Source organism: Amborella trichopoda, chromosome 7, assembly GCF_054954075.1.
Source record: "Amborella trichopoda isolate Santa Cruz 75 chromosome 7, AtrichopodaSantaCruz75HAP2 v2.0, whole genome shotgun sequence".
Taxonomy (NCBI): Eukaryota; Viridiplantae; Streptophyta; class Magnoliopsida; order Amborellales; family Amborellaceae; genus Amborella; species Amborella trichopoda.
In genome coordinates this window covers 16,745,558-16,817,646 of record NC_142342.1, presented here as the reverse complement: position 1 = coordinate 16,817,646, position 72,089 = coordinate 16,745,558, and the positions used below count along the sequence as shown (strand labels likewise).

The following is a 72,089-nucleotide window of genomic DNA, read 5'->3' as shown; positions in this document are numbered from 1 at the left end:
TATGTAAACATACGCCATGGATTCTATTGGGTCGGTTTGAGAACATGGTTTGTTTTAAGGTTTTTTTTCAAAAAAATGGTGCTCTTTTAAAAACGCCTAAATCTGCGTTTTTTTTTCAAGGGCAAGCTTTCTATGCTTCCCTTACAGCATAAAACTTATATACTTCCCCTTATCCAACTATCCATTCTGAATGAAGGGCTAAGATTGTCCCAATCACAATGCCACGTCTCTACTTTGGCACCAAATTTTGGACGTCCAATCTTCTTTTAAACTTGCACTAGAGAAACATATTAAAAAAATATTTTCAATAAAATAAAATGACCAAAATACCTTTAAAATTTTCAAGGGGTATTTTGGTCGCTTTATTTTATCGAAATTATTTTTTTAATATTTTTTATAGGTGCGCCCCAATGAGAAGATGGCATATACCAAATTTCATATTCATATAACTTGTATAAAAAAAACTAAAAATATAATACTTTAAGACGTCGAATCTAATATCAAACGGTGAGTGGCTCTCTTAATCAAAATTGGACAGCTGGTGGAAGGGGAAGCATAGATCTTCTATACTGTAAGGGAAGTATAGAAACCTTTCATTTTTAAAAAAAGATCGGCCAAAATGAATTGTTTTCTTTTTAGAAAGAAGTTTTAAACACATTATGTTGATCATTTTTTAAAAAACTGGTTCAACCAAAAAATGATTTTTTTTGTTTTTAGAAAGAAGTTTAAAACGTGTTATATTGGATCATTTTAAAAAAGAAATGGTTCAAATTTTTTCCCTTTTATACCTCTAAATTTTGATTTTTTGGAAAGTTACATAACTTTTCTGATTTTCTAAAATTTATATTTTCATCCCTTCTAAAAAGACACAATGTTATTTTCCAAAAAAAAATATTCCCCTACAACAGAATTTGTATCCTCAAATATTGGGTCTATCTCTTGCTAAGGTTTATTATCTCATATCTACTGCGGTTTATTATCTCGTGTTCAGGGTTTATCCCCAAGTTGCAGAGGTATAGGGTTTTATTGTATTTTATCTTTACCTTAAATGAAGGTATGGTTGATTTTAGTGTTATTGTAGAAAATAACTGCGTAAAAGTTCAGGTTTTTTAACTCCTATTGTATCTTTTATTTAGATCGTTAAATTAGGGTTGATTTGTGATTTTTGAAAATAAATTTTAAAAAAAATTATATAAATATCTGTTTTAATATCTATTATTATCAAAATACCGAATACTTTCCGCTTGTATGTTCGTTTTTTAGACTTCATAACAACTTTTTTTTAAAAAAAGACGAAACTATCGATCGTCGGACCAATTTCGGATTATGAAGAACCAAAAAATTTAAAATTTCGTTTTTTCAAGAGCCGAAGTGTAAAATTTCTGTTTTTGAATTTCTTTATTTTCTGGTAAGCCAATTGTTTCTCCGGCTGTTAATGGTAGCTTGTTATCCTTGCCTATCGATTCTTTCCTTTTGAGGCAAGTTCCCAAAACCCATCATAAGCAAAGGAGAAATGAAAACTTCCCAAAACCCATCATAAGCAAAGGAGAAGTGAAGTCCATTTAAGAAAGGGCAAAATTTCTCCAAAGGATTGGCGTCAAAAAGGAAGAGAGAGAAAATTTTAGGGTTTTGGAGGAGGGGAAGCTTGGGCCAAAGCCAGAGAGACTGAGCTTAGACTGGATCCTCCTGGTGATCGCCAAGCCGTAAATTATCGATCTCTGGTCTTCAAATATTGTAGTTTTTAGTGGACCAAAGTGTAGTCTTCATGGTGATCCTCTTAGTCTTCCATTTTCAACTGAGAGAAACCATGGTGAGAGAAACCAAAATCATTCAGGCCAAGAAACACGTTTACTTTCTCAACAACCAGCTCTCTCTCTCTCTCGCTACCCAAAAATCTCGCCACTAAAAAGTCAAACTTTTCTTTCGTCAAAACATGCCTCAAGCACAAAAATGGAAACAAAAGAAGAGAGATGAGAGAGAAACTGCTCCATGCTCGTCCACTTCCACTGCTTCTTCCAATATCAAGAAACCCAAGTACGGGGAGCTAGCAATGGATGCAAAAGTTTTTGGTTTTTGAAAAATAAATATTTTAAAATTTTCGATTTTTCAAAATCGGTTTTTGAAATACTGAAAATGGGTAATTTAAAATGAGTATTTATATAATTTTTTCTAAATTTTATTTTATTTGTGATTTATTTAGTAGTTATTAGGAAAATCATTGTTTATAGATAAACTTATGCTCGATGGGTTTTTTCTTCTCTTAGAAGAAACATTTGGCAACATAATGACAAATTCAACTAATAAATTATGATAAATATGCATAAAATCCTGAACTGCTCAAACAACATATAAATTAGGGCTTATCCCTGATTCTCATACCAAAATCTCTAGTATTTATAAAAGTTTCACCCAAAAACTTGCATACTAGGGATTATCCCTAGTTTACATACCATAATCCCAAATTTTTATAAAAATTTCACTAAAAAAACTTGCAGATTAGGGCTATTCCTAATTGACACCGAAATCCCTAACTGACATTCTCAATTAAACAAAAGCTCAATAAGTTATAGATTGGGGCATATCCCAAAATCTAACTGAGGATAGAAAATAACAAAAGCTTTCCACTGCCAAAGATACCCATCATTTGCTGGCATGACCAAGAAAGCAGTGGGCTCTGACCCTCCAATCAAGACAACCACTCTGTTTTCTGCACAAACCATGATAGCATATCTCATGGCGTGGAGAGATAGAGAACCCATATGATATAGGCGTTTTGTAGTCTTTTTTTGGCACTTAATATTAAAAAAATCATTCGCATGACATGAATGGGCCAAAATACCTCCATAACTTGTCAAGATATATGGGTTAATTTATTTTATGAGAATTATTTTTTGATATTTTTATTAGATTTCAATATTTTTGAAGAATAAACATTCTAAATATCAAATGATTTAAATTTGTAGAAAAAAATGTGATTGTGATGATTGGATCGGCCCAAATTCAATCTGGACCATTGGGCTTACACTATTCCACTAGCTTATAGGCTAAAAGCCAATGGTTGAACTATCCTGAAGTTGTTAATAGATTAATAAATGTATACACTCTTAAATCTGCTCGATTTGGGGGTGGCTTTTGTAGTATGAGACAACTCTGTATTGATTGAGAAGTGTATACACTCTTAAATCAGCTCAATTTGGGAATTGGCTCAATTTGGAGATGGCTTTTGCTGTATGAGACAACTTTGTATTGATGTGAATGGGCCAATTTGGGAATGACTTTTGTTGTATGAGGCAACTTTGTATTGATATGAATAGGCTCAATTTGGGGATGGCTTTTGTTGTATGAGACAAATTGAAGCTTTTGGTTACTCACAATTTGGGGATGGCTTTTGCTGTATGAGACAATTGTGAATGTAGTGCCATCAATGTTAATATTTATGGCTCAATTTGGAGATGGCTTTTGTTGTATGACACGCATTGATGTGAATGTAGTACCATGTGGCTCAATTTCATGTTAATATTTATGACTCAATTTGGGGATGGCTTTTGTTGTATGAGGACAGCTTTGTGTTGAAGTTAATGTAGCGCCTATCGATGTTAACATTTATACCTAGTATGAATAACTCCGGCTAACCTCCCTTATTTTTCACTATCATTGTACTAAAAATTGCATAGCCAACACCTGGGAAATTTTAATAGTAATCATATTTCCTTATTTTTATGTATTTAAAACCTATCCTCTTTTTCGAAATACATGCAATTAAGATAAAAGTTCTCCAAAAAGTTACAAAAGCATTTTAGTTCCAGGGTGCAGTTTTCATATGGATGTCTATTAAAACCCTTATCTCTAAATATATTTCCTCAATGTATTGGACGTAATAATTTTTAGGTGGATGGCTAGTTTTAATTACTATTTCACAATTATAATGTGGTAAATCAGTTATTGATAGTTGTTTTCGCAAATGGTTGTCTCAAAGATGGAGCAAGGCCCTCATTTTAGGTGTAGATGAGGGCATGGATAGAGAAAATAGGGATATGACTGAAATTTCTCCAATTTCTAGGATATGGATACATATGCAAGTATCCCATCTAACACATCTATAGATAAACAGTTTACAATGTATAATACATAAATATATGCATCCAAAACCCTGATATATATTCAGGTTATATATATATAGTTCTGTTATTTTATAATATAAATATCCAGGCACTATCTAATATGAGTATCAGTGTCATCACAATTCACAGTAAGGTGCTAGCATGTGTAGAATATACAAGTATCTTTGTAACATAGGGAAATTCATTTCACTTGGTTTGAAAAAATTCATGAATTCAGCTGGCTTTTTAGGGATGTACTTATATAGACGCTTTTGAAGGGAATTCACGATGTGGCATGAGGATTTCGTGTGAGCACCTAATACACAACAGGTGTTGTTTTATTTTTTACCATGATTGTTGATGGTATGGCTATGAATTTTCACTGGTTGTTCCCTTAATTCATCACATCAAGGATTCATGTAAACTCTTTATAATTTGCTCATGTTATCGGTTTTAATGGGAAAAAATTGATGTATTGGGTGAATTAATTAATCAATGCGGTAATCAACGAATGAGGGATGTTAGTGTTTATTCAACTGAAAATTCCTTTTTGATAAGTTATTTACATGATTTTATTAGAGTTAATATCCTTATTTCTGCTACTCCTTTGGTTACCATACAAGACTGCATTGGTTAGTGCGGTGTTTATTTACTTGTATGTTCGCAAGTTACTCATCAATTATGTATTTATACAAGTGTTTATTGTGTGATGTTTTGTTTTATAAGGTAAATTGGGAACCATACAAGAAGGCCGAAGGAGAGGAATATAGCCTATTAGACCTTCATAGTAAGGAAACTACATTGTATCAGACATACCTAATAAGTTTCAATATAGCAAAGTATTATATGCCCGACCGCGTACTTCAACAATTTGGGAAGGTGCAAAGAATTCCGGCATAGCCTCCAAAGTGGGATAAGAGGGAGAAAGTCAGTAGACACCCTACAAGTTGGATAGATGAGTTGAAATTGGAGATAAGCAATTGGCGCGGATGACAACACCATATTGTTGAAGCTGTCAGGTGTTCGTTCCTGCACCACCCTCACAATCCACCTGTGAGGAACCGCGATGGAATTTTCGACATCTTTAGGAGGGAAGACCTGCTGAGGAAGCTAATGAGAACGGGAAGGTTCCACTTAGCTAGCAAAAAAAATTAATGAGGCGGAGAAAGTGACTGATATCGTGTATAGATTTGGGTCTCTTACATATTTGTTTCTTTGATGTCTATATATTTTAATTCAAGCAGGTTCGATTTGGACACGCTAAATGAAAAATAGTATATGCTATAAGTTGCATCAGATATACTTCTCATTTATTTTGCCTTCATTACAATACTAGTTATTTTTCATCATTTGTTTTCTTGGGCAACATTAATTAACTGAAAGAGTGGAAATTGAATGTGTTGTAACTATCCATATTACTCAAATGAAACATACTTAAAATTTGTTTGTACTTGCTCTTGTTATTGAATAATATGCACTTGGGTTTCAAGAGGGTTTAAAAGCACTACATAACAAGCATGTTAAAAATTTTGGGTACTTGACTAATTAGGAGAAATATATTCAAAACCTTGTCCATTAACAAGAACTCAACGTCATCAATTGGTATAGATAGCCATAAATCATCAAAAAATTTAAAGTAGGATACTAAAACATCATAAAAAACTATTTTATTCTCAAAAGATCCTCCACACCATCCATACCAAATATAGATTCTCAGGTAAAAATTTCGTTCACAATATAAGAGAGAAATAGACCCTCTTCATAATTTAGCCACACATGCCATACCAAATACAATATCAAGTAATACCTACCACATATAATACAATCTCAAAATATTTATTTACCACACTTGCCACACCAAATACAATATCAAGCCACATCTGCCACCTCTACTACAATGTTTACTACAACTGCCACATCAAATACATATTCTTAAGCAGCACTCTCAACCACTATTACATTCTCCAAAGATCTTCCTCAATAGCCGCAACAAATACACATTCATCTATCTTTGCAACAACAACACCAAATACATCATACATAATCCATGTACGAGAGAGAGAGAGAGAGAGAGAGAAAAAAAACTTTTAGAATGGTAAATGGTAGCAACTAAGAGGAGGCTTGGTCTCAGGTGCTTCAATATGAAGGACCTTGAGAAAGCGCACATGTACACATGATGTTACAAACATTGGTTACATATGCAAATCTAAAGTAAGTTCCACATCAAATGCATGGAATTATCAAAAATTTAAGTGACGAGAGGAGGGAAAAGAACCTTACATGTTGAAACAACGAGCAAAATTGAAGACTCCAAAAGTGTGTGTGTGGGAGAGAGAGAGAGAGAGAGAGAGAGAGAGAGAGAGAGTTAGATAGAGCAACATTTGAGCTCGTAAGGCATCAAGTAGACAAAACATACAGTTTCAAGTTAGGTTTCCTATTTGTTCATACAAAATACCCATGTATTTGAAGGGCATTATATTTATATTTTTACAATAATTACATATAAAAAAAAAACTATACAACTAGATATAAAAAAATTATATAATTACATATCAAAAAAATGTGTAATAAGGCATCAAAAAACTTAAGGTTGTAGATATCAAACGCATGTGTAATTGATTGTCAATTCAAAGGCTAATCACTGCTGCTCCCTTGCCACATCATTTTGGGTGTTACTCGCCCTCCCTTGGGGGTTAATTGTGCTTTCAATAGTGGCGCCCCTGTACTAAAATAGAAAATAAGGAACAACTCAATGATAGTGGATTACCATGAAAAAGATTTCATTATTAAAACCCATTTGAATTTTGCTCACCATACAACTATTTAACTGTAAGCATTAAGAAAAGGGAGGTCTGCTCAAAGCTAAATAGCAAGTTAGTTAGCAAATAGACATGAAAACATTTACAACAATTAAACTCGAGTTTTTGAAATAGAAACAATGCATTAGCTTATAGACAACAAGATTTAGAAATTTAAGTTCGCAAGTATAAAAAATGACATATCATACTGTGTGTTGCAGAAAGAGGGACATTTACATCTATCATGACCTATAACTCCACATCCCTTGTACTTTCTTTTAGTTGTTCTCTCTTTACGTGCAGGTTTCAAACTTAAAAGGGCTAGGCCACCCCTTTTGCTTTGCATAAATTGGAGCCATTATAGTCACATGTGGATTTGAAACCACAGAGAGGATGGGAGTCACACAAGGGGATCTTGTGTATGCAAGGCTGGTATGGGTAGAATATGCTTGTATTGCAGAAGCCTTTTCCATGTCAATTATAGCAGCAACCTTATCACATGCCTCATCTATATAACCATCTTTGCATACTCATACAAACCCAGACTCATCACACGCTTTACTAATAGAATGTTGCAACGTCGAAATAGGTCATTATAGCGTGTTGAATAGGTATTCTCACAGTTGGGTTGTACTTGAACTCCACGACTATTACGAGAAATTCCCTTTGTAACATTTTTTGTCCATCTTTTCATTATACAATGTTGGCGTAATTCAATAATATTTTTTAAAAAAAACACACTGAGCATATGACTACAAGGGATACCTATTTGCTCATATAGATGACAACTACATGTTGCTTTCTCCTCGGTGTTTCTGAATGTGACTATGTGAGCTCTTCGATATACCACCTCATCTGCCTCTTGGACTTCACAACTAAGATTAATGGCTTCTATCAACTTTGGTTGAAATAAGTTTGAAAAGATAATTGGGTATAAATTTCAACCATTTGCATTTCCATGCTAGAGGAGGTCTTCATAACTAGTGTCTCGTTATGAGATTTAAAGTCTGCAGTGTTTTTATCATCAAATTTTTTATCAATTAATTCTTGTAGTTTACCTACAAATGTAGTCAAGTTGGTATGTGAAGTCACATATGCTTTGATGTCTTTGTTCATAGCTTCATTTCTTCCACTTGTCTTATTGCTAGCAAAGAAGCAATCTTGTAAATATACATCTACCCACCGATGTCGAATTTCATACAAAGACCTCAACCATTCATATTCTTTAAATCATATTTTTCTATAGTTCTTGGCCATGTGTCTTCAAATTCATTTATGGTGGTGCACCGGTCAATACATTTATAGATGCATGGAAGGATGGATGTTTGCGCTCAACTTGTGTCATTTTTTGCTCAAACTTTTTTGTATATGCCATCTACACAAACGATGTCGGGACTCTGGGAATACCTTTTTTTATTGCAAGGGTCATTGCCTTGTCTTGGTCTGTGACAATTGACTTGGGTTGACACTCATTCATCACCTCAAGCCACTTTATAAATAGCCATGTAAAAGACTCCTCATCTTCTTTATGGAGCAAGGCACAACCTAAGATTATAGTCTTTGTGTGGTGGTTCACTCCTAAAATTGGGGCACATGACATCTGATAGACATTAGTTTTGTATGTGGTATCGAATGATGACATCCCCACATAACTCATAAGCAATCCTTGATTTCGCGTCAATTCATAGTGCATTGCTTAGGTGCCCTTCTTCATCAACTTGCATTCTATATGCAAATAACGGGTTTTTGGCAATCTTAGTAGCAAAGAACTCCATCAACCCCTATGCATCCCCTCTTATCAACTTTGAATTTTTTTTTTCTTTCTGACTTCTATAGATTTCATTCTTGCAGTCTATTTCAATAAAAGGGAGACTCCTTGGACCACCAACCTGAGTACTTAGCACTTTTGTTATCTTTGGTGTTGTTAATCCACATGAGTTATACATATGGATCATTCGTCTTGTGTGCTCTGGAATTTGGTGATGTGATCAAAGAAGATGAACTTTGGATGGTTAAGTTAAGGCAAGAGAATGTTCTTTATTCTGAGTCATAATGATCCATACACCATCTTCATTATTTTTTATTTTTAGTAAGGCTTTGCACCTTGTTCTTGTTTAGGGCCGTAATTGATTCCCCTTGTACTTCTTATGTCGATAACCTTCTTTTGAACATACATACTCACGAGCAATGAGTAACACATCTTTCCTTGATCGACGAGTCGAATAATACCTAACACTAAAACCCATTTTTTTTTGCATATTTGTTATAATAGTCAAATGCAGCATTATGGGATTCAAATCGCATACCCTCTTTTAGGACATTATCACGAAATTCAAAACCTTGAAGCTTATCCATGTTAGTCTCATATGCATCTTCTGAATCTTGACATACATCAAACTTGTTGCTACCACCACTGTCGAAATCATTAATATCCTCTATTTCATTGCAACAACCTAAATCATCATAGTCCACCTCCTTGGGGTAATCCTCAATATGAGCTTCTGCCTTCGTACTTGTCTTTGTCCCATTACCAACCGAATTACTTCCTAACTCCAAGTCAATTGTACACCTCGTGTCGATGTTCATGTCCCTTCTATTTTATAAATCTATAACACGAAAGAAAAAAGTAATTAGAAGATTCATCTACCAACTTTAAATCATATAATTATTTAAAAAATGTCAAAGCTAGCATTAAATACTTTTCTCTTATTACAAAAATCGCTATCAACGCTCATATTACTTTAGCAATCTGTTGTTCCTTTGTAGCACTATTAATATTATTTAGTGGTATCTTTTTCAAAGTAAACAATAGCATCGAATTTATTAATATTAAACATAAAATATTAGAAGGGTGTTAAAAAGATTTCATAGCTGGTACTACTTATGACAACATAGAATATCTGTAGAAATATTTATGCCGTTGTTAAGATAGAATGCTAAAATCATTTAAAGACAACAAATACATATTCAATCCCCATTTTGGAAAATACTTATCAATTGTCAATTGTTTGTTGTTTATATGGTCTAGTAAAATATCATCACTAGCTCTCATCACAAGCACATTACATCTCTTAAATATCTAAAGACAATAAGAAACCCTGTCAAATACATGGGCAAAAAAAATAAGTTGGTAAAAAGAGAGACAACAATGAATCGTTTTCACTTTGTATGTAGATTCACCTACATTAGATCCAACCAAATTAGAATATATAATAACTAACTAAATTCAAAAACTGCATACATAACCAAAAATAGATAAAAAAAAAACCTAGAAAATTTATTTCGGGAGGGAGACTAATACAATCAAAATTAAAGAGGGAGAAAAAATTGTCATACCGGCAAAACAAGATAGAGAGAGCCAAGAGCTTCCTAAAGGAATCTTCGCTAACACATGCTGAGTACAACATTTCTCTCTTCCATTTTCTTCTTTTGCCTCCCTTTTTCTTTAGTCTATGAGTATATTCTTTTGTGGAAGAGAACAGAGAGATGCACAACGGTGGAAATAGCTACTGATACCACAACTTGAGATAAGGGGCGAGAGAGAGACAATCTCCCAAATTAGAGATCAAGGTGATACTAAATTAAATGTCAAATACTTCAATGGTAAAAATAACAAACAAGTAATTTTAAATCCATTGTTTCAAAGATTAACGATTTTAAAGATATTTCAATGGCCATCCATTTGAAAAGAACTTTGGGTGGATCTACAACACCTGAAACTACACAAGCAGAGTGCTTCCCAAAACCCACTTTCAAACAACCAAACAACCCACCCAAATGACTGCCACTGCCACAACTTAGGATGAGGGGATAGAGAGAGAGAGCCACCATAACTTGGGATGAGGGAGTTGAGAGAGAAAGAGGGTTGGACGACGGTGAAAATAGCAGGCACCTTGGGATGAGAGAGTAGAGAAAGAGAGCATGAGGGAGAGAGAACTGCACACGTGAAATCTTTAGAGGGAAATGGTTTGTAGAGAGAAATAGGGGAGAGTTCAGGTGAGTAGAGAAAGAAGAGGAAGAGAAGTTTAGATTGAAGGCTTTGGGGTTATAGGGCGTACCTTCATCAAAGTTTCCCAGACATCATCTTCAGGTAAGGATGCATCCAATTGATTTTAGCATGATGCTCCTTTGTAGATCCACCATGATGCCCATTTCAAACAAAGAGCATGCACAACTTGGAATGAGAGGGTAGAGAGAGAGCATGAGAGAGAGAAAGGGCTGGACGATGGTGAAAATAGCAGGCATGGCTTGGGATGAGAGCGTAGAGAGAGAGAGAGCGTGAGAGAGAGAGAGAGAGCAAGGGCTGGATGATGGTGAAAATAACAGGCACAGCTTGGGATGAGAGGGTAGAGAGAGAGAGAGAGAGAGCTTGAGAGAGAGAACTACACTCGAGAAATTTTTAGAGAGAAATGGTTTGTAGAGAGAGAAATGGAGGGAAATGAAGGAAAAATAAAATAAAAAGAAAACTGGAGGTTGTCGGTTGATTAAATACTTTCTTGAAGTTTGGGTCAACATCTCAACTGTCTAATTTATTGGACGATTGATAAGGGTGCATCCTTAGGTGTTATGATAACGATGCAAATGTATTCAAACTTTTCTCATGTGTTTTTCCCTTTTGATAGGAAATTTGGAATTAATGTATTAAAACCAAATTGTTTACAGAAGTCCTATATATATATATATATATATATATATATATATATATATATAAAATGTTGGGATTAGCCCACTAGTTCATATGAACGTATGAGTCCAACGGCCTAGATGGAAACTGGGCTGATCTGACGATCACGACCTTATTTCTTATTTTAATTTTAATTTTTTTACAATTAAAAATAATTTAAAATTTTAGGCTTCCATTCTTCTCATTAAATCGCATCGATAAAAATATTTAAAAAATAATTCATAAAAAATAATATGATTGGTCAATTTATTTATTAAAAATTATTTATTGATATTCCTATTAGATTTTCATATTTTTGAAGAACACACGCCTAAAATTTCAAATTATTTGGATTTATAAAAAAAACTTAAAATTCAAATACAAAATAAAGCCGTGACAGTCAGATTGGCCCATATTCAATCTAGACCGTTAGGCACATATGAACACATATTCATATAGGAAAACAATACAAAATTCCTATAGGTGAAGTTTTATAGTATTTCGTTTGTGGTTGTATCATCGTTCAACGTTTATCACACGGTCACAAATGTCTGATAGTGTTTGAATGTTAATATTGCTATTATAAATCATAATGAGTAAAATGCACATGAATAAATTAACACTATCAGACACATGTGACCATGTGATAAAATTTGAATGGTGATAAAACCATAGGCTTTATCACTATAAAACACCTATAGGTGAAGTTCTACAGTATTTCACCTAAGATTTTATCACCGTTCAAAGTTTATCATATGTCACAGATGTTTGATAGTATTTGAATTTTAATATTTGTTTTACAAATCATAATAAGCTAAAATTTTGTAGTTGTGTGCGTCTTAATGAGATGCACATGAATAAAATATAAAATAAATAATTTGAATGGTAAAAATTATGCAAAATACCCCTATAAATTTTCAGGGGTAATTTTATCATTTTATTTTATGACTATTATCTTTTAATATTTTATTTTGGTGCGACTTGATCATTTGTACACACGCCCTAAATTTTAGATAAATCTGATTAGTATAATAATTATAAAAATTCAAACACTATTAAACATCTGTGACCATATGATAAACTTTGAATAGTGATAAAGCCTTAGGTGACATACAGAGACCATCTGATTATTAGAGAAGTGTAAGGGGTAAAAAAAAAATCCCTACGTTTTGATGTAGTTTGTTTGAATAGTCATGTATCCATCGTGCTTCATAGTAATGCATTCATTATGGTAATCCTGTCTATTTTTAATTGAAAAGACCTTAGTTTATTAGAGAAATTCGATGATGATCTTGTCAAAAGAACTCCTAAATATTTTTTTAATTGAAATGACCTTGTTTTATGAGAGAAATTTGATGATGACCTTGTCAAAAGGACTCCTAAATTTTTTTGTTTGGGCTTAGCAAATACAAGCTATAGAGATGCACGCTTTCTCCAAAACAATGTCCTTAGCAACGTGTAGCTCGGTCGATATAAGGTGGGCGGTTGGTCCATTGTGTATAATTAAATTTATTACAATTCTTGACATATTCTAAGAAATTTTATTGGAATATCAAATGCCAATTCCCTTACATAGAGAATGTATATACATGTCATGTGGTTTCCACTAAATTTGTAATTTTTTTTTTTTTTGTATTTTGTTGTTTCTATTATCAAATTTTCTTATTGATATTTTTAAATTTTACAAAAAAGCAGGAAAGAAGAAACAATAGTTAGGTCAAAAAATTATTTTTTGAATTATTGTGTTGAAAGAGGAAATATATTATACTACAAATTTTAGTTTCATTTGTCAAGAGAAAAGGAAATTTGTTTACATACATTGTTGAACAAAAAAGATAAAGATTTCGTGGATAAAGAAATTGTATGTGCATTTATCATGAATATTATTGCATTTAATGTCTCAATGCACAATCATTTGTTAATATGATAAATGCATATATCGGTTTTGGTATTGATTACACATTGTCAAGTTACACATCGCTTCACACAAATTGGTACAAGAACTTATGAACAAAGACTATGCATATATAGCTTCAATAAATGAGTCAAAAGTCCAATCAAGATGCACTTTGATGTCAAATCTTTAGTTGGATATGAAAAATTATTATTTTTAAAATGTTGTTGCTTCTTGTCAAAGCGATCAGTTTTCATAAGTACCTTTGAGGTATCTAAGCTCAAAAACTGGATTAGTTCTTGAAAATATGATTCTTAAAGCTATTAAGCAGTTAATACCACAAAATATTGTTTAACTAATGATTGACAATGGATCAAATTATGTAGTTGTTGATGATCTAATAAAATAAAAATTCCCTCATTGCTTTTAAAAGAAAGTGATAAGGAAATCACTTGGATAAAAGATGTCATAAAGGACGCTAAGTTGATAGTATATTTTTTATATCAACATATCATTGTTTTACATTTAATGAGAAATCACACAAATGGAATGGAATTGAAAAGGTTATAGTAAAACTACAATTACCACTAATTTTTTATGGTTTAGTCTATATTGCAAGTAGAAGAGGGTTTAATATTGATGGTTGCATCCTCTGAGTAGAGAGCTATACGTTATAACAAGAGTAAAACTTAGATAAAAATCACAAAAATAATTCAAAATTCCAAATTTTGGAATGATGCGATAGATATTATTACCACAGTAGAGCCTCTTATCAATGTGCTTTATTTGGTAGATAGTGAGGGGTCAATCATTTGATATTTATAAAAAGTGGTACAAAGGGCCAAAGAAGCGTTAAAGATGAATTGTAATGGAAATGAATCTAAATATCTTGATTTGTTGAAAAACAATTAAATAAGACAAAAAAAAAATATAATTCACCAAATTCATGCTACTGCTACATTTCTCAATCTATCTTTAATACGTGGTGGGTTTGTTAAACTTGATGATCACGAAGTGAAAGCTGGCATTGCCTTGATTTCAGATATAATGATCCTCAAAGAGAACAAAAATGTATTCTTTTTAGAGTTGTTGAAGTACTGTACGTGGGATCCAAATGTATTTGATGATGTTGCAATGGTTTATTGTCAACAACTCATCCTCGTATCTTTTTGTATTATTATTTTTTTTGTATTTTCTTGTATTAGTTTTTTCATTGCTTTAAGAAAATAAGTTTTGTTTCACTTTTAACTATATCTTGAATATATGGCTAAAAAATTTTACATTATGTAGGAATTTAGTGGGAAGGAATCGTTGTTATTCGGATTTTGAGCCAACCATGCAGCTCATCAGCGTGAGAAAGAAATTGGAGTGCTTTTGATGCGATATAAACAAAAAAAAATTGACGCCAATTATGTTAACCGACTTGGTTTACATAATAATGAACTCGAAGATGATGGTTGTGTCTCGTAAAAATGAAAAACGTGATTGTTATGCAATTAATCTCAAACAACTTCGTTCATTTTTATAAGAGGTTTTCAAATAGACAGATAATGAGGACACTTTTATAGATGATGATGATGCATAGCTATATGACTTGGGGCTTACACCTTCCTAAACTCCTAATTTTTTATTAATTATGATGAATCTACCATGCTTTATATTTATTTTTGGATCATTCTAGTGACTATATTATACTTTAATCATTTTTTATTTTTACGTTATTTAGTATTTAATTTTGAACGATGGGGTGAGAATCATGACATCTAAATACATTGACTTAATTCTATAAGTTTAGTAAAGTTTTCATGGATGGATTACTTATTGATGGTTTTGGGAAATTTTTTAATTTTTTGAATTTAAAATTTTAAAAATTTTAAACATGTCCATTTTTTTCGCTAAGATTTTTTGAGCCTGATCCAATATATTCACGATATTTTTATATACAATATTTTTGCCGGTCCATATTTTTACCCCAAGATTTTGTATCTGATTTTTTTGGACTAAAACCGATTTAATTCCGATTTTATGGTGAGCTGATATATTGATATTCCCTGACTTGCTAACTATGGTGTATAATAAGTTGAGTGCCTTAGGTCAATATTTTTTAGCCGAAGACATGTATTGTCATCTAATGATTTTTTTAGTGCGCCTAAACTACTACTTTTTTATAAAGGGGATTGAAAAATGAGTTTTTTTTGTTAATTCTTTCAAGATTTTTAAAAATTTATTTTGTAAAGAAAACAAGAGAAATAAATAAATGGAGAAAATATCAAAAAGGATATGGCGTGTGTGCCTTACCAACATGAGGCCCAAATAACGAAAGAGTGTTTGAGCCAAGGTTGCTACAAATATTGATAGATAAGGCAAATGCATAATTTGATAATGGGCTGGGGCATTGGCGGTGGTACCAGTAAGCCCTATGATGAAGCCTATGGCTCCATTCTCATCAAAGGGTACGTGGTGGTGGTACCAACGACCCTATGAGGAAGTCTATGACTCTATTCTCACCAAAGTATAAGGGCCCAAATCACCATTGACTTACCTATTTTTAGGAAAAGAGCCCAGCTTAATTGGTTAACGCTTGACGATTTGCAATGCTACATCCTAAGCTCAATTCCTGCAAACGGTATGGATCCTCTCCCCACTGACTCACCCCAAAAAAAAATAGCAAATGCATAAAAAAAATGTAACAGCATCAGCTGTTGGACAAGTCAAAACAACACCTTGTATAAAAAATCTTACAAATGGTGTCTTTTTTTTTTGGGTTTGACCAATACAGATCCTAGGGTACCATATACATCCACGAGGCAAACCAATAAGATAATTGGTTTATCCATAGTGGGTTTTTGCTTTAAGATAAAGCTTCGATAACCGTCTGATGTATAGTGTGCCCTTGTTGGGTTTATATGACCTCTAAAGGCCTTATGAGAGATTGTATAAAACATTTTGAATGAATGAAACATAAACGAGGAGTGTGGTCCTTTTGTGGACCATATTAAGCAAATTGAATTAGCCAATACTCGGACTAAGCTTAACATACAAGGTCAGTCGAGTTGGAAAAACCTAATGTACCTAGGCATAGAGTTAAAACCGAAAAGGGCTTACTGGGTTAGCCCTAGATGAGGTCAGAGTATGTTCGGATGCGACCCGAGGGATTGAGTGACCCTTGTGTCTGATGAATGATCTTTAGATACATGGCTAAAACATCATCATTGTATCATCACATGACATATACATAGATAGCTGTATCAAGATAGTGATCCACCATTTAAAGTGAAGCGTGTACATGTGCGAGAGATTATCCCTATATACCATAGAGTCGTGGTCGCATCATGATTTGGTGGACCATGATTTTGTTTCTAGAGGAGAACCTGAAATCCACAGACTGGGATTACATACCCTAGCCTATTGGTTGACTTCGGTAGTCCAATTATAAGCCGTTGCAGTGGACTACGAGTTATGAGAATTATTGGGTCAGTTTGAGAAAGTTAGTGTGGATCATCGTCCACAGTTGAAGGTGGAGTACTCCAATGCATTGATAATTCTTAAACCTAGATGGATCTTATTCCCATCAAAATTAATTAGTTTTAATTAATTTTATGTTATATATTTTTTAGAATATTTATTTGAATTTTTTTTAATATTTTAATATTTTAATTTTATCATTTGAATTTAAAATTAAGAGAACGCTATTTTTCAATGTTTTAAATAAACTAAAAGTTTTAATATTTAAAAATCAAAATTCATATTTTCTAAATTATAGGGGACCATCCATAAAATATGAGGGCCCAATATACACACGTGGTTAATAGGTGAGGCCCATAAGAGGCTACCAAAGGGTGGCATGCCCCACCCATAGGAGATTGCTCTCTCTTGCTAAATATGGTGAGGGGCATCCCATGCTAGTTGGCTTTCCTATTTTGGCGAGAAGCCTACTTGCTTAAGTAATGAAAATAATAAGTTTTGGAGTGTATTATGGATCAAGAAGACTTGATTGAATGAATAATGAATAAATATTCCCTAAATGATAAAGTATGAGAAATATTTTCCTTATCTAAATGTTTGATGGGAATAGGTTTAGGAAATGGAAGATAAGGTTCTAACACCTTCCTTTGAATTTTGATGGTAGATCTAAAAAATAAACGGCTCACATTCTCACCCCACAAGTCTCTTTAGATCAATGATCAAGATTTGATCTTATTAAAAATGACAACCCCTATGACATAAAAAATCTATAAATAGAGGCTCTCTCCCCTCATAATCTCTACACACCTCTTCTCTCTCTAAGAGTTCTTTCTCTCTCTCTAAGGTCCCTAAGGGGGCCATGCCACAACTTAGCCTCTCTATCTCTCTCTAGTTGGGTTTCAGTGTGGCATGCCTAAGCTAGGCTCTTTACATCTCTCTCTTGTGGGTTCTAAAAGGGGGGCAAGGCCCAAGTTATCTAGCTTCTTTCTCTCTCATATGGGTTCTTAAGGGGCACGCCCAAGCTAGGTTAATCATATTTTGGTGGGTAGCATAGGGGAGCACACACCTAGCTAGTAGATCTATCCCTCTCTCTTTGATTTCGATCTCTCATATTTAGAATCTCTTATCTTCCTAAAGATGAAGCCAAGGGAGACCTTTTACAATTTCCAACCAAGGCAATATTTTAGTTCCACCCTTCCCACTGCCATTGGGAAAGGTAGGGCGATTGTCAGATGTACCCTTTGTCATTTTATTCCAAAGTTGACATATATGATTAGGGGTGGCAATGACTTGACCTAGGACCTACCAGGTATACCCCATATAGGTCCGGGTATGGGTCCAACATTGGTTCCGGTGGATTAAGTCTATGCCCAAAACCTGAACCTGACTTATACCCGTAAATTGCTGGAGATAAAATGCTTCAAGCCCTATTCTTTTGGGTGTATTAAGGATCGTAAACAATAAGAACTCGTAGTCATCTATAGCTACTAAAGGACAAATCAGACAGCTTGAAATCTAATGGCAGGTGATTGTGACTTTGTTTTTAATAATATGGGTATATGATGGTACAAAAAGGGGCAAAAAAGAAAAAAAGAAGCTCATAGTGAGGGTGGAAATGGACCCGAACAGACCCTTTTGGACCCGATGGGTAGGGGCTGGGTCGCAAACCTGGACCCGAACATTATTGTTGTTTGGGTCTGGGTCCAACAAGACCCGACCCATACCCAACCCGTTGCCACCCACATGTATGATGTCCTCATTATTCATTTGAGGAACAGAGATATCTTTCTAGAGTAATCTATGTGAATACCGGCCTTGGAATTCACTTTGGGTGCTATTATATGTATAAATCTTAGAAGGAAATATGAGTGACTAGTTGATTTACACCTTGGTGCTTTTTCTTGGGTATTATTATTCATTTGGATTCACTTTGGGTACAATTATTCATTTGGGGGCCGTATCAAAACTAGTTGATTTATACCTTTAGTGCTCTCACTTGCTTTTCTGGAGAATGGCGTGAAGGTTTTGGATCTAGGAAATCTTGTTCCTAGGTTTTCATTTTGTATATTTTATAGAGAAATTTTGAAAGAATCGAAGCGTAGGCTCTTTTGCCTTAAGGTTTTTCTAGGGATTGTCCTAGACCTAGGGTTTCTAGAGCCTAAAATAATTTTTTAGGGTTTTCTAAGAATGTTTTCTAATTCCTAAGGGTTTTTTGTAATTTTCTAGTTGAATTGGGATTTTTTTTTTTGTAATTTTTGGAGGAATTTCCAAGAATTTTCCCTAATTTCTAAGGATTTTTTTTAATTTTCTAGTAGAATTGGGATATTTTATATTTTTGTTATTTTTGGAGGAATTTCTTAATTTTTCTAATTTTCTAGGTTTTTCAATTTCTCGTTATTTTGAGAGAGGTATTTATAGGTTTTGCCTAGGGGTAAGGTTGATATTTAGGAAACTAAAGTTTGGATTCCTATCCAAGTTGGATAGAGGCAAACTCATCAAATTTTGGGTTTATCTCACCCAAGAACCGCATCAAAAGGTCTTTTTCATGGCTTTCTAGAAGACTGGCACCACCTTGGGCCCCGTTAGGCCTGCTCGAGGCATGGAGGTTCACACGGCCCATGGGCTGCACAAGTGGCCGCGACTCACCCTACCATGTGAGACCCATGAGGCTTGCGCAGGGCCTGTCCTGCCATTTTAATTGAACAAATGTCCCTTAGGTGTATCTCCCCAATTATAAGTTAGATTTTGATGATTCTTGGATTGTTGAAAAGATATTGAGGTCTAATATCATTTGGGATGATGTTTATCTAGTTTTTGGACAAATATAAGAGGTCTAGATTCACTATATCTCACTAGGGTTAGTGCTGTTCTTAAGACTGAAATTTAAGGTTTTTAAAAATTCCCTTAGCCATAATTTCCAGGGGGTGTCTATTTCAACCAGGGGGACTTGGACTATAGTTGGTGAGCTTGTTGTTGAGCCATGTGTGGGGTCCTTATTGAAATTACACCTGATGGACCTAATAGAAATTTACTCTCAATATTTAGATAATTTAGTATAAAGTAGGTCTTTTAGGAGCACACTAAATAAAGTTTAAAGTGCCAAAAATCCAGCTAAATAAATACCCCCTGAATATTGCATATGAATGAAATAGAGCATGAACATTTGGTAAAATTTTGTGGCACGGTGTTCACAGTGCAAATCTAACGAGATATTGGATGAAATCTTCCCAAATTTATTCTTTAAACGAATAAAATTATATGTTTGGTAAAGATCATGGGGATCAGTCAAATACATTTCAAAGATGGATTCTGATCTCGTATAATCAACTCTCTTTGAGAATTGTCGGCATGGTTGGCTATAAATCATGAAAAATCTATAAATAAACCAAAAAAATAATGAATGAAACCTCAAATTTAACTCAATTAAAGAAAGAAAATAAACTTATCTGACTGGGCCAGTTGGCACGGAACATTAAAAGACCTGGAGTTGAGGCCCGTTTTTAGATTGTGGGTTGACATACTCCTTTGCTCTCTTTTCATGAAGAATTTACCTAAGGTTTGTTCGTCCTAGGGGTTTGGTTGCTTAAGGCATTGTCTTCTAATGATTCTTAAATTAGGGTTTTAGAAATATTAGAGAATTAGAATTCTAGAGAACTGCTCACAGTCAGATCTCCTAGGTTTTTCTAATTCTAGGGTTTATAACGTAAGGGATCATTCTCTCAAATTTGTAAAGCTTTTCCAAGATTATCAGATGATGAATTATAAGAGGCTAGGGGGGTTTATATAGGCATTCAATTGAGGTAGTTGTCTATTGGGATCAGGACTCTTAAGTTTGTCTTTGAAATTCTAAGTCAGTCAAGATTAGGTTTGATAGTTTGAAATCAGGTGAAAACCAACTTAAAATTGTTTCAGAATGTTCCAAAAACTCAAAAATAATATCAACAAAAGGCAAAAAAAAATTTGGAATGATCTAGGCCACAAAAGCACCGATATGCATTATCAGATTCCCTGAGACTGATGATGCAGATTTGCGTTATTAGATTCTCTGAGACTGATGATGCAGTTCATGTTGTTATATGAATATCTAGTTTGAGGTTTGACAATACGAATCGTGTTGTCGGAGCTTGACGACACGCCTCGTGTTGCTAGGCCAAGCGAGCCCTGTTTCTTTACATGTTGTAGCTAGAAAGTCTTCTAAGCCCTTGGGTGACAGACTGATGTGATTTTGACTTATATTTTGCTCGTCTAATTCATGTTTTTCTAGGTTTATATATCTTTGTCTGCTGGTTTGGATTAGGTTGGATTGGCTGTCGATTACAAACTATGGTGGACTAGCCAGTATGGTTCCTAAGATTTAGGCTTACAGGTTTCTCGGAATTTCTTTGGCCAAAATTGAAATGGGTTTTCTACCACATAAATGTCATTAGGCTGTATTGTTGAGGATACCCCGTATCACGGCATATGCGGATGTATAATGCACTATGCAGCCCGAAACGCATTGAATAGGGGCACATATGCGCTTCGGTGGGATGCATCGGCATATGCGCCATACCCCATTGCGTATGCTGCACATCGCAAATTGCATATGTGCTGCATGGCTCGTGGCTAAAAATAATGCCCAAGCGCATGGGTATTTTTGTAATCTAAACAACCAGCCCCCCCCCCCGGCGGTTTTTGGATCAAGCGAAGAGAGGAAAAACAAAAAAATAATTGGTGAAATCTTTCTTTTACAGAAATTGTCGGTTAGATCTAGTTGTTGGTTGGGTTGTTGATTACTATTAGTTTGAGAATTGTTTTGAAGAAGTTTGAGCATGGATTCATCACTATATCGCGGGTTTCAAGGGTGGAGAAGATATCAAAATTTTTTGTTTTCTATGATTTGTTTTGACTCTTGATTTCTTCATAGATTTTTAGTTGTTTTATGTATCTTTGCTTTGGAGTTTGTAACTTTAACTTCTTCTTTTTTATTTTGTTTTTTTTTTTTTTTTGTTTTTTTTTTTTTGAGTTGTTAACTTTGGGAATGGAGGGCGGGACCTTATGTTGAGGCATCTGCCCCCCCTAACCACATGTGCCCCACCCCCATTCATTTTGTAACTTTGAAATTTGCAATTGCAAATTGTTGATTATGTTTTTTGTATGTTTATGAATTATGATAACATAATGTCTTCTAAATTCTAATGTCTTCTATAAAGTTAATTTCAAGTTTTCAGTTTCTATTTTTTATTTCTAATATTTTCTATCAAGAGATTCAGAGTCTTTAATAGGTGATAATATTGGAATTAATGAATAAATTAAATACCTACTATCACATAAATCACCTTCATGTTTTTTTTCATGCATTGACCTATTTTTTAATATTTTTTGAAACTTGTTTCTGTTTTTTGACCACATCGGGGTGATGCACCTGCATGTAGACTACATCGAGCCGCATTGCTGCATCGGCCCCCCACTGTATCGGGACTACGTCCTGCACTTTAAAACTGATCCAAACAGTGTAGATGCAAGAGAAGATTTTTACTCTCCTCAAGAAGTTCTCAATCCTTCTTGGTTTCTATTTTTTATTTCTAATATTTTCTATCAAGAGATTCAGAGTCTTTAATAGGTGATAATATTGGAATTAATGAATAAATTAAATACCTACTATCACATAAATCACTTTCATGTTTTTTTCCATGCATTGACATATTTTTTAATATTTTTTGAAACTTGTTTCTGTTTTTTTTACCGCATCGGAGTGATGCACCTGCATGTAGACTACATCGAGCTGCATCGCTGCATCGGCCCCCCCACTGTATTGGGACAACATCCAGCACTTTAAAACACCGATCCAAACAGTATAGATGCAAGAGAAGATTTTTACTCTCCTCAAGAAGCTCTCAATCCTTCTTGGGTTTCGGATTAAGGGCTGAATCGTCAGACCAAATCGGGGAACTCGATGTTAAACTTAAGGCCATCAATATGGTTAAATAAATATGACATAGTTGCATATATCTCAGTTCGACAAATGAATCAAGTTTCATCTTCCTCACTAAAGAGAGGGAAATTTGAGTGTTAGTGGGAAATCTATTGTAATCACCTTGAAAACGGGCGAGAGTGACAATGATGCAGCCTTTTCAATTTTGAAATGGCTGAGCACAAATACTCCCCTTTGCTGGAGTTAAGCTATATAAGGGAATGCTCTTGTGGGGCAAAGAGTCACCATAAAAGTTTAAGCACATGTAATAATGTTTTAAGATTGAAACTTCCCATATTGCCAACACCATAGTGTTAGAGGGGTCATTTCTAGCTCTTTTGAGTCTATCAAAAGGTGATGATTGTGAGGAAAGTAAAAAAAAAAAGTAAGTTAGTAGAGATTTGAGCCCCTATATTTTGATGAGATTGGAGTAAAAAATTTCATCATAGAACTCATTGGTACTATCGTCAAGGCTCCAGCCCATTCTCAATTTTGAGGAAAGTAACGATGAAGGGGTTATGAAAGACCTTGTCAATTGGGAGTCTCTCAGCTATTTCATATCAAAGAATCTGCTAGATTTTATAAAATGTGAGGAGATGCTTACCATTTATCAAATTTATCTCTAACATGTTCATCCCCTCTTGATTGGGCCCAAACAATGATTGGGCCCAAACAAGGCCTAATGAGTGTTAAAACTGGGAGGATGGATTGATTGAGCCCAAACAAGGCCGAATGAGTGTTGAAGGGATGTGAGTTGATGGAGGCCTTTCACCATCTCCTCCCTTAATCAAACAATACAAAACAAGGATTAATATGAACTTTTACAATCATATAATAAAAGAATCAACTTCCAGATAAAAGGAAAGAATGGGAAGGTTGGAAAACGGCGAGGTGGAGATTCGTTACTTGGAACAAAGGTAGAAACCTAGCAGTTTACTAGATGCGAAAAGAAAATATACTTCTATGAGCACACGGACTATGCTAGTGCGGGAGCACGCTATGCATCTGCTTCCTCGATCAAAACGCCTAGCTAATTTTATTTTGTAGTTTAAAATTTTGGGAACTATATAGAAATTACTAGAATTATTTTTAAAAGAAAAGATTTGAAACTTGAATTTTATGAAACTCAGATCTAGCCCTGCAAAAATGGGGCAGTCTCTATTCAATCTTGAGGCATAAGTTCTTTCTAACGCCTTGAAAGCTTAATACGAAATTTGTTTTTGCTAATATTATTCTGTGGGTTATAGATATTACATCCTCAAAATTTGAGAGCCAAAAAGTGTCCCTAGCATGGGTTTTGCCCCAGGGAGTAAATGAATGCAAAAATCTTTTGGCTACTTTAATTAGAAAAATTGCTCAAATAAACCCTAGGTTGAATAAAGTAAATAAAATTAAAAAAAAAATCATAAAATGATATTTTTTAGAAATCGTCCTGTTTGCATCATCTTTATGTCGGATTTCTAGAGTGATAACATGGAAGGATGAAGTAAACTTTATATGTTTCAAAACATAGATGAGCTACGTCTGATATTCGAAATTATGCATATTTTATGTCACCACCAATTGAAGTAGAAGTAGCTATGAAATCACTCACATGAGAAAGGAAAATCCAGTTTCTTTCTGCACATCCTCAGACTTGTACAAATGACCATTTTTCAAACATGTAAATCAAGCAATAAACCCATTTGAGATTGCATTAGTTAATACATGCAAATATCCTGACAAACACATACGTAAACATAGCCATTATAAAAAATGAAAAAGATCTTCGAAAGGCATGTCATAAAAGGTAATAATCAGTTAGAAATTGTTGAATCACAATTTTCAATTTTATCCAATGTTAACAGTTTCAAAAAAAGAAAAGAAACCAGCCTTCTATCAAAACCAAATAGCTTCTAAAAAAATTATATCAGCGAAGTGTATATGTGATCCCTTAAGCAAAAGCTCAGCTAAGAGCATTCTACGACCTCAAATTTTAGGGTGTGACCTTAACAATTTAACAACCACAAAAAAACTTCAATACAACAATGGAATTACATGAAAAAAACAAAAAATTAAAAAAAAAAAAATATTCACATATGACTTCCCAAAAGCCACCAAAATTTTTGACGCTCAATTAGTAATCTGAATCTTTTGACCAAGTTTTGGTGGCGCCTTGCTACCCAACAAGATCAGCTTTGGGCCAAGGTAATTTTCGAAAAGTATGGTCATGATCTTGATGGCTTTACCACCAGACGTTGTTCCAATCCTTCACGTCTATCACCAATATGGCAGGGCATTAACCATCTTTGCAATCTGTTCCTTCCATACACTAGGCTGTTAGTGGGAGATGGGGTACTTATTAGATTTAGTATGATAAATGGTTAGGGATCTATCCAGATATATACTCTAGATCTGTTCAAAAACAAGCCGTGGCCAATTTCATATCTCTTGATAGAGATTAACTCATTTAGAATGTGGTGCGGCCAATTTCATATCCCTTGATAGAGATTAACCCATTTGGAATGTGGTGCTGAATATGCGTAGAGTTAACCTCCATGTGGAGGATAATTATAGCTTCTTTTGGCCTCCCTTTACACCTTTTGTTTCTTGCCTAGAAAGCCTTATAGAATCACTTGGTCCTATGAGCCGTCTGGGAATTTCTCTGTATCTTCTTTGTATAATGTGCTTTTCAGATATCGTTACATTCGAAGTTAAGGTCATCAAGCCAAGTTTTGGAGATGTAAAACCCCTAGCAGGAATAAATTCTTCTTATGGTTGATGGGTTATAGACGTTTACTAACATGTGACAGGCTGAGGAGATTGAGCTTTTGCTTGCTGAATGTATGTTTATTTTGCAAAAATAACGAAGAGACCATAGACCGCCTTTTTCTGAGATGCGTATATGCTGAAAGCCTTTGGGACTGGTTGAGCAATATCTCAGGTTGGCATAACTCCCTACCCACATAGTATTTTAGAACTGCTGCGATACATCTGGACGCCACCATTCTCAGTCATAGGTATTGCTCTGTGGCGACTGGTGGTTGCGGCTGCTCTTTAGAGCATTTGGAAAGAATGAAATTTATGCACCTTTGAGGGACAATCTAAGAATCTAGATTTACTTCTTGTTACTATTAATCGATCTTCTATCTTGTGGGCTTTTGCAATGTTCCCGATGCTTTTCCTCCCCAAAGACCTCCTCTTCCCTAATTTCCATCATATTATCTTATTGAAGAGGCATCGTAGTAGGTTAAACTGCTCTTGGCTTAGGCCTCCCATAGGTTGGTTCAAGCTTAATTTTGATGGAAGTATTTGCGGCAACGTTAGTGGTTTTGGCGAGCTTCTTAAGGATAGCTCAGGTGCACCTATTTGGTCTTATCAGGGCAGAATGCATTCTTGTGATATCAATAAAGCTGAGTTTTGAGTTGTTAAGATGGGAATGGAACGCCTAGCCAACACCCACTCCAAAGTTATTATTGAAGGTGAATCAACGAATGTTATCAAATGGTGTACCTTGCCGGACCTGATGCTGTGAAATCTCATGTGCATTATGGATGCCATTATTTTAGCATTGAGGTTGCGAGAGTGCTTTTTTTGTTCATGTTAAGAGGGTTTACAATGCATATGCTGATTGCCTTGATGAAGCAGCTACTTCTTAGGTAGTGGTTGTTTTAGCCTGGGGCTCTCCTTTTCTTTTTTTGTCTTCTTTTTTTCTTTCTTATGGTTTTTGGAATCTTTTCATTACCTTAATGAAATAGCTACAGTGTACTTTTCTCCAAAAAATAATAATAATAGTAATCAAAATCTTTTTTTTTTCTTTTGTTTTTAATTTTTTAATGTACTCATGTATCCAAAAAAATATACAAATCAAGAATCTTTTAAAGTAAATCATATGCCTAAGGAAATAGATGTAAGTTATAATCCTGCGGGAGTGTAACGTACACGGGATGGCACAATACTTTTTGGAAATATACATGGTTTTTCCTTGAGGATGCGGTATGCATGCGGCCAAGCCCACACATGTACAAATGTGGGCTTGACAATAAATATATTTTTTAAATATAATTTGATGCCAATGTTTAATGGATATATGAATATGATCATAAATATGAAAAAGAGTAATGATCCTATGAGACCCTCCCACATCCATGTGTGTAGAACTTAAAAGGATCACTATTAAATTTAGCACAGATCTCTAGAAAAGTCAAGTCTCATACCCATGAGATAACGTTTTTAGATATCTGTGCTAAATTTAATGATGATCCTTTGAAATTTTACACACATGGGTGTGGGAGAGTCTCATAAGATCATTACTCTATAAAAAAATAAATAACTTTTTAAAATAAAATATATTATTATATTAAAAAACATTTAGATCATTGGTTACACTTGTTTTTAGATGGACCCTCTATTTGCTATATACGGCCAAACCACATCGTACAAATGTGGTCCAGCCTGCCTAAAACAAATGTTGTTTCCTTAAAACCACTTTGGCTTTAGAGAGGTATAATTAAAATTTATTCCTCCGTCACTCTTTGAGCGGGTAAGAGACTGATTAAACCTTAAGGGCACCTTTGGTATGTCCGAAAATACTTTCGGAAAAATATTATGCACATTTGGTACGCATAAATACTTATAAAAATATTTCCCATGGTGAAAGATTTTACCACAAATTGGCCCATTCAAGGGAAAATAGAACTGCATCTCTTAAGTTGGGGAAAGATTTCTACAGGTTTATTTTCATAGACCGGAGCATCTTACTTTATCAAATATAATTAATTCCAACAAAACACCCCTAGAACAAGCGAAAATAGAACTGCATCTCTTAAGGTGGGGAAATATTTCTACAGGTTTATTTTCATAGACCGGAGCATCGAACTTTATCAAATATAATTAATTCCAACAAAACACCCCTAGAAATTAGTGTGAGAAACTTTCAAATTTTAAGTTTTAAGGAGAGAAAGTATCTAAAAATTTTAGAAAAAGAAACCTATCTAATTTTAGGAAGAGAAACTACCTAAAATTTTTTAAAGAGAAACTGTATCAAAATTTTAGAGAGAGCAAAAGTCTCAAATTTTAAACTTTAGAGAGAGAGAGAGTATATTTAAATTTTAATGAGAAAAACTATATCAAATTTTAAAGAGAGAAACTATATCAAAATTTTAAAGAAACTATTTCAAATTTTAACTCAAAAAATATCATAAAATTTTAGAGAGAGAAAATACATCAAATTTTAGTGAGAGAAACTACTTGAAAATTTATAGAGAAACTATCTTATAAATTTTAGAGAGAAACAATTTCAAATTTAAATAGAGAAATATATTTAAATTTTAGAGAGAGAAGTTGTTTTAGAGAGAAAAGTTATCTCAAATTTCATATTTTTAGAGAGAAACGCTTTCTATTCTTTTAGAGAGACAAACTATCTAAAAAATTGTGTTTTGGCAAGAGAAACTGTCTCAAAAGTTTTAGAGAGAAAGCTATAACAAATTTTTAACTTTTAGTGAGAAACTATCTCAAAATTTCAAAGTTTATTGTATTCTCTCTCTTTCCAACCGTGTTTACCAAACATGGTAAAGCCATGTTTGAGTAACTTTTCCGATAAATTATTTGCATAAGTAAATACCTTGCATGTAAATTTTTTTCCATCAAACTTTCACGCGTACCAAACGATCCCTACATATTAAACCTGGGATGAACTTCCCTTCTCAATAAAGACCCGGTTTTTATGCGGCCAAGCCCTCATATGTAAAAATGTGGGCCTCTTAATAAATCTATTTTTGAGAAGGATTTTAGGACTTAATTTTTAAATACATGTAATCTCTAACATGAAGATCATGAATATGAATAAATAAATAATTTTAAAAAAATAAAAATAATAATTCTAGTAAGAAAATATTTGGATCATTAGTTTCCATTGTTTTTCGATGTAACACCTACTTGCATCCATCGCTTTACACTTTACACTTTTTAGATCGCCTGTGTAAAAATGAGGTCGAGCCCGCATGAAACAATTTTCCATTTCATAATAACAATAGTTTAAAGTAACATAAAGAGAGATAATGCTAAGAGACATGAACAATGACTTCCATGCAACCCTTTTATGGTAATATGATATAACAACCTTAAAAAATCATCTTGTGGCTATTTGTTTGATCCAAATTTTGAAATAAACACTCTTTTTATTCTAATGAATAATTACAAAAAAAAATATTGAAAACATAACCTAAAAATATTTTTTTAACCCAATTAACATAGGCCGTTCATTTTGGTGAGATGCTTAGATCTAGACCTTAGAAGGATTTTTTTCATTTCCAAATTTTTTGGATATCTTTATTATCATTAGATGAATAATATTAAAAAAGAAGAAAATGATTTTGAGTTTATAAAGGCTAAGATCTTGAAATTCACAAAATGAATGGTCTAGATTCATTTTTTAAGGGGACACATTTTGACCATATCTAGGTTTCAATTTGAATTTTTTTTTTTAGATTGATTATTGAGATGAAGAGAGTGTGTATGCAAAATTTGGGGTGATACAAATACCAGAAACGTGCTTTTTTAGAAGTGTCGTTGCGGTATACTATGATACAACTATTGTTAGATCATTGCATGCAATATCATTGTTCAAGAGACATAATTCCCCCCAATGAGTAAATTGCACATTTGCTCCATCAGGACAAACCCCAGGTAAGAGTATTTCTAAGACCCCAAATTTTGTAAATGAACGTTCATCATTACCCTTATCAGGACAAACCCTAGGTAGGAGTATTCCTAAGGCCCCAAATTTTGTAAATGCAACCGAACAAATATCATCGTTACCCTCATCAAAGCCTTTTTGTCAACTAGTTGGGGGTCAGCTATATGAATCTTGGTTTGTCATTCTGCTTTCTTAAGGGTCATACGCTCAAGGAGAATATAAGTCATCATATATTTTTTCATTACTTCCAACTATATCCCTTTGGGCCTACCCCTTGCCTTTTTTGAGCTTTCTACTTGAACGAACTCGTACCTCCTAACAAGGCACATAGGCAGTCCACCTAACTCTACATTTTTTCATCTTATCATCCATTAGAGCCACACCTAAATTCTTCCAAAATGCATTCATTTCAAATTCCATCTCTTCTTGTCTTGCCACCCATCTATCTCAATATCAGCATCTCAACTACATCACATCTATCCAATGGGTATGTTGTTCCTTAACCGCTCAATATTTTACCCCATAAAGCAAATCTCATCTCATAGATGTCTTATAGAACTTTCTTTTGAGCTTCATTGATATACGACGATTATATAAAACTCTAGTTGCACATATCTACTTCACTGACCCAACTTTAATTCTATGTGCGAAATCTTCCTCAATCTCTCCATTTTCCTGAATTGTCGACCTAAGATATTGAAAATGTGCTCCTTTTTGTTTTTCTTGGTCATCAATCTTAACTACATCAATATCTACTTTTATTATTATTAAATTTGCATTCTATATACTCTATCTTAGTCCATCTAATTTAAAAACCTTTAAATTCTAAAGCATCATCCAAAGTTCTAACTTTATGTTGACGCTGCCTCAAGTCTCATCAATCAAAACTATGTCGTCAGCGAAGACATAGTTAAACGGTCTATAATTAAGACAAAGATGTACGGACTCAATGCTGACCTGTAATGTAAATTTATTGTCAATGAAAACTAACTTGTCTCTCCACTAGTTGTTCTCACACCAGTTAACAGACCGTCGTGCATCTCTCACAAAGTATTTATCAGATGCAACCTAACAAACAGTTTTAAAAATCCCTCAATGCAATAATGCTGAAAAGTATCACATCTTAATGAACAAAAACCATCTACTCTCTCTTTCTCTCGATCTCTCTCCCTCTACCATCTACTATTGACATCCTCTCTCTCTCTCTTCCAACCTGACAAAGGAGTGTCACAAGTGTTAGTGTTCACTGTTGACATCCTCAGTTATTATTTGAAATAGTATATATCATAATATATTGTCAGGCATCGCTATTCAGTCAACGAGGTGGATGGTGATGAATAGTGAGACTTGCTTGAATTAATGGCACAATTGGTGGGACCAACTTGCTGTTGTTAACCTTGCTGATGGGATGATTGTGACCCTTAAAACATGGTTCTACCATAACCATACAGTATGAATTTTTGAATAATTTCCTTTGGATAGGCGCTTTCTAGGCATATTATATCTTGATTTGTTCTGATTATAAGAGATGACGTTGAAAAGTGGATACTTCATAATTTTGCTTCCATTAGAGTAGAATGTACGTTACTCCTCGTGATAAACGACCTGTTCCTCGTGATAAACAACCTGTTCAGGAGGATTTTTCTTGATATGAAAAATTTGGAATCCAATTTTGAATCACTAAATGACGATTAGTATCAAACAAGATGGAGAGAGAAGATGGTAGAGAGAGAGAGTAGATGGTAGAGGAAGAGAGAGAGAGAGAGAAGATGGTTTTTGTTCATTAAGATGTGTCAGCATTATTGCATTGAGGGATTTTTTAAACTGTTTGTTAAGTTGTATCTGACAAATACTTGGTGAGAGATGCACGAGGGTCCGTTAACTGGTGTGAGAACAACTAGTGGAGAGACAAGTGAGTTTTCATTGACAATAAATTTACATTATAGGTCAGCATTGAGTCCGTACATCTTTGTCTTAATTATAGACCGTTTAACTATGTCTTCGCTGACGACATAGTTTTGATTGATGAGACTTGAGGCAGCGTCAACATAAAGTTAGAACTTTGGATGATGCTTTAGAATTTAAAGGTTTTTAAATTAGATGGACTAAGATAGAGTATATAGAATGTAAATTTAATAATAATAAAAGTAGATATTGATGTAGTTAAGATTGATGACCAAGAAAAACAAAAAGGAGCACATTTTCAATATCTTGGGTCGACAATTCAGGAAAATGGAAAGATTGAGGAAGATGTCGCACATAGAATTAAAGTTGGGTCGGTGAAGTAGATATATGCAACTAGAGTTTTATGTGATCGTCGTATATCAATGAAGCTGAAGAGAAAGTTCTATAAGACATCTATCAGATGAGATTTGCTTTATGAGGTAAAATATTGAGCGGTTAAAAAACAACATACCCATTGGATAGATGTGATGTAGTTGAGATGATGATATTGAGATAGATGAGTGGCAAGACAAGAAGAGATGGAATTTGAAATGAATGCATTTTGGAAGAATTTAGGTGTGGCTCTAATAGATAACAAGATGAGAAAATATAGACTTAGGTGGACTGCCTATGTGCCTTGTTAGGAGGTACGAGTTGGTTCAAGTAGAAAGCTCAAAAAAGGTACGAGGTAGGCCCAAAAGGACATGGTTGGAAGTAATGAAAAAATATATGGTGACTTATATCTCCCTGAGCATATGACCCTTAATAAAGCAGAATGACAAACCAAGATTCGGATAGCTGACCCCCCAACTAGTTGGGAAAAAGGCTTTGATGAGGGTAATGATGATATTTGTTCGGTTGCATTTACAAAATTTGGGGCCTTAGGAATACTCCTACCTGGGGTTTGTCCTGATGAGGGTAACGATGAACGTTCATTTACAAAATTTGGGGTCTTAGAAATACTCTTACCTGGGGTTTGTCCTGATGGAGCAAATGTACAATTTACTCATTGGGGGGCATTATGTCTCTTGAGCAATGATATTGCATGCAATGATCTAACAATCGTTGTATCATAGTATACTGCAACGACACTTCTAAAAAACTACGTTTTTGGTATTTGTATCACCCCAAATTTGCATACACACTCTCATCATCTCAATAATCAATCCAAAAAAAAAAAAAAGTTCAAATTGAACCCTAGATATGGTCAAAATGAGTCCCCTCCAAAAACGAATCTAGACCATTCATTTTGTGAATTTCAAGATCTTAGCCTTTATAAACTTAAAATCATTTTTTTTTTTTTAACATTATTCATCTAATGATAATAAAGATATCCAAAACATTTGGAAATGAAAAAATCCTTTTAAGGTCTAGATCTAAGCATCTCACCAAAATGAACGGCCTATGTTAATTGGGTTAAAAAAATATTTTCTAGGTTATGTTTTCAATTTTTTTTTTGTAATTGTTCATTAGAATAAACTCAGCTTCATTGATATCACAAGAATGCATTCTGCTATAATAAGACCAAGTAGTTGCACCTGAGCTATCCTTAAGAAGCTCGCCAAAACCACTAACGTTGCCGAAAATACTTCCAACGAAATGAAGCTTGAACCATCCTATGGGAGGCCTAAGGCAAGAGCAGTTTAACCTACTACGAGGCCTCTTCAAGAAGATAATATGATGGAAATTAGGGAAGAGGAGGTCTTTGGGGAGGAAAAGCATCGGGAACATCGCAAAAGCCAACAAGATAGAAGATCGATTAATAGTAACAAGAAGTGAATGTAGATTTTTAGATTGTCCCTCAAAGGTGCGTAAATTTCATTCTTTCCAAAGGCTCTAAAGAGCAATCGCAACCACCAGTCGCCAAGGAGCAATACCTATGGCCGAGAATGGTGGCGTCCAGATCTATTGTAGCAATTCTAAAATACTATGTGGGTGGGGAGTTATGCCAACCCTAGATATTGCTCAGCCAGTCCCAAAGGCTTTCAGCATATAAGCATCTCAAAAACAGGTGGTCTATGGTCTCTTCGTTATTTTTGCAAAATAAACATACATTTAGAAAGCAAAAGCTCAATCTCCTCAGCCTGTCACATGTTAGTAAACGTCTATAACCCATCAACCATACGAAGAATTTATTCCTGCTAGGGGTTTTACATCTCCAAAACTTGGCTTGATGACCTTAACTTCGAATGTAACGATATCTAAAAGGAACATTATACAAAGAAGATACAGAGAAATTCCCAGAAGGCTCATAGGACCAAGTGATTCTAAAAGGCTTTCTAGGCAAGAAACAAAAGGTGTAAAGGGAGGCCAAAAGAAGCTATAATTATCCTCCACATGGAGGTTAACTCTACGCATATTCAGCACCACATTCCAAATGGGTTAATCTCTATCAAGGGATATGAAATTGGCCGCACCACATTCTAAATGGGTTAATCTCTATCAAGAGATATGAAATTGGCCACCACGGCCTGTTTTTGAACAGATCTAGAGTATATATCTGGATAGATCCCTAACCATTTATCATGCTAAATCTAATAAGTACCCCATCTCCCACTAACAGCCTAGTGTATGGAAGGAACAGATTGCAAAGATGGTTAATGCCCTGCCATATTGGTGATAGACGTGAAGGATTGGAACAACGTCTGGTGGTAAAGCCATCAAGATCATGACTATACTTTTCGAAAATTACCTTGGCCCAAAGCTGATCTTGTTGGGTAACAAGGCGCCACCAAAACTTGGTCCAAAGATTCAGATTACTAATTGAGCGTCAAAAATTTTGGTGGCTTTTGGGAAGTCATATGTGACTATTTTTTTTAAAAAAAATTTTTGTTTTTTTCATGCAATTCCATTGTTGTATTGAAGTTTTTTTGTGGTTATTAAATTGTTAAGGTCACACCCTAAAATTTGAGGTCGTAGAATGCTCTTAGCTGAGCTTTTGCTTAAGGGATCACATATACACTTCGCTGATATAATTTTTTTAGAAGCTATTTGGTTTTGATAGAAGGCTGGTTTCTTTTCTTTTTTTGAAACTGTTAACATTGGATAAAATTGAAAATTGTGATTCAACAATTTCTAACTGATTATTACCTTTTATGACATGCCTTTCGAAGATCTTTTTCATTTTTTATAATGGCTATATTTACGTATGTGTTTGTCAGGATATTTGCATGTATTAACTAATGCAATCTCAAATGGGTTTATTGCTTGATTTACATGTTTGAAAAATGGTCATTTGTACATGTCTGAGGATGTGCAGAAAGAAACTGGATTTTCCTTTCGCATGTGAGTGATTTCATATCTACTTCTACTTCAATTGGTGGTGACATAAAATATGCATAATTCCGAATATCAGACGTAGCTCATCTATGTTTTGAAACATATAAAGTTAACTTCATCCTTCCATGTTATCACTCTAGAAATCCGACATAAAGATGATGCAAACAGGACGATTTCTAAAAAATATCATTTTATGATTTTTTTTTTTAATTTTATTTACTTTATTCAACCTAGGGTTTATTTGAGTAATTTTTCTAATTAAAGTAGCCAAAAGATTTTTGCATTCATTTACTCCCTGGGGCAAAACCCATGCTAGGGACACTTTTTGGCTCTCAAATTTTGAGGATGTAATCTCTCTAACCCACAGAATAATATTAGCAAAAACAAATTTCGTATTAAGCTTTCAAGGCGTTAGAAAGAACTTATGCCTCAAGATTGAATAGAGACTGCCCCATTTTTGCAGGGCTAGATCTGAGTTTCATAAACTTCAAGTTTCAAATCTTTTCTTTTAAAAATAATTCTAGTAATTTCTATATAGTTCCCAAAATTTTAAACTACAAAATAAAATTAGCTAGGCGTTTTGATCGAGGAAGTAGATGCATAGCGTGCTCCCGCACGAGCATAGTCCGTGTGCTCATAGAAGTATATTTTCTTTTGGCATCTAGTAAACTGCTAGGTTTCTACCTTTTTTCTAAGTAACGAATCTCCACCTCGCCTTTTTCCAACCTTCCCATTCTTTCCTTTTATCTGGAAGTTGATTCTTTTATTATATGATTGTAAAAGTTCATATTAATCCTTGTTTTGTATTGTTTGATTAAGGGAGGAGATGGTGAAAGGCCTCCATCAACTCACATCCCTTCAACACTCATTCGGCCTTGTTTGGGCTCAATCAATTCATCCTCCCAGTTTTAACACTCATTAGGCCTTGTTTGGGCCCAATCAAGAGGGGATGAACATGTTAGAGATAAATTTGATAAATGGCAAGCATCTCCTCACATTTTATAAAATCTAGCAGATTCTTTGATATGAAATAGCCGAGAGACTCCCAATTGACAAGGTCTTTCATAACCCCTTCATCGTTACTTTCCTCAAAATTGAGAATGGGCTGAAGCCTTGACGATAGTACCAATGAGTTCTCTGATGAAATTTTTTACTCCAATCTCACCAAAATATAGGGGCTCAAATCTCCACTAACTTACTTTTTTTTTACTTTCCTCACAATCACCTTTTGATAGACTCAAAAGAGCTAGAAATGACCCCTCTAACACTACGGTGTTGGCAATATGGGAAGTTTCAATCTTAAAACATTATTACATGTGCTTAAACTTTTATGGTGACTCTTTGCCCCACAAGAGCATTCCCTTATATTGCTTAACTCCAGCAACGGGGAGTATTTGTGCTCAGCCATTTCAAAATTGAAAAGGCTGCATCATTGTCACTCTCGCCCATTTTCAAGGTGATTACAATAGATTTCCCACTAAACACTCAAATTTCCCTCTCTTTAGTGAGGAAGATGAAACTTGATTCATTTGTCGTACTGAGATATATGCAACTATGTCATATTTATTTAACCATAATGATAGCCCTAAGTTTAACATCGAGTTCCCCGATTTGGTCTGACGATTCAGCCCATAGTCCGAAACCAAGAAGGATTGAGAACTTCTTGAGGAGAGTAAAAATCTTCTCTTGCATCTACACTGTTTGGATCAGTTTTAAAGTGCAGGACGTAGTCCCGATACAGTGGGGGGCCGATGCAGCAATGCGGCTCGATGTAGTCTACATGCAGGTGCATCACCCCGATGCGGTCAAAAAACAGAAACAAGTTTCAAAAAATATTAAAAAATAGGTCAATGCATGAAAAAAAACATGAAGGTGATTTATGTGATAGTAGGTATTTAATTTATTCATTAATTCCAATATCATCACCTGTTAAAGACTCTAAATCTCTTGATAGAAGATATTCGAAATCAAAAATAGAAACTAAAAACTTAAAATTAACTTTCTAAAAGAAAATAGAATTTAGAAGAAATCATGTTATCAAAATTCCTAAACATACAAAAAAACATAATCAACAATTTGCAATTGCAAATTTTAAAGTTACAAAAGGAATCGGGGTGGGGCACATGTGGTTAGGGGGGCAGATGCCTCAACATAAGGTCCCGCCCTCCATTCCCAAAGTTAACAACTCCAAAAAAAAAAAAAAAAAAATTATTTAAAGTTACAAACTCTAAAGCAAAGATACATAAAACAACTAAAAATCTATGAGGAATTCAAGAGTGAAAACAAATCATAGAAAAAAAAAAATTTCGATACCTTCTCCACCCTTGAAACCCTCGATATAGTCATGAATCCATGATCAAACTTCTTCAAAACAATTCTCAAACTAATAGCAATCAACAACCCAACCAACAACTAGATCAAACCGACAATTTCTTTAAAAGAAAAATTTCACCAATTCTTTTTTTGTTATTCACCTCTTCGTTTGATCCAAAAACCGCCGGGGGGTGGGGAGGGGCTGGTTGTTAAGATTACAAAAATACCCATGCTCATGGGAATTATTTTTAGCCACGAGCCATGCAGCACATGTGAAATTTGCGATATACAGCATACGCAATGGGGTATGGCGCATATGCCGACGCATCCCACCAAAGCGCATATGTGCCACTATACAATGTGTTTCGGGCTGCATAGTGCATTATACATCCGCATATGCCGTGATACGGGGTATCCTCAACAATACAGCCTAATGACATCCATGTGGTAGAAAACCCATTCAATTTTGGCTAAGGAAATTCTGAAAAACCTGTAAGCCTAAATCTTAGGAACCATACTGGCTAGTCCACCATAGCTTGTAATCGACAGCCAATTCAACCTAATCCAAACCAGCAGACAAAGATATATAAACCTAGAAAAACATGAATTAGACAAGCAAAATATAGGTCAAAACCAAATCAGTCTGTCACCCAAGGGCATAAAAGACTTTCCAGCTACAACATGTAAAGAAACAGGGCTCGCCTGGCCTAGCAACACGAGGAGTGTCATCAAGCACAAGGGGTCCGACAACACGAATCGTAAAGTCAAACCTCAAACTAGATATTCATATAACAACATGAACTGCATCATCAGTCTCAGAGAATCTAATAACGCAAATCTGCATCATCAGTCACAGAGAATCTGATAATGCATATCGGTGCTTTTGTGGCCTAGATCATTCCAAAATTTTTTTTCCTTTTGTTGATCATATTTTTGAAGTTTTGGAGCATTCTGAAACAATTTTAAGTTGGTTTTAACCGGATTTCAAACTGTTAAACCTAATCTTGACTGACTTAGAATTTCAAAGACAAACTTAAGAGTCCTGATCCCCAAGAGACAACTACCTCAATTGAAAGCCTATATAAACCCCCCTAACCTCTTATAAATATATATATATATATATATATATATATATATATATATTATGAATAAAGTTCTTGAGTAGCATCCAAAAGCAACAAGCATGCCCTTTCTATAGTTTGTGTGTGCCAAGAGTACTTGTCCCACTCCAATCTCGTGTGAGCTTGTAGAACTTAGTCCAGGTTCAACTCTAGCATGGTGCCACACTATTTGGATACCACCCTTATGTAACAAAGCAACATCCCGAGTTTAAGAAACACTAAGCGACTATCAATCCTAAATTAAACCCGAATACCCTCCAAGAACCATCTCATAGCATGTAGAAAACCTTCTTCTATATGATTAGTATTTGTTTAAGCTACTAATGTTTATTCATAATCATAATGAAGAAGTTTAACTACACCACAGGTGGTCACAGTTATCCCTAATCGACCAGTGTGCCAGTTAATTAATAATTATTCTTATTTCACATTGCAAATTATCCAGCATAAATGACAGCAGTTACTGCACGTCCATCTTTTTATAACATACACATCAATTAAGCTTTAACACTAGAAGACAGATGGGTGGGGTGTTATCCAAGCAATCTCTAGTTTCATTTAGTTATGAGAGAACCCCAATACTTGTGTCATAAACCTCGGCAATGTTTCATCATGCTTCCTACAAATGAAGATGTTATCAACACCCATGACATAAAAAATTTTAAATAAATTCTCAGAAGAATTTGCAAGGTCCTAGAATTTTATGTTTACTGAATGCATGAAGCATAATTAATTTCGCTGTACAATGTTTTACATGAGGAAGGTCACTCTCCTTGGTACATACTTGATTTAAAAAAAACTTTAAATAAAGGCTAGTGGCCATTGTTTATCTCCTGCGAAGCATCACTACATCATGTACCTGACTCAGACTTGACAAGATGAATATCGAGAAAACTAGGAATGGGGCGCAGGAAAGAAGAAATTAAAAAAAATCTAAAATGATAAACTACAAGTTTTATTCAAGGCTTTATTATCTTTGAGAAGGGAATGAAATTTCAGATCACAAGATTATCGAAAAAATCATCTGAAATTAACATCCTAGCCTTATGACTCAGCAAGAAATCCAAGGACCGCTCATTTTGTACATAAGCACTTAAATTCAAAACTTATAAACAAATCAGTAAACATCCCAGCAAAAGTGCACCATTACCGAAAGATAGGAGTTCATCTTAATCTAAAACACAAGCTTACAAACTAATGAGTAAAAATTGGCGACGTCCAGATGCATCCATATTCAAATGGCAAGTAGGGGGACTGAATAAACATCACAGTGGGACTAATCATTACAAAATCCCAAGCAACAAGAAGATATCCTTCATATCGTTTTAAATATCTAAAATCTTACCCAAACTATATTCCATACAAACTGGAACTCCACCAAATATAATGTCACTCAAAGGTTGATTGTTTAGATTAAAAAAATACCCATGCTCTTGGGCATTATTTTTAGCCACGAACCATGCAGCACATATGAAATTTGCGATGTGCAGCATACGCAATGGGGTATGGCGCATATGCCGACGCATCCCACCAAAGCGCATATGTGCCCCTATGCAATGCGTTTCGGGCTGCATAGTGCATTATACATCCGCATATGCCGTGATACGGGGTATCCTCAACAATACAGCCTAATGACATCCATGTGGTAGAAAACCCATTTATATTTTGGCTAAGGAAATTCCGAGAAACCTGTAAGCCTAAACCTTAGGAACCATACTGGCTAGTCCACCATAGCTTGTAATCGACAGCCAATCCAACCTAATCCAAACCAGCAGACAAAGATATATAAACCTAGAAAAACCTGAATTAGATGAGCAAAATATAGGTCAAAATCAAATCAGTCTGTCACCCAAGGGCTTAGAAGATTTTCCAGCTACAACACGCCTGGCCTAGCAATACGAGGCGGGTTATCAAGCTCAAGGGGTCCGACAACACGAATCGTATTGTCAAACCTCAAACTAGATATTCATATAACAACATGAACTGCATCATCAGTCTCAGAGAATCAAATAACGCAAATCTGCATCATCAGTCTCAGAAAATCGGATAATGCATATTGGTCCTTTTGTAGCCTAAATCATTTCAAATTTTTTTTGCCTTTTGTTGATCATATTTTTCAGTTTTTGGAGCATTCTGAAACAATTTTAAGTTGGTTTTAACCAGATTTCAAACTATCAAAGCTAATCTTGACTGACTTAGAATTTCAAAGACAAACTTAAGAGTCCTGATCCCCAAAAGACAACTACCTCAATTGAAAGCTTATAAATACCCCCCTAGCCTCTTAAATATATATATATATAGATACATATTATGAATAAAGTTCTTGAGTAGCATCCAAAAGCGACAAGGATGCCCTTTCTATAGTTTGTGTGTGCCAAGAGTACTTGTCCCACTCCAATCTCTTGTGTGTGCTTGTAGAACTTAGTCCAGGTTCAACTCTAGCATGGTGCCACACTATTTGGATACCACCCTTATGTAACAAAGCAACATCCCAAGTTTAACAAGCACTATGCCACTATCAACCCTAAATTAAACCCGAAAACCAACAAAGAACCATCTCATAGAATGTAGGAAAACTTCTTCTATATGATTAGTAATTTTTTAAGCTACTAATGTTTATTCAATATCATAATGAACAAGTATAACTACACCACAGGTGGTCACAGTTATCCCTAATCGACCAGTGTACCAGTTAATTAATAATTATTCTTATTCTACATAACAAATTATCCAGCATAAATGACAGCAGTTACTGCATGTCAATCTTTATATAACATACACATTAATTAAGCTTTAACACGACAAGTCAGATGGGTGGGGTGTTTCTGGTCATCCAAGCAATCTCTAGTTTCATTTAGTTATGAGAGAACACCAACACTTGTGTGTCATAAACCTCGGCAACGTTTCATCATGCTTCGTACAAATGAAGATGTTATCAACACCCATGACATAAAAGATCTTAAATAAATTCTCAGAAGAATTTCCAAGGTCCTTGAATTTTATGTTTACTGAATGCTTGAAGCATAATTAATTTCGCTGTACAATGTTTTACATGAGGAAGGTCACTCTCCTTGGTACATACTTGATTTAAAAAACACTTAAAATAAAGGCTAGTGGCCATTGTTTATCTCCTGGGAGGCATCACTACATCATGTACCTGACTCAGACTTGACAAGATGAATATCGAGCAAACTAGGGATGGGGCGCAGTAAAGAAAGAGTTCAAAAAAATCTAAAATGAAAGACTACAAGTTTTATTCAAGCCTTTATTATCTTTGAGAAGGGTATGAAATTTCAGATCAAAGATGATCATAAGATTATCAAAAAACTCATCTGAAATTAACATCCTTGCAATCTACCTTATGACTCAGCAAGAAATCCAAGGACAGCTCATTTTGTACATAAGCAATTAATTTTAAAACTTAAAAACAAATCAGTAAATAACCCAGCTAAAGTGCACCATTACCGACAGATAGGAGTTCATCTAAATCTAAAACACATGCTCTCAAACTAATGAGTAAAAATTGGCGAGGTCCAGATGCATCCATAATCAAATGGCAAGTAGGGGGACTGAATAAACATCACAGTGGGACAAATCATTTCAAAATCCCAAGCATCACAAAGATATCCTTCATATCGTTTTAAATATCTAAAATCTTACCCAAACTATATTCCATACAAACTGGAACTCCACCAAATATAATGTCACTCAAAGGTTGATTGTTTAGATTACAAAAATACCCATGCTCTAGGGCATTATTTTTAGCCACGAGCCATGCAGCACATATGCAATTTGTGATGTGCAGCATACGCAATGGGGGATGGCGCATATGCCGACGCATCCCACCAAAGCGCATATGTGCCCTATGCAATGCGTTTCGGGCTGCATAGTGCATTATACATCCGCATATGCCGTGATACGGGGTATCCTCAACAATACAGCCCAATGACATCCATGTGATAGAAAACCCAATTCAATTTTTGCTAAGGAAATTCCGAGAAACCTGTAAGCCTAAATCTTAGGAACCATACTGGCTAGTCCACCATAGCTTGTAATCGACAGCCAATCCAATTTAATCCAAACCAGCAGACAAAGATATACAAACCTAAAAAAACCTGAATTAGACGAGCAAAATATAGGTCAAAATCAAATCAGTCTGTCACCCAAGGGCTTAGAAGATTGTCCAGCTACAACACGTAAAGAAAAAGGGCTCGCCTGGCCTAGAAACACGAGGCGTGTCGTCAAGCTTAAGAAGTCCGACAACACGATTCGTATTGTCAAACCTCAAACTAGATATTCATATAACAACAGGAACTGCATCATCAGTCTCAGAGAATCTAATAACGAAAATCTGCATCATCAGTCTCAGAGAATCTGATAATGCATATCGGTGCTTGTGGCCTAGATCATTCCTAATTTTTTTTGCCTTTTGTTGATCATATTTTTGAGTTTTTGGAGCATTCTGAAACAATTTTAAGTTGGTTTTAACCGGATTTCAAACTATCCAACCTAATCTTGACAGACTTAGAATTTCAAAAAAAAACTTAAGAGTCCAGATCCCCAAGAGACAACTTCCTCAATTGAAAGCCTATATAAACCCCCCTAGCCTCTTATATATATATATATATATATATATATATATATTATGAATAAAGTTCTTGAGTAGCATCCAAAAGCGACAAGGATGCCCTTTCTATAGTTTGTGTGTGCTAAGAGTACTTGTCCGACTCCAATCGCTTGTGTGTGCTTGTAGAACTTACTCCAGGTTCAACTCTAGCATGGTGCCACACTATTTGGATACCACCCTTATGTAACAAAGCAACATCCCAAGTTTAAGAAGCACTATGCCACTATCAATCCTAAATTAAACCCGAATACCTTCCGAGAACCATCTCATAGCATGTAGGAAACCTTCTTCTATATGATTAGTATTTGTTTAAGCTACTAATGTTTATTCATAATCAGAATGAACAAGTTTAACTACACCACAGGTGGTCACAGTTATCCCTAATCGACCAGTGTACCATTTAATTAATAACTATTCTTATACTACATTGCAAATTATCCAGCATAAATGACAGCAGTGACTGCATGTCAATCTTTTTATAACACACAATAATTAAGCTTTAACACTAGAAGTCAGATGGGTGGGGTGTTTCTGGTGATCCAAGCAATCTGTAGTTTCATTCAGTTATGCGAGAACACCAATACTTGTGTGTCATAAACCTCGGCAATGTTTCTTCATGCTTGCTACAAATGAAGATGTTATCAAAACCCATGACATAAAAGATCTTCAATAATTTCTCAGAAGAATTTGCAAGGTCCTTGAATTTTATGTTTACGGAATGCTTGAAGCATAATTATCTTCGCTGTACAATGTTTTACATGAGAAAGGTCAATGTCCTTGGTACATACTTGATTTAAAAAACACTAAAAATAAAGGCAAGTCGCCAATGTTTATCTCCTGGGAGGCATCACTACATCATGTACCTGACTTAGACTTGACATGATGAATATCGAGAAAATTAGGATTGGGGGGCAGTAAAGAAGGAATTCAAACAAATCTAAAATGATAAACTACAAGTTTTATTCAAGGCTTTATTACCTTTGAGAAGGGTATGATCATAAGATTAACGAAAAAATCATCTGAATTAACATCCTTGCAATCTACCTTATGACTCAGCCAGAAATCCAATGACAGCTCATTTTGTACATAAGCATTTAAATTCAAAACTTATAAACAAATCAGTAAATAACCCAACTAAAGTGCACCATTACCAACAGAAAGGAGTTCATCTTAAACTAAAACACAAGCTCTCAAACTAATGAGTAAAATTGGCGAGGTCCAGATGCATCCATGTTCAAATGGCAAGTAGGGGGACTGAATAAAGATCACAGTGGGACTAATCATTACCAAATCCCAAGCATCACAAAGATATCCTTCATATCGTTTTAAATATCTAAAATCTTACCCAAACTATATTCCATACAAACTGGAACTCCACCAAATATAATGTCACTCAAAGGTTGATTGTTTAGATTACAAAAATACCCATGCTCTTGGGCATTCATTTTAGCCACGAGCCATGCAGCACATATGCAACTTGCGATGTGCAGCATACGCAATGGGGTATGGCGCATACGCCGACGCATCCCACCAAAGCACATATGTGCCCCTATGCTATGCGTTTCGGGCTGCATAGTGCATTACACATCCGCATATGCCGTGATACGGGGTATCCTCAACAACACAGCCTAATGACATCCATGTGGTAGAAAACCCATTTCAATTTTGGCTAAAGAAATTCTGAGAAACCTGTAAGCCTAAATCTTAGGAACGATACTGGCTAGTCCACCATAACTTGTAATCGACAGCAAATCCAACCTAATCCAAACCAGCAGACAAAAATATATAAACCTAGAGAAACCTGAATTAGACGGGCAAAATATAGGTCAAAATCAAATCAGTCTGTAACCCAAGGGCATAGAAGACTGTCCAGCTACGACATGTAAAGAAACAGGGCTCGCCTGGCCTAGCAAGACGAGGCGTGTCGTCAAGCTCAAGGGGTCCGACAAAACGATTCGTATTGTCAAACATCAAACTAGATATTCATATAACAACATGAACTGCATCATCAGTTTCGGAGAATCTAATAACGCAAATCTGCATCATCAGTCTAAGAGAATCTGATAGTGCATTTCGGTGCTTTTGTGGCCGAGATCATTCCAAATTTTTTTTGCCTTTTGTTGATCATATTTTTGAGTTTTTGGACCATTCTGAAAAAATTTTAAGTTGGTTTTAACCAGATTTCAAACTATCAAACCTAATCTTGACTGACTAAGAATTTCAAAGACAAACTTCAGAGTCCTGATCCCCAAGAGACAACTTCCTCAATTAAAAGCCTATATAAACCGCCCTAGCCTCTTATATATATATTATGAATAAAGTTCTTGAGTAGCATCCAAAAGCGACAAGGATGCCCTTTCTATAGTTTGTATGTGCCAAGAGTACTAGTCCCACTCCAATCTCTTGTGTGTGCTTGTAGAACTTAGTCCAGGTTCAACTCTAGCATGGTGCCACACTATTTGGATACCACCCTTATGTAACAAAGCAACATCCCAAGTTTAAGAAGCACTATGCCACAATCAATCCTAAATTAAACCCGAATACCCTCCAAGAACCATCTCATAGAATGTAGGAAACCTTCTTCTATATGATTAGTATTTGTTTAACCTACTAATGTTTATTCATAATCATAATGAACAAGTTTAACAAAACCACAGGTGGTCACAGTTATCCCTAATCGACCAGTGAACCAGTTAATTAATAATTATTCTTATTCTACATTGCAAATTATCCAGCATAAATGACAGCAGTTACTGCATGTCAATCTTTTGATAACATACAAAGCTTTAACACTAGAAGTCAGATGGGTGGGGTGTTTCTGGTCATCCAAGCAAACTCTAGTTTAAATTAGTTATGAGAGAACACCAATACTTGTGTGTCATAAACCTCCGCAATGTTTCATAATGCTTCCTACAAATGAAGATGTTATCAACACCCATGACATAAAAGATCTTAAATAAATTCACAGAAGAATTTGCAAGGTCCTTGAATTTTATGTTTACTGAATGCTTGAAGCATAATTAATTTTGCCGTAAAATGTTTTACATGAGGAAGGTCACTGTCCTTCGTACATACTAGATTTAAAAAACACTTAACATAAAGGCTAGTGGCCTATGTTTATCTCCTGGGAGGCATCACTACATCATGTACCTGACTTAGATTTGAAATGATGAATATCGAGAAAATTAGGAATGGGGTGCAGTAAAGGACTTCAAAGAAATCTAAAATGAGAAACTACAAGTTTTATTCAAGGCTTTATTATCTTTGAAAAGGGTATGAAATTTGAGATCAAAGATGATCATAAAATTATCGAAAAAATCATCGGAAATTAACATCCTTGCAATCTACCTTATGACTCAGCAAGAAATCCAAGGACAGTTCATTTTGTACATACGCATTTAAATTCAAAACTTATAAACAAATCAGTAAATAACCCAGCTAAAGTGCACCATTACCAACAGATAGGAGTTCATCTTAATCTAAAACACAAGCTCTCAAACTAATGAGTAAAAATTGGCGTGGTCCAGATGCATCCATATTCAAATGGCAAGTAGGGGGACTGAATAAACATCACAGTGGGACTAACCATTAGAAAATCCCAAGCATCAATAAAACATCCTTCATATCGTTTTAAATATCTAAAATCTTACCCAAACTATATTCCATACAAACTGGAACTCCACCAAATATAATGTCACTCAAAGGTTGATTGTTTAGATTAAAAAAATACCCATTCTCTTGGGCATTATTTTTAGCCACGAGCCATGCTGCATATGCAATTTGCAATGTGCAGCATACGCAATGGGGTATGGCGCATATGCCGACGCATCCCACCAAAGCGCATATGTGCCCCTATGCAATGCGTTTCAGGCTGCATTGTGCATTATACATCCGCATATGCCGTGATACGGGGTATCCTCAACAATACAGCCTAATGACATCCATGTGGTAGAAAACCCATTTCAATTTTGGCTAAGGAAATTCCGAGAAATCTGAAAGCCTAAATTGTAGGAACCATACTGGCTAGTCCACCATAGCTTGTAATCGACAGCCAATCCAACCTAATCCAAACCAGCAGAAAAAGACATATAAACCTATAAAAAACAGAATTAGACAAGCAAAAGACAGGTCAAAATCAAATCAGTCTGTCACCCAAGGGCTTAGAAGACTTTCCAGCTACAACATGTAAAGAAACAGGGCTCGCCTGGCCTAGCAACACGAGGCGTATCGTCAAGCTCAAGGGGTCCGACGACGCGATTCGTATTGTCAAACCTCAAACTAGATATTCATATAACAACATGAACTGCATCATCAGTCTCAGAGAATCTAATAACGCAAATCTGCATCATCAGTCTCAGAGAATCTGATAATTCATCTCGGTGCTTTTGTGGCCTAGATCATTCCAAATTATTTTTGCGTTTTGTTGAACATATTTTTGAGTTTTTGGAGCATTCTGAAACAATTTTAAGTTGGTTTTAACGGGATTTCAAACTATCAAACCTAATCTTGACTGACTTAGAATTTCAAAGACAAACTTATGAGTCCTGATCCCGAAGAGACAACTACCTCAATTGAAAGACTATATAAACCCCCCTAGCCTCTTATCTATATATATATATATATATATATATATATATTATGAATAAAGTTCTTGAGTAGCATCCAAAAGCGACAAGGATGCCCTTTCTATAGTATGTGTGTGCCAAGAGTACTTGTCCCACTCCAATCTCTTGTGTGTGCTTGTAGAACTTAGTCCAGGTTCAACTCTAGCATGGTGCCACACTATTTGGATACCACCCTTACGTAACAAAGCAACATCCCTAGTTTACGAAACACTATGCCACTATCAATCATAAATTAAGCCCGAATACCCGCCAAGAACCATCTCATAGCATGTAGGAAAACATCTTCTATATGATTAGTATTTGTTTAAGCAACAAACGTTTATTCATAATCATAATGAACAAGTTTAACTACACCACAGGTGGTCACAGTTATCCCTAATCGACCAGTGTACCAGTTAATTAATAAATATTCTTATTCTACATTGCAAATTATCCAGCATAAATGACAGCAGTTACTGCATGTCAATCTTTTTATAACATACACATTATTTAAGCTTTAACACTAGAAGTCAGATGGGTGGAGTGTTTCTGGTCATCCAAGCAATCTCTAGTTTCATTTAGTTATGAGAGAACACCAATACTTGTGTGTCATAAACCTCGGCAATGTTTCATCATGCTTCCTACAAATGAAGATGTTATCAACACCCATGACATAAAAGATCTTAAATAAATTTTCAGAAGAATTTGAAAGGTCCTTGAATCTTATGTTTACTGAATGCTCGAAGCATAATTAATTTCGCAGTACAATGTTTAACATGAGGAAGGTCACTATCCTTGGTACATACTTGATTTAAAAAACACTTAAAATAAAGGCTAGAGGCCATTGTTTATCACCTAGGAGGCATCACTACATCATGTACCTGGCTTAGACTTAACATGATGAATATCGAGAAAATGAGGAATGGGGCGCAGTAAAGAAGGAATTCACAGAAATCTAAAATGATAAACTACAAGTTTTATTAAAGGCTTTATTATCTTTGAGAAGGGTATGAAATTTCAGATCAAAGATGATCATAAGATTATCGAAAAAATCATCTGAAATTAACATCCTTGCAATCTACCTTATGACTCAGCAAGAAATCCAAGGACAGCACATTTTGTACATAAGCATTTAAATTAAAGACTTATAAACAAATCAGTAAATAACCCAGCTAAAGTGCACCATTACCGACCGATAGGAGTTCATCTTAATCTAAAACACAAGCTCTCAAACTAATGAGTATTGGCAACGTGCAGATGCATCCATATTCAAATGGCAAGTAGGGGGACTGAATAAACATAACAGTGGGACTAATCATTACAAAATCCCAAGCATCACAAAGATATCCTTCATATCGTTTTAAATATCTAAAATCTTACCCAAACTATATTCCATACAAACTGGAACTCCACCAAATATAATGTCACTCAAAGGTTGATTGTTTAGATCACAAAAATACCCATGCTCTTGGGCATTATTTTTAGCCACGAGCCATGCAGCACATATGCAATTTGCGATGTGCAGCATACACAATAGGGTATGGCGCATATGCCGACGCATCCCACCAAAGCGCATATGAGCCCCTATGCAATGCGTTTCAGGCTCCATAGTGCATTATACATCCGAATATACCGTGATACGGGGTATCCTCAACAATACAGCCTAATGACATCCATGTGGTAGAAAACCCATTTCAATTTTGGCTAAGGAAATTCCGAGAAACCTGTAAGCCTAAATCTTACGAACCATACTGGCTAGTCCACCATAGCTTGTAATCGACAGCCAATCCAACCTAATTCAAACCAGCAGACAGAGATAAATAAACCTAGAAAAACCTGAATTAGACAGGCAAAATATAGGTAAAAATCAAATGAGTCTGTCACCCAAGGGCTTACAAGACTTTCCAGCTACAACATGTAAAGAAACAGGGCTCGCCTGGCCTAGCAACACGAGGCGTGACGTCAAGCTCAAGGGGTCCGACAACACGATTCGTATTGTTGAACCTCAAACTAGATATTCATATAACAACATGAATTGCATCAACAGTCTCAAAGAATCTAATAACGCAAATCTGCATCATCAGTCTCAAAGAATCTGATAATGCATATCGGTGCTTTTGTGGCCTAAATCTTTCAAAAAAAAATTTGCCATTTGTTGATCATATTTTAAAGTTTTTGGAGCATTCTGAAACAATTTTAAGTTGGTTCTAATTGGATTTCAAACTATCAAACCTAATCTTGACTGACTTAGAATTTCAAAGACAAACTTAAGAGTCCTGATCCCCAAGAGACAGCTACCTCAATTGAAAACCTATACAAACCCCCCTATTGAAAACATATATATATATATATATATATATATATATATATATATATATATATATATATATATATATATATATATATATATATATATATATATATAAGAATAAAGTTCTTGAGTAGCATCGACAAGGATGCCCTTTCTATAGTTTGTGTGTGCCAAGAGTACTTGTCCCACTCCAATCTCTTGTGTGTGCTTGTAGAACTTAGTCCAGGTTCAACTCTAGCATGGTTCCACACTATTTGGATACCACCCTTATGTAACAAAGCAACATCCCAAGTTTAAGAAGCACTATGCCACTATCAATCCTAAATTAAACCCGAATACCCTCCAAGAACCATCTCATAGCATGTAGGAAACCTTCTTCTACATGATTAGTATTTGTTTAAGCTACTAATGTTTACTCATAATCATAATGAACAAGTTTAACTACACCACAAGTGGTCACAGTTATCCCTAATCGACCAGTGTACCAGTTAATTAATAATTGTTCTTATTCTACATTGCAAATTATCCAGCATAAATGACAGCAGTTACTGCCTGTCAATCTTTTTATAACATAAACATTAATTAAGCTTTAACACTAGAAGTCAGATGGGTGGGGTGTTTCTGGTCATCCAAGCAATCTCTAGTTAAATTTAGTAATGAGAGAACACCAATACTTGTGTGTCATAAACCTCGGCAATGTTTCATCATGCTTCCTACAAATGAAGATGTTATCAACACCCGTGACATAAAAGATCTGAAATAAATTCTCAGAAGAATTTGAAAGGTCCTTGAATTTTATGTTTACTGAATGCTTGAAGCATAATTAATTTCGCTGTAACATGTTTTACATGAGGAAGGTCACTGTCCTTGGTACATACCTGATTTAAAAAACACTTAAAATGAAGGCTAGTGGCCATTGTTTATCTCCTGGGAGGCATCACTACATCATGTACCTGACTTAGATTTGACATGATGAATATCGAGAAAATTAGGATTGGGGCGCAGTAAAGAAGGAATTCAAAGAAATCTAAAATGATAAACTATAGGTTTTATTCAAGGCTTTATTATCTTTGAGAAGGGTACGAAAATTCAGATCAAAGATGATCATAAGATTATCGAAAAAATCATCTGAAATTAACATCCTTGCAATCTACCTAATGACTCAGCAAGAAATCCAAGGACAGCTCATTTTGTACATAAGCATTTAAATTCAATACTTATGAACAAATCAGTAAATAACCCAGCAAAACTGCACCATTACCAACAGATAGGAGTTCATCTTAATCTAAAACACAAGCTCTCAAACTAATGAGTAAAAATTGGCGAGGTCCAGATGCATCTATATTCAAATGGCAAGTAGGGGGACTGAGTAAACCTCACAGTGGGACTAGTCATTACAAAATCCCAAGCATCACAAAGATATCCTACATATCGTTTTAAATATCAAATATCTTACCCAAACTGGAACTCCACCAAATATAATGTCACTCAAAGGTTGATCAAGATAGTCACCCTTGCCTATGGTAAGATGCACCGTCAAGAACCAAAAGCATCAGCTAAAGAAACTCTAAAGAACAGCAGAAATTCCAGCTCCCGAGATAGATAAAAGTGATGGCACAATGGTCTAAAAAGAAGAGCAAGCATTTCTCACACATGGCCTGTTGACATACCATTCAAAGATAGAAACAACAGTGCTTAATGAAAGCAAAATTTCTTCATCTTTCACTGACACTAATCTCAATAAAGCGAAAGAATAGAAAGGAATGTAGTTTTTGGTAGTGAAACACAGATTTGAGTTGAACAACAAATTTTCATGTTTTCAAGAAGGGAATGAAAGAGACTGCTGATGAGGATCCTATAAGAAAACATCTAAAGGAGTAATATTCAAATTAACGAGGAATTCAAATTCATAAGATTTTCTTCTGAGTAGATATTGCATGATTACCATTCTAGTTTCTTTCTACTACACGGTAATCACACGGATAAGCCCACTAATAGTACATAAATATAACAGTCCTAAAGAAATTCAACTATTCATATCCACTATCGCTTCTATTCAACGCCCCCTAAGAGCAACTTTGATATACACAACTACACAATGATACTTTTCCACACACCAATAACAAAACTCTCGATTCACAAGTCATCGATTTCTAGGCAAAAGCGAAGCACAAGGCCATATCTCTGTCCAATCATAGAGCCAAATTCTGATACACTCTGACACACCAAAAGATATCAATAGCAAGAAGAAGATCGAGACTTTCGACAAATTATGTGTACCAATTACTAATATTATCTAAGACATCGCCATGTTCAAAGGTATAAATACACGTAGGAAGTCATACATGTTATGTCCATGAAGCCGAGAGAATACTAGGGTTTCCACGTCTCTATCTCTCTCTAGTTGATGTCTGAATCGTCGAAATCATCCCCAAATGCGTTGTAGAGCTCAATATTAGAGGGCTTGGTGGTGTCGAGGATGACATCGCCAATGATCCAACCTGGGAAAAGCTATTGAAACTCAGGAAAGGAAAATAACAATCCAATGCCACTGTTGTGAAATCCCTGAATCCAGAGAAACCTGGACTGAGTTCTCTTATGAGCATATTCTTGTATGGCAACATCAAATAAAGGATAGAGGATGTAAAGGTAAGCAAAGTGCAATTATTCATGGTGGACCAACCATGAAAGCAGCAGCTGTCTTCCCTATAATTATTTGTAAATTTGGCAATAGTGAAACACAAACGCTTCCTATTTATTTACCACAGAAAATCTTTACTGTTTAGTTACCACAGTTTCCATCAAATGATGAGTCCTCCCTTACCCAGAAGTTCTTGCAGTTCTTCAACTTGGATGCTTCCAGTTCTTCAATATTCTAAGTTCATTTTGTGGATATCAAGAAAAGAGCACCATATCCATTCCACTAAGAAGAAATCGTCAAATCCAATTTTTGATCTTCCTATCTTAAAGATGAGTCTGTTTCGTAGTTGTCGAGATTAAGGGTGAGATTGGGAGTGATGTGGGAACTGAGAATGGTGGATCATGAAAAGGCTAGAAGATCTCTATGGTAGGGAGTGCTCGCCATAAATGCATATATTAAGGATCCTAATCACGACCTCTTGGGTATCTCAATCCCAAACCTTTGGGGATCTCGCTCCCAAGTACATATAGTCTGATACTCTTTAAAATAGGGGTTTCTTTATTTATGGCTGGCTAGCAATGCAACTACATTAAAAATATAGTTGCATTGCTATTTGGCAATGGATAAAGAGAATCATTAGTTTAGTTGTTATCATAATCTTTTAGTTGGGGATTGAGATCCCTTATAGTGGATATTGGGATCCCAAAATTTAAAAATAGAAATCCCTTGAAGATCCCTTTCATGTAGCACAGGAGTGAGATTCTGGAGCGGGATTGCCACTTTAGTTTTGAGATCTCAGTAACCATGGTCTATTTTATAGGAATGATAATTTGGAGAACACAAATCTTTACTTTGGAAACTTGAATAATATGACGTCCATCATATTCTTTGATAGCCCCACAAGATGCCACTAATCAATACCTCAAAGGATATCTCCTTCCCTTTAAAAGAAGTGAGATTCATGCCATAGTTTCCAAACTATGATGGCAAATATGATTTTCCAGAGGTTGGCAACTTGGGCACAGACTTCAACATATTTCTTTGGATTTGATATGTAGTTAGTATGGCAAAAGATTGAGATTTTCTTTTTCATTATTTTTTTATCTGGTACGTTTTATGGGCAAGGCGTATCTTGACTTGAAGATCAAAAGAATGAAATTTTATTTTTCATTATTTTTTTATCTGGTACGCTTAATGAGCAAGGCGTATCTTGATTTGAAGACCCTGAGGCCTAAGCAGTAGATGGAAGAAAATGAAAACGGAAGAATCCAGCAGGTTTTCGTCGCAATTAGTAGACACCCCCAGTGTGTAAGTGGAAGGTCAAGGGTTTGACCCTTTAAGTTTGCCCCTGAAAAGAACAAACCACGTTGACCTGCATTTAATACAATAAAAGACTTCTACCCAGCAGTTTGGTTTTTAGGGTAGAATGTGTAATCATGCCCCAAGAACTGTAATACTTTAAAAATGTGAGATCCCTACCATCTCCAGTGGATTTCCATTGAGGTTTCGTCTTAAGTTATGATCCTTGACATCAAAAATTTGAATTATAGGATTTGGAATCTTTATTTCAGCTGATGGCATGCCAGGAGAAATTGATGATTCTTTCATGAGCTAAGGCCCCAAATTATTTGATTCAATTATTCATGTTAAATGGCAATTCATACTGTTTATACACTTGATTTGTTTGTGATCACATCAAATATCGTTAAGGAACCATGGGACTCTGTAGACTCTCCAAACAGAAATTTCACATGAGAAGAGCCTTGTAATTCTGCAAATCAGAGAGATAAGTTTCTAGCTGTTATATGTCAGCATCTTCCTCTTTGAAGATAATCATGAACCTTTAAGAATTTGCTCTAGCCTCCCATAGTGGCATCATAGTGCCCATTGCATTGTGGAAGTCACTTTCTGCCCTTTTATGGCAGCTGAATTTGACTTCATTAACAAATATTTGCTTTTAAAAAAATTTCTTAGAATAACTAAATCTTGTCCCTTAGAATCCATGTACTTATGAAATTTACTGGTCAAGCACCAGTTTGGCTGTGTAGTAGAAATTGGAGCCATTTTCGGTTGCAAACATTGATATGGAACACGTCTATATGTTTGTGAATGTGATGTAAACTTTGAAGCCATTCTCCATGTTGACCATTCCCTCTATCCTCGTCTAACCATATCATATACAAAGATGTACGGACTCAACGGTCCATAATTAAGACAAAAATGTAGGGTCTCAACGCTGACCTATAATGTAAATTTATTGTCAATGAAAACTCACTCGTCTCTCCACTAATTGTTCTCACACCAGCTAACGGACCCTCGTGCATCTCTCACCAAGTATTTGTTAGATGCAACCTAACAAACAGTTTAAAAAATCCCTCAATGCAAAAATCCTGAAAAGTATCAGATCTTAATGAACAAAAACCATCTACTCTCTCTCTCTCTCTCTCTCTCTCTCTCTCTCCCCCTCTACCATCTCTCTCTCTCTACCATCTTCTCTCTCTCTCTCTCTCTCTCTCTCCCTCTACCATCTCTCTCTCTCTACCATCTTCTCTCTCTCTCTTGTTTGATACTAATCGTCATCTAGTGATTCAAAATTGGATTCCAAATTTTTCATATCAAGAAAATCCTCCTGAACAGGTTGTTTATCACGACGAACAGGTTGTTTATCACGAGGAGTAATGTACATTCTACTCTAATGGAGGCAAAATTATGAAGTATCCACTTTTCAACGTCATCTCTTATAATCAGAACAAATCAAGATATAATATGCCTAGAAAGCGCCTATCCAAAGGAAAGTATTCAAAAATTCATACTGTATGGTTATGGTAGAACCATGTTTTAAGGATCACAATCATCCCATCAGCAAGGTTAACAACGACAAGTTGGTCCCACCAATTGTGCCATTAATTCAAGCAAGTCTCACTATTCATCACCATCCACCTCGTTGACTGGATAGCAATGCCTGACAATATATTATGATATATACTATTTCAAATAATAACTGAGGCCGTCAACAGTGAACACTAACACCTGTGACACTCCTTTGTCAGGTTGGAATTATTTGAGAGTAGTGATTAAGGACCCCGAATCCCACAAGAACAACTCTAAAACCCAATAATAGATATCATCACAAGTTTCGCAGATATATATCAGTGGACAGAAGAATACTGGTCACTCTATATTCTAGGAGATAATTTTTAAAGCATTCAATGATCTAAAACGATCAGAAGCTACCCTGAATTCTAATCGATTTAGAAACATAATAGCTTTCCAACATAATATAGTTGGCATGAGACAGCATTCAAAATGCTAAAAAGAGCATGGCAGCTGCCAAACCAATTTGTTTCTTTTTTCCTGAAGGCCTTCCAAACCAAATGTTGACCAACAAATGTGTAAAATGATCCACCATGTTCAACCAGTACAATACACTGGTGGAGTATATGGTTAGATGAAACACATATTACGTCTGTTATGTATCTATGATATCGTTAGACGAGGACAGAGGGAATGGTCCACATGGAGAATGGCTTCAAAGTTTACATCACATTGACAAACATATAGACGTGTTCCATATCAATGTTTACAACCGAAAATGGCTCCAATTTCTACCACAGCCAAACTGGGGCATGGCCAGTAAATTTCATAAGTACATGGATTCTAAGGGACAAGATTTAGTTATTCTAAGAAATTTTTTTAAAAGTAAATATTTGTTAATGAAGTCAAATTCAGATGCCCTAGAAGGGCAAAAAGTGACTTCCACAATGCAATGGGCACTATGATGCCACTATAGGAGGCTAGAGCAAATCCTTAAAGGTTCATGATCATCTTCAAAGAGGAAGATGCTGATATATAACAGCTAGAAACTTATCTCTCTGATTTGCAGAATTACAAGGCTCTTCTCATGTGAAATTTCTGTTTTGAGAGTCTAAAGAGTCCCATGGTTCTTTAAAAATATTTGATGTGATCACAAACAAATCAAGAGTATAAACAGTCTGAATTGCCATTTAACAAGAATAATAGAATCAAAGAATTTAGGGCCTTAACTCATGAAAGAATCATCAATTTCTCCTAGCATGCCATCAGCTGAAATATAAATTCCAAATCCTATAATTCAAATTTGTGATGTCAAGGATCATAACTTAGGACAAAGCCTCAATGGAAATCCACTGGAGATGGTAGGGATCTCACATTTTTAAAGTATTACAGTTCTTGGGGCATGATCACACATTCAACCCTAAAAACCAAACTGCTGGGTAGAAGTCTTTTATTGTATTAAATGCAGGTCAGCCTGGTTTGTTCTTTTCAGGGTCAAACCCTTGACCTTCTACTTACACACTAAGGGTGTCTACCAATTGGGACAAAAACCTGCTAGATTCTTCCTTTTTCATTTTCTTCCATCTACTGCTTGGGCCTCAGGGTCTTCAAGTCAAGATACGCCTTGCTCATTAAGCGTACCAGATAAAAAAATAATGAAAAATAAACTTTCAATCTTTTGGTCTTCAAGTCAAGATACGCCTTGCCAATAAAGCGTACTAGATAAAAAAATAATGAAAAAGAAAATCTCAATCTTTTGCCAAACTAACTACATATCAAATCCAAAGAAATATGCTGAAGTATGTGCCCAAGTTGCCAACCTCCGGAAAATCATATTTGCCATCATAGTTTGGAAACTACTATGATGGCATGAACCTCACTTCTTTTAAAGGGAAGGAGATATCCTTTGAGGCATTGATTAGTGGCATCTTGTGGGGCTATCAAAGAATATGATGGACGTCATATTATTCAAGTCTCCAAAGTAAATATTTGTGTTCTCCAAATTATCATTCCTATAAAATAGACCATGGTTACTGGGATCTCCAAACTAAAGTGGCGATCCCGCTCCAGAATCTCACTCCTGTGCTATATGAAAGGGATCTTCAAGGGATTTCTATTTTTAAATTTGGGATTCCAATATCCACTATAAGGGATCTCAAACCACAACTCAAAGATTATGATAACAACTAAACTAATGATTCTCTTTATCCATTGTCAAATAGCAGTGCAACTATAGTTTTAATGTAGTTGCATTGCTAGCCAGCCATAAATAAAGAAACCCTTATTTTAAAGAGTATCAGACTATATGTACCCTTTAAGGTTGGGAACGAGATCCCCAAAGCTTTGGGATTGAGATACCCAAGAGGTCGTGATTAGGATCCTTAATATATGCATTTATGGAGAGCACTCCCTACCATAGGGATCTTCTAGCCTTTTCATGATCCACCATTCCCAATTCCCGCATCACTCCCAATCTCACCCCAAATCCCGACAACTACGAAACAGACTCATCCTTAAGATAGGAAGATCAAAAATTGGATTTGACGGTTCCTTCTTAGTGGAATGGATATGGTGCTTTTTTCTTGATATCCACAAAATGAACTCAGAATATTGAAGAACTGGAAGCATCCAAGTTCAAGAACTGCAAGAACTTCTGGGTAAGGGAGGACTCATCGTTTGATGAAAACTATGGTAACTAAACAGTAAAGATTTTCTGTGGTAAATAAACAGGAAGCGTTTGTGTTTCACTATTGCCAAATTTACAAATAATTATAGGGAAGACAGTTGCTGCTTTCATGGTTGCTCCACCATGAACAATTGCACTTTGCTTACCTTTACATCCTCTATCCTTTATTTGATGTTGCCATAAAAGAATATGCTCATAAGAGAACTCAGTCCAGGTTTCTCTGGATTCAGGGATTTTAGAACAGTGGCATTGGACTGTTATTTTTCTTTCCTGAGTTTCAATAGCTTTTCCCAAGTTAGATCATCGTATATTTATGAAATGACGCTCCTTGCAATGATGTCCGGAATGAACTAACATAACTATAAAAAATATAGGACATGAAAAAAAACAAATACACACACACACACACACACACACACACACACATATATATATATATATATATATATATATATATATATATATATATTATGAATAAAGTTCTTGAGTAGCATCAAAAAGCGACAAGGATTCCCTATCTATAGTTTGTGCGTGCCAAGAGTACTTGTCCCACTCCAATCTCTGGTGTGTGCTTGTAGAACTTAGTTCAGGTTCAACTCTAGCATGGTGCCACACTATTTGGATACCACCCTCATGTAACAAAGCAACATCCCAAGTTTAAGAAGCACTATACCACTATCAATCCTAAATTAAACCCGAATACCCTCCAAGAACCATTTCATAGCAAGTAGGAAACCTTCTTCTATATGATTAGTATTTGTTTAAGCTACTAATGTTTATTCATAATCATAATGAACAAGTTTAACTACACCACAGGTGGTCACAGTTATCCCTAATCGACCAGTGTACGAGTTAATTAATAATTATTCTTATTCTACATTGCAAATTATCCAGCATAAATGACAGCAGTTACTGCATGTCAATCTTTTTATAACATACACATTAATTAAGCTTTAACACTAGAAGTCAGATGGGTGGGGTGTTTCTGGTCATCCAAGCAATCTCTAGTTTCATTTAGTTATGAGAGAACACCAATACTTGTGTGTCATAAACCTCAGCAATGTTTCATCATGCTTCCTACAAATGAAGATGTTATCAACACCCATGACATAAAAGATCTTAAATAAATTCTCAGAAGAATTTCCAAGGTCCTTGAATTTTATGTTTACTGAATGCTTGAAGCATAATTAATTTCGCTGTACAATGTTTTACATGAGGAAGGTCACTGTCCTTGGTACATACTTGATTTAAAAAACACTTAAAATAAAGGCTAGTGGCCATTGTTTATCTCCTGGGAGGCATCACTACATCATGTACTGACTTAGACTTGACATGATGAATATCGAGAAAATTAGGAATGGGGCGCAGTAAAGAAGGAATTCAAAGAAATCTAAAATGATAAACTACAAGTTTTATTCAAGGCTTTATTATCTTTGAGAAGGGTATGAAATTTCATATCAAAGATGATCATAAGATTATCGAAAAAATCATCTGAAATTAACATCCTTGCAATCTACCTTATGACTCAGCAAGAAATCCAAGGACAGCTCATTTTGTACATAAGCATTTAAATTCAAAACTTATAAACAAATCAGTAAATAAACCAGCTAAAGTGCACCATTACCGACAGATAGGAGTTTATCTTAATTTAAAACACAAGCTCTCAAACTAATGAATAAAAATTGGCGAGGTCCGATGCATCCATATTCAAATGGCAAGTAGGGGGACTGAATAAACATCACAGTGGGACTAATCATTACAAAATCCCAAGCATCACAAAGATATCCTTCATATTGTTTTAAATATCTAAAATCTTACCCGAACTATATTCCATACAAACTGGAACTCCACCAAATATAATGTCACTCAAAGGTTGATCAAGATAGTCACCCCTGCCTATGGGAAGATCCACCATCAAGAACCGAAAGCAACAGCTAAAGAAACTCTAAAGAACAGCAGAAATTCCAGCTCCCGAGATAGATAAAAGTGATGGCACAATGGTCTAAAAAGAAGAGCAAGCATTTCTCATACATGGCCTGTTGACATGCTTTACCGCTATAAAAGAATAGTGGTGATACCTTAATGCTCGAGTAAACCCTATTACAAATAAGAAAACGAACATACCATTCAAAGATAGAAACAACAGTGCTTCATGAAAGCAAAATTTCTTCATCTTTCACTGACACTAATCTCAATAAAGCGAAAGAATAGAAAGGAATGTAGTTTTTGGTAATGAAACATAGTAATGAAACATAGATTTGAGTTGAACAACAAATTTTCATGTTTTCAAGAAGAGAATGAAAGAGACTGCTGATGAGGATCCTATAAGAAAACATCCAAAGAAGTAATATTCAAATTGACGAGGAATTCAAGTTCATAAGATTTTCTTGTGAGTAGATATTGTATGATTACCATTCTAGTTTCTTTTTACTCCAGAGTAATCACACCGATAAGCCCACTAATAGTACATAAATATAAGAGTCCTAAAGAAATTCAACTGTTCATATCCACTATCGCTTCTATTCAACGCCCCCTAAGAGCAACTTTGCTATACACAACTACACGTTGATACTTTTCCACACACAAATAACAAAACTCTCTATTCACAAGTCATCGATTTCTTGGCAAAAGCGAAGCACAAGGCCATATCTCAGTCCAATCATAGAGCCAAATTCTGATACACTCTGATACACCAAAAGATATCAGTAGCAAGAAGAAGATCGATACTTTCGACAAATTATGTGTACCAATTACTAATAGTATCTAAGACATCGCCATGTTCAAAGGTATAAACACAGACAGGAAGTCATACATGTTATGTCCATGAAGCCGAGAGAATACTAGGGCTTCCACGTCTCAATCTCTCTCTAGTTGATGTCTGAATCGTCGAAATCATCCTCAAATGCGTTGTAGAGCTCGATATCAGAGGGCTTGGTGGTGTCGAGGATGACATCGCCAAGGAGCTCCAACGGCTCGCCCTCGTCCACATCCATGGCCACGCTCGCCCCCTGATCCTCCAAATCGTTGTAAACCATCGTAAGCGGATGCCTCGTGCCTGCAAATCAAACACACCCAATAATCTCTCTCATCAAATCTGCTTTATCCCTCTCATCAAATCTGCTTTATCTCTCTCCTCAAATCTGCTTTATCTCTCTCCTCAAATCTTATGAGGCCAAATCAATCTCTCTTCTCTTTCTCTCTCTTTTCAATCTCTCTCTTCCTCCCTCTCTCTCTCTCTCTCTCAACAAAAACAACAGTTCCTCTCCATAAGAGAAGCAGAAGCGCCCTTACCTTGTCGGGAAACCGAAAAGTATGAAAGCTTCGGCAAGTGAGGGTATTTATAGGAAGCGTGGAATATGGAAAAAGATTATATACGGTTGCAACCTTAAAATGTAGAATCCATATTGCATCCCAAAAACCCATCATAAAAACGTTGATGGGAGGGTGGAAGATTCTTTAATTGATCATCCCGTCTTTAAAATAATTTATATCAGGATTATATTATTGATAAAATTCTGAAGTGCACCTTAAGATTAAACAGCAAACCGATCGAAGGTAAAAAAAAAGCCGAATCTCGTACGTCATAAACTTTATTCGTCCATCCACGCATATCCGAAGTTTATGCTCAAGAGTTTACATTGTTTGGGATCCTAGATGTGCAAAACCGTTTATAGCATATGGTTTGGAGGGTTTTATAGTGTCAAAATAGTCTATAGCATAAGGTTAACACATTATATAAACTCTTTTTTGGAAAAATTTATATTGTTTAACTAAATTACAGTTTAAGTGCCTATAGAGTGAACCGGTGATTTAAAAAATGGAACGGTGACTTGAATCGGGCACCCCAAAAGCCCGTATGGATTGGTGAATTGGCGGTCTAGATCGTTATTTTACTGTACGAAAAAAACAATGAACTGACAACAAAACACGAGAAAATATAGTGAACCGGCCAAAAATCGGCCCAAGTCGGTGAATCGGCAATCCGAATGGCCGTTGAACCACCAGTTCCCTTCTAGATTTGGTCATTTTTTTATATATATACAGAATTGGAATGGCATGGCCTATTCCTCGATCAGACCGAGCGATTGCATGCCGATCCGACATCTTGTAAATCACTGAGATGTACCATGGCCTTAAAAATTGTTCATTCGGATTACAATCGCCCGATCCAGATCTAAAATCCTTTCGTCCATCTGGTTCTCGTCATATATCGGGAACCGGCCGACTCATCCCTTGAATCGGCCTGCTCTCTGAAAAAATAAACTGGCCTTGTCAAGAATCAGTTGGTTCTGTTAGAATATAACTGTTTTTTTTTTTTTTTTTGAAACTAGCATAATTTAAAATTATTTTTAAAAAAAAGAATTTTTTTATGTTAGTCTAGTTTTAACTCGTTTGTTTTTTTGAAGTTAGTATAATTTAAAATTTGTTTTGAAAAAAACAGTGATAGCTCACCCTACTTTTTATTTTTTAAAGTCATGCAATCACTAACATCACTCAATGTACCTTAAAATTAAGAGATATAATAGTTAAGAAACTTGCATGTTGGGCTAACACGCATATGTACGTGTATGCGTAAGGTTTCTCTAAAACCTTTGGCTTCATGAAATACCAGATGTGGGATTTTTTTTCTTGCTACACCGTGTTTGTGAAGCGGGTAGAAGATTTTTTATTTTTGCTTCACCATTTCACGAAATAAATCCTCGATGTGGGCTTTTATTTAAACTCTATCTCTCTACCCCCCCCCCCACACAACCCACGCACCCACCCATCCACCCCAACCTTGGTCTCTCTCTCTACGTAGTGCAAACAAATAATTCCACTAAATTTCTCTCTCTACTAACAACTTCTTCCATTAAATTTGTTCTATATAGCTTCTTTCAAAAATCAAAACAACTCTAAGTTATTACAATAATAAAATAAATAAATTGAGTTAGAGAGATTTAATTATTTGTCATGTTGTATTTTAAACTTTATTTCGTGCATAAAATGAATTTAATAGACAACAAATAATGAGACATGTTCTCAGTATTTATATATTTTTGGCACAATAATAAAAGCTATAAAGACCATGTTCCTGTGCGGCCAACCTCACATATGTAGAAATGCGAGCCTATTAATAAAACTATTTTTGAGATATATTGTTGGACTTAATTTTTAAGGACATGTAATCTCTAACATGGAGATCATGAATATGAAAAAATAAGTAAATTTTTAAAATTAAAAATAATAATTTTAATAAGAAAACATTTGGACCGTTAGTTTCCATTGTTTTTAGATGGACATCTACTTGCATCCATCTTTAAGATGGATGCTTTACACTTTTTGGACCTCATATGTAGTCATGAGGTCCAGCCCGCACGAAACAAATTTTCAAACTATAATGTGATTGCCATTATTTCTTTTAGAAATCCAAAAAACTAGAATTTTGAGAAATTATAGTATTTTTTTAAAATTGTGATTGGCTGCTAATTCCATCAATTCCCCAATCCAGATTGCCGATCCGACATGGTTTTTTGAATGGCTGATCCTGGTCACCAATCCGTTCCTTTAAACCTTAGACAAACCTTTATAATGACTGCACCCTCGCAAAATCTACATTCGAGATAGATTTTGGATGCAAAATTCTCGAGGTTTACCATCTAGGGCAGTGGTTTAAAATCGTCGATATGATTCAAAATCACTTGGATCATATCAAAACTTATAGGAGATGGGTCCAAGTTTATGTGAAATTAGACTTGGACCATTTACTGATCTCATAGACCAAAAGCTTCAAATCCCAGCCATTTGAGGTCACTTTTTTGTCAAATTTTCGCAAATTGATCTTTCCTGAGCTCCTTTGAGATCCACAAACAAAATTTCTAGATCAACTTCACTTTAGAGCAAGATATTTTTACCAAAAACTCACCATTTGAGAGCTTCTAACCACCTATCCACTATGTGTTCCATTTCTCCCTCATTTCTTCAAGGCCTCGGTTTCTATGCAGCCAAGTCCACATATGTAAAAATGCAAGCCTCTTAATAAATCTATTTTTATGATGGATTTTTAAAACTTAATTTTTTAAGGATATGTAATCTCTAACATGGAGATCATGAATATGAATAAATAGATAAATTTTAAAAATTAAAAATAATAATTCTAGTAAGAAAACATTTAGACCATTAGTTTCAATTGGTTTTAGATGGAACACCTACTTACATCCATCTTTAAGATGGATGCTTTACACTTTATGGACCGCATATGTAGAAATGCGGTCCAACCGCATGAAACAATTTTCCTTTCTTCAATTGTTTTTTTGAAACTGGTTTAAAAATGCTCACATTGGATCCCCATGAGAAAACCATGTCACAATTGGATCGAAGTCACTGTTATAAATAAAGTCAAAATTTTGGGAGGTTTTTGGATATTGGATGTTGGAATAGTTGGTTGTAACCGTGTTGACAAGTTGCATATATCATTTACCTCAAAATCTGGGATTTTTCTCTATCACCTTCTATTTTTACTCCTCTCCGCTTTGAAGTTATAATATGCATAATATAAGGGAAAGAATTAGTTATGAGATAATAATAGACAATATCCCTTCTCATGTAGGCAATAACGCCGAACCATGTAATTCTTTTCTTCTTCTTATTTTTCTCAACATGGTATCAGAGCAAAAGATTTTTCTGGCGAGAATAAAAATACACCAGGCAATTCTCTCTCTCTCTCTCTCTCTCTCTCTCTCTCTCACTCTCTCTCTCATACCAGAAGGTGTTTGCTTTCTCTGAACAGGCTCATCGCCTACATTGTGGTGTTCTTATCAAGTAACAAACCCATCTTGCAAAACTCCAGAAGCCTGGCTTCCATTCCTCTGCCATCTGAAATCAAATTACTTGATAAAGTTGGAGGTTTTATTTATGAAAACAATCGATGTTCTTGGTGGGAGAGATTGGAGGTAACGATTGCAACTTTGCCTTCTTCCAAGGGAAGAGCACTTTGGAGGTCAAGGCTTTTCTTTAAACAATGTCACCCATTGGCCATTGCTAGGGCTTCTTTCTGTGAGAAATTTTTTTCTGGCGTTGGCTTTGCATTTTTTAGAGTCACATAGCTACATTCTTCTCATCTTTTGGGTTTTCAGTACTGCAGGCCAATTCTTCAGCTCCATTTTTTTTTTTTATCTTACTTGTGTGCCTTTGTCAAGGTCAGTAATTTTCTTTGGGCTACATTTATTTTCTTCATGGCTGAAAATTCAAACTCAAATGAATTTAACCCAAATTTGAAAATTACTTCAGAACTTTTAAAGGGTGAGAGGAATAATCTTTTTTTGTCCAATTCTGCATAAATGTTTATTAGTGGAAAAGGAAAGTTTCCTTACCTAACTGGGTCAAAAAGGAATGCTTCAAACAAAAATGACTCTAGTTATGAGGAATGACAAACAAATAATGACCTCATAAGGTCTTGGTTGTTGAATTCTATGGAAAGAAAATTAGCCAAAGGGCTTCAGTTTCTTCTTGCTGCTAATGCCATTTGGAATAAAGTCAGAGAATTATATGGCAACTTAAATAATGCTTCCAAGATATTATGCCACTAAAAAAGGGGGAACAATCTGTTGGAGAATTAATTGGGACTATGAGTGGCTTGTATGATGAACTTGATTATTATCTGCCTGCAACAACTGATATAAACCCTCTTGAAACTCGTAAGGACCAAGAAATAACCTTTGCCTTGCTTTCGGCTTTAAGTCCTGAGTATGAAAGTGTCAGGAGTTAGGTACTCTTAACACCTACCATGCTAGATTTTAGCATTATTTGTTCCATTCTTTCTAGAGAAGAGACACGATGTGCTGCAATGTCAAATGATGCTAACAATAAAACTGATGTATCTAATCACTCAACCTTAAAATCTGAAATATTGAAGGGTCTAGAAATGCCTTACCATCTAAGTATACTTCTTCCCGTAGCAAAAGGCGGAATGGAAATCAATCTTACTGTACTGAATGCAAAAATAAAGGATACTCAATAGAAAATTGTTGGAAATTGCATCTAGAAAATAAAAGACAATTCCAAGAAAAAAGGAAGATGGCCAATCAAGCTGAGAACAATGCTCAGCAAAATATTGAAAAATTGGTTCAACTCCTTCAAAATTTTGGTAAGGCTTCCATTGCATCTAATTCCCAGGGTTTCAGCAATGACCTAGGTAACTCTTCTTTACTTTCTCATTCTTTATCTTCATGTATTATTGATTCTCGAGCCACTGACCATATGACAGGAGCTAAACAAGTTTTAACTCAATATCATACATCTCAAAAAAATACTCATGTTACTATTGCTAATGGGTCTATGGTTTCTATTAAAGGAAGTGGAAAAACAACATTTTTTCATAATCATCCTAGTATTGTTGTTCTGTACTTACCTAATTTTTCATCAATCCTCCTATATGTTAGCAAAATTACACAAAATCTTAATTGCAATGTTATTTTTTCTCCTAATGTCTTGTTTCAAGAGCGGCCATAGGGAGGACGATTGGTGAGGGTCGGTTGGATCGAGGTCTTTACATATTGGATATCCATTCAAAGGCGTTCGTTTCTAATAATAAGAAGGTAACAGAGAGCCAATTGTGACATTGGCATTTTGGTCATCCTTTAGATAGAGTACTACGAGTTTTCTATCCTCATTTGCATTTGGACTATGAAAGTTGTGGTGTTTGTTGGTTTGCTAAACAGACTCGTTTGGCTTTTAAGACTTCAAGTAGGATTTCCTCGACTTCTTTTAATCTGATTCACTCTGATGTTTGGGGACCTGCACCTGTCCCCTCATATCGAGGACACCAACGCTATTGATGATCTCTCAAGAACTACTTGGGTCTATCTTTTGCAAACTAAGGATCAGGTTTTCTCAACTTTTCAGGAATTTTATAAGATGATTGAAACTCAATATGGGACTCGAATCAAAATTTTACAATTTGATAATATGACATAATATGTTAATCATACTTTTTCTAATTTTTTTAAAGGAAATAATATCCTTCATTAAACCTCATGTGTGGCTAGTTGAACGGAAAAATAGATATCTCTTAGAGGTTGCTAGATCCCTAATGTTTCAATCTAATGTCTCAAAGTAATTTTAAAGTGATGTCGTGTTAATGGCCTGCTACCTCATTAATAGATAGCCTAATAAATTTTTACAAGAAAAATTTCCTAGTGAAGTGCTAATAAAGAAGAAGAGCTCGTCATCTCACTTGAAGGTGTTTGGGTGTGTTCGTTAAGTGCACAATCCTGGATCTGACAAGCTTAATCCTAGGGCACAAAAATGTATGTTTCTTGGCTATTCTTCCACAAAGAAAGGCTTATAAATGTTACGATAATACGAAGAAGCATGTAATTATTTATCGCGATGTTATTTTTCAAGAAAATAAACTTTTATTTTCCTCACACCCAAAATGATGAGGAAAATAAGCTTCAGGGGGAGAGTTATATTATGCCTCTTGTCACTAGTGAAGAGTATGTTAAGACTAATACAAATCATGAAGGAACCAATGATGGAAGACATACTCAAGAAGAAGAAGAACCTCAAGTTACCGACCCTTATACAACAGCTCCTCATGCGGCTCCTCCCATGGTGCCCATTATTGACTCTAATCGCCCTCGTCACACCATTCAACCTCCAAATTTCAAGATTTTCAAATTTACCAAGTTTCTTCAAAATATCGCAATCAAAAGATTTTAGATTATTCTATAATCGCTAAAGAACATCATTGTTACCTTAGCTCTATTTCTGCCAATCATGAACCTACTAGCTTTCAAGAGACTTTTTCTCACCATGTATGGAAAAAGGCAATGAAAGAAGAACTCATTGCTCTTGATAAAAATCACACATGGGAACTTGTCAAGTTACCACAAGGAAAAAAGGTTGTTGTAAATAAATGGATATATAAAATAAAGTATAATAATAATGGCACAATTGAGAGATATAAGGAAAGGGTCGTTGCTAAGGGTTTTACTCAAATGTATGGAGATGATTACAAGGAAACATTCGCTCCTATTGTTAAAATGAATATTGTTAGAATTCTGCTCTCCATTGCAACCAACCTTGATTGGCCATTGTGCCAACTTGATGTTAAAAATGTGTTTCTTCAAGGGGATCTTAAAGAAAAAGTTTACATGAAAATTCCCCAAGGTCATCCAAAGGAAAACTGAAAAATTATCTACGGCCTGAAGCAATCACCAAGAGTCTGGTATGGCAAATTGAGCTTTGCACTTATTTCTCAAGGTTTCTCTAGGAGTACTGCTGACTCCTCTATGTTTGTAAAAACCAAAAAAAAAGGTAAAATTGTTGTTCTTGTTTATGTGGATGACATCATAATAACTGGAAGTGATGTTCAAGGAATTTCTCTCATTAAGAAATATCTTCATCATGTTCTTTATCTAAAGGATCTAGGGAAATTAAAGTATTTTTTGGGTATTGAAGTTGCATACTAAAAAAATGGCACTTTCTTGTCTCAATGAAAATATACTATGGATTTGATAAAGGAAACTAGTAAATTAAGCGCTCGTCCTATTGCAACACTAGTTGAAATAAATCAGAAATTAACTCTTGATGATGGAGAAGCAATCAAAGATATTTCAAGATATCAACGACTTGTGGGAAAATTAATTTATTTAACTATCGCTAGACCAGACATGACTCATGATGTGAGTCTAGTTAGTTAATTCATGTATGCTCCTCGCACCGCACACATGGAAGCTGTCAATAAGATATTAAAGTATCTTAAAAGTTCTCTAAGAAATGGAATTTTAATGAAGAAAAATGGGCATACTACTATTATGAGATATTGTGATGTTGATTGGACAAGAGATCCTTTTGATAGGAAATCCACTACGGGATTATATACTCTTGTTGGAGAAAATTTAGTCACTTGGAAGAGTAAAAAACAAAGCATTGTAGCTAGATCTAGTGCTGAAACTGAATACCGGACACTGGTTTCTGCAGCGTGTGAACCCATCTAGCTCAACGCTCTTCTTCAGAATCTTGGTTTCAAAAACTTCACTCCAATTAAGTTCCATTGTGATAATCAAGCCGCTATTCACATAGCATCAAAACCAGTGTTCCATGAACGAACTAAGCATATTAAGGTTGATTGTCATTTCATCGGAGAAAATGTTCAAGACAAGATCATTCAAACTCCTTACATCAACAGTGGAAACCAACTTACAGATATTTTTACAAAGCCGTCGAAAAGGAGAAATTTTAAGAAATTCTTAACAAGTTAGGTATTTTCATTCTTTTGGCACCAACTTGAAGGGGAGTATTGGAATAATTGGTTGTAATGTATCAGTTACCTCAAAATCTGGGATTTCTAACTATCACCTCTATCACCTTCTATTTGTACTCTTCTCTCTACTTTGAAGTTGTAATATATATATTGTAAAGGAAACAATAAGAGATAATAATAAGCAATATCCCTTCTCGTGGATATAGGCAACAACGCCAAACCACGTAATTCTTTTCTTCTTCTTATTTTTCTCAACATTGGAGCATTGATGTGTGGATTTATCATGCTTTATCCACAATTTTGCTAGAGATATCTCTACATGAGGTATTAGATACAATCTTGAACATGTATTTTATTATTTCAAATAACTTTTCATTTATTTGAAAATTTCTCGATTATAATTTTTTATAAAAAAAAACCTTGGAAAAAGAAAAACCATAGCAAATGTACTTTCTTTATGAAATTTTGCTAGGGTTTTTGTTCTAGAGCATATTAGGCATGATTTAAAGACATTTATTTGATGATTTCTTTTCTCACTTTTATATTCTTGAGGTTTTCATTTTAGATATTTATTTTGCGTCTTACAATTTTGCCAAATTTTACGTTTATTTATTCCTGTATTTCTTGTAAGAATCTTTGATATAGTTTTATTTAGAGTGTGATGCCAAACTTACTTGTTACTTGACAATAAACGGTTTGATTACGCATTTCTTAATCAATTTAAGAATTTTTTTGAGAAATGTGCAATTTTACTTTTAGTAAAAGAAATTGATGAAAGTTTTATTTTTTAGGGGAAACTGTAAAAACCCCTCAAAATGAACTTTTTACGCATTTTACCCATCCAACTTTACCTAGCAAACACCCCATACAAAAGTTCATTTTTTTTGGACAAAAATACTCTAACCTCACATAACAATTTATTTTCATTGGAGAGGGCAGTTCGACATTTTGGACAGGCGGTCCGGTGATTATTTTTGCTGGAATGGCTGGTCCGGTGTTTCATGGTGGTGGTCCGGCGTTTCATGGTGGCAATCTGGCGATTATTTTTTTCCTGGAATGGGTGGTCTGGCATTTTGAAGTTGTGGTTCGACATTTTGAAGGGGCAATCCAGTATTTTGATATGGCGGTTCGTCATTTTGAAGGGGCAGTCCGGCGTTTTGAAGTAGCGGTCTGGCGTTTTGAAGTGAGCAGTCTGGTCTGACGTTTCCTTTTATTGGGATCCGAAAATGATTTGTTACTTGAGGGACGGTTATTTTTGTCAAAAATAAATAAACTTTTTGTATAAGGGGTATTTGCTACGAAACATGATTTGTTGTGGAAAGTTGCTGAGAAAAGTTGGGTGGGGTAAGGTACGTAAAAAGTCCATTTTAGAGGGGTTTTGTAATTTTCCATATTTGTTTTTTTTTGGAGTGAATACTTCAATTGTTGATTATTAATTTTCTTGAAGTGTTCATTAGTAGAGGAAACAACGAAACGTGAAGTAGTAGAAAGAGTGATTACGTTTACAATCTTAATTGTATTAAATTAAGGGAAAAGCAACATTTTGTTTGGATGAGTTACAATAGTAATTAGTTACATTATTTATCCAAAATTAAGTCAAATTTTTTATGGAGAATCCTTACATATATGTGTGATGACATATGCTTGTTGCATATTTGACCGCCTACTTTGTTTTCTCTTGTAAAAAAGGGATTGATTTAACCATATATTATTGTTTGTATGCGTTAATTATTCTATATTCCCCACCTTATTATTTTCTAAAGGAATCGATTGGGGTTTTCTTCTTACTTCGTTTTACCCTTTCAGATCAATGTGTTTGATAGATAGAAAAAACATGGGAAAAGAAGCTAAAGAGAGGCAAGAAAGGCAAAGAGAAAACACTAAAAAAAAAAAAAACACGGGGCATGGAGAAAACACCGACCGTAACAAGGTGAAAGTCGAAGAGGATCCACAAAAATCGGGTCTGAGACAAAAAACAAGTTAGGGTTCTAATTCAAAAGAAAAGGAGCTATGAATTTATGAATGAATTGGATTGAGAAATTTCGTCTGAGAGCCATTAAGACGTTTTTAGGCTAAGGAGCAGCCCCTACAAACAATAGGTAAGCAAATTATCAATATCAATATCAATAGCACCAAAGAAAAATAATAGCGTTATTATGCTTTTTGGTTTCTTTGAAGGACGCGGTTAGCGTGCGGCCACGCTGCACATGTAGAAATGTGGGCTTGGCAATAAATATATTTTTAAATATAATTTGATCCTAATTTTTGAAAAATATATAATCTCTAACATGAAGATCATGAATATGAAATAAATAAATAAATTTTGAAAACTAAAAATAATAATAATATTAAAAAAACATTTGAACGGTTAGTTACAATTGTTTTTTGATGGACCATCCATTTGCATCTATTTTTAAAATGGATGCTTTGTACCTCTAGGCCACATATTGTACAAATGTGGTCCAACCCGCTTGAAACAATTGTTCTTCTTTGAATGCATATGACACTCTCTCACACACACAAAATAGTGTAAAACGATGAATTTCTCTTTAATTAAAAAGATTGTTACTGTTACAATTATGTAAAGGCTTTAGGTGAATACGCCCTTTATTCATGTTTTGGAATTGAGTTTTCTTAGTTACATCATAGTACATGGAACTGTAGGGCTATAAATGAACCTTATTACTATATATCTTTAGTGCTCATATGGTTTACAATAGCTTGAACGCTGATTTATGAACCTCACTAAATATCTTTTTGAGCTCATATGTATTACATTGGGCTTAGTGAAATCCAAATAATATTTCTCAAATATGTACCAGCCCATATGTAGTACAATGTTTTATATGTTGCTTATTTTTTTCTTGATTTTCATTAAGAAAATTACAAAGAGAGCTAAGACGTGCATGTACAAACCATGTGATGAGACTTCCACAGCCACCTCAAGCCGTT

At 35.0% G+C, this 72,089-nt stretch overlaps 2 long non-coding RNA genes across 2 annotated transcripts; both read right to left on the bottom strand.

Annotated features, from left to right (window-relative positions):
• Positions 1-43,137: 43,137 nt before the first annotated feature.
• On the bottom strand, positions 43,138-58,310 carry LOC148781282 (uncharacterized). Its single transcript, XR_016059967.1, has 2 exons — positions 52,094-58,310; positions 43,138-49,230 (listed from the first exon to the last, which is right to left on the bottom strand). It is a non-coding gene; the product is annotated as an uncharacterized LOC148781282 (long non-coding RNA).
• Positions 58,311-60,489: 2,179 nt separating this feature from the next.
• Positions 60,490-61,395, bottom strand: LOC148781281 (uncharacterized). The gene is made up of 2 exons (XR_016059966.1): positions 61,181-61,395; positions 60,490-60,944 (listed from the first exon to the last, which is right to left on the bottom strand). It is a non-coding gene; the product is annotated as an uncharacterized LOC148781281 (long non-coding RNA).
• Positions 61,396-72,089: the final 10,694 nt, after the last annotated feature.